A 70451-nucleotide genomic window follows, 5' to 3' on the forward strand; every position below is an offset into this window, starting at 1 on the left:
GTGAGTGAGAGGTTGAGTGAGTGGTTGGGTGAGTGAGGGAGTGAGTGAGTCAGTGAGGGAGTGAGTGAGTCAGTGAGTGAGTGAGTGAGTGAGTGAGTGAGTGAGTGAGTGAGTGAGTGAGAGGTTGGGTGAGTTAGTGAGTGAGTGAGTGAGTGGTTTGGTGAGTGAGTGGTTGGGTGAGTGAGTGAGTGAGTGAGTGAGTGAGAGGTTGGGTGAGTGAGTGAGTGAGAGAGAGGTTGGGTGAGTGAGTGGGTGAGTGAGTGAGAGAGAGGTTGGGTGAGTGAGTGGGTGAGTAAGTGAGAGAGAGGTTGGGTGAATGAGTGGGTGAGTGAGTGAGAGAGAGGTTGGGTGAGTGTTCAGTTGTTCCACAATTGAGAGGTTGGGTGAGTGTGTGAGTGAGTGAGTGAGTGAGTGAGTGAGTGAGTGAGTGAGTGAGTGAGTGAGTGAGTGAGTGAGTGAGTGAGTGGGTGGGTGAGTGAGTGAGTGAGTGAGTGAGTGAGTGGGTGAGTGAGAGGTTGGGTGAGTGAGTGAGTGAGTGAGTGAGTGAGTGGGTGAGTGGGTGAGTGAGTGAGTGAGTGAGTGAGTGAGTGAGTGAGTGAGTGAGTGAGTGAGAGGTTGGGTGAGTGAGTGAGTGAGTGAGTGAGTGAGTGAGTGAGTGAGTGAGAGGTTGGGTGAGTGAGTGGTTGGGTGAGTGAGTGAGTGAGTGAGTGAGTGAGAGGTTGGGTGAGTGAGTGAGTGAGAGAGAGGTTGGGTGAGTGAGTGAGAGAGAGGTTGGGTGAGTGAGTGGGTGAGTAAGTGAGAGAGAGGTTGGGTGAATGAGTGGGTGAGTGAGTGAGAGAGAGGTTGGGTGAGTGTTCAGTTGTTCCACAATTGAGAGGTTGGGTGAGTGTGTGAGTGAGTGAGTGAGTGAGTGAGTGGGTGAGTGAGTGAGTGAGTGAGTGAGTGAGTGAGTGAGTGAGTGAGTGAGTGAGTGAGTGGGTGAGTGAGAGGTTGGGTGAGTGAGTGAGTGAGTGAGTGAGTGGGTGAGTGGGTGAGGTGAGTGAGTGAGTGAGTGAGTGAGTGAGTGAGTGAGTGAGTGAGTGAGTGAGAGGTTGGGTGAGTGAGTGAGTGAGTGAGTGAGTGAGTGAGTGAGTGAGTGAGTGAGTGAGTGAGTGAGTGAGTTAGTGAGTTAGTGAGTGAGTGAGTGAGTGAGTGAGTGAGTGAGTGAGAGGTTGGGTGAGTGGGTGAGTGAGTGAGTGGGTGAGTGGGTGAGTGTGTGAGTGAGTGAGTGAGTGAGTGAGTGAGTGAGTGAGTGAGTGAGTGGGTGAGTGGGTGAGTGGGTGAGTGAGTGAGTGGGTGAGTGGGGTGAGTGGGTGAGTGTGTGAGTGAGTGTGTGAGTGAGTGAGTGAGTGAGTGAGTGAGGTGAGTGAGTGAGTGAGTGAGTGAGAGGTTGGCTGGGTGAGTGAGTGAGTGAGTGAGAGGTTGGTGAGTGAGTGAGTGAGGTGAGTGGTTTGGTGAGTGAGTGAGTGAGTGAGTGAGTGGGTGAGTGAGTGAGTGAGTGAGTGAGTGAGTGAGTGAGTGAGTGAGTGAGTGAGTGAGTGAGAGGTTGAGTGAGTGGTTTGGTGAGTGAGTGAGTGAGTGAGTGAGTGAGTGAGTGAGTGAGTGAGTGAGTGAGAGGTTGAGTGAGTGGTTGGGTGAGTGAGGGAGTGAGTGAGTCAGTGAGTGAGTGAGTGAGTGAGTGAGTGAGTGAGTGAGAGGTTGGGTGAGTGAGTGAGTGAGTGAGTGGTTTGGTGAGTGAGTGAGTGAGTGAGTGGGTGAGTGGGTGAGTGAGTGAGTGAGTGAGTGGTTGGTTGGTGAGTGAGTGAGTGAGTGAGTGAGTGAGTGAGTGAGTGAGTGAGTGAGTGAGTGAGTGAGTGAGTGAGTGAGTGAGAGGTTGGGTGAGTGAGTGAGTGAGTGAGTGAGTGGTTTGGTGAGTGAGTGAGTGAGTGAGTGAGTGAGTGAGTGAGTGAGTGAGTGAGTGAGTGAGTGAGTGAGTGAGAGGTTGAGTGAGTGGTTTGGTGAGTGAGTGAGTGAGTGAGTGAGTGAGTGAGTGAGTGAGTGAGTGAGTGAGTGAGTGAGTGAGTGAGTGAGTGAGTGAGTGAGTGAGTGAGAGGTTGAGTGAGTGGTTGGGTGAGTGAGGGAGTGAGTGAGTCAGTGAGGGAGTGAGTGAGTCAGTGAGGGAGGAAGGGAGGGATGCTTTACCTTGTAGTCAAAGCTATGGCCGTGGAAGTGTGCAGTGTGTATGTCCACTTCGTTTCCCATTCCCATCAGATACCAGTACACTTTCTCACCGACCTTCATGGTCAGGCCTTTAAGGTTGCCGTAGACTAAACCATTGATTCCTGTAATAAACAAAGGAATAACCATTAGTTTAACATTAGACCTTTTAATAATAATAATAACAACAGGAACATTCATAGAATTTTAATGCTGAGGCAATGCAATGATGCTGAGGCAAGGGATTTCTCAGGGAGAGTCTAACAGAGCTAACAGTTATCTTTATTCTAACAGTTACTTAGAATTTTTTTTAGCATGCTAAACCACTCCATGAGAAGAACTCAATTAGTACGGACTTATTAATTCTAAAATAAGTACCATGTCCTCGTCCTCAAAGACCATGACCAAATCTATGCAGCCCAGAACATATTAAACTCACCATGCATTTTGTTGCTTTCAATAAACTCCTCATCCTCCTTCAGTTCTTTTGGAGGGGTTTTAACATGAGCTTTGATGTTGTCATCCAGATACCAAGATTCATTCTCATCAAAGACCATGAAGAGCAGAGCAAACTCCTCAATCTCTTTCTTCAGCCCCAGTGAACGAGCCAGGCTCTTCTTGCAGATGACCAGCGGCCCGATCAAACCACTGTACATGTCCTGCGCGGGAAGAATTCAGATTTACATAGATTAAAAACATTTGACACCATGGGTCATAATATTGTTCTATAGATATATTTATGCAACCGTCTCAGATACCTTCTTTTGACAAAATTCTAAGGCAGCATCACAATTGCAATTAATGCATTTCATTGAAAAATAAATGATCCAAGATGGTGGACAGTCAAGAGAAAATAAATACAGTAACATTTCACCAATTACTGAAAAGTATAATGAATATATTCAGAAACAACTGTGAGTGGAGATTCCTGTGCGCTTTGAATAGAGAGCTTCAATTTCAGGATGCTGCACACCGTCTGATCTCATAAGATTTTTTTTTTTAACGAACTTGTTATGAATTTGTACAATTTGAATGACTTTGTATATAATTTTTTTTTACATTATGCTGCGCCTCTAAACACACCTGTAAACAATCGTGAGCAGATTATACGAAAACCTTCAAATTATATTATATAAATTCATACGACTTCTTCACAACCAAAACATAAAACAGTTACGAATGTTACATGTATGGTCTGTCTCCTATGTTTGTATCACTGTTTGTGTGGTTTTCTCTTGGTTCCTGAGTGTTTGTGTGTTTGGTTCCTGAGTGTTTGTGTGTTTTTTCTCCTGGTTCCTGAGTGTTTGTGTGTTTGGTTCCTGAGTGTTTGTGTGTTTGGTTCCTGAGTGTTTGTGTGTTTTTTCTCCTGGTTCCTGAGTGTTTGTGTGTTTGGTTCCTGAGTGTTTGTGTGTTTTTCTCCTGGTTCCTGAGTGATTGTGTGTTTGGTTCCTGAGTGTTTGTGTGGTTTTCTCCTGGTTCCTGAGTGATTGTGTGTTTGGTTCCTGAGTGTTTGTGTGGTTTTCTCTTGGTTCCTGAGTGTTTGTGTGTTTGGTTCCTGAGTGTTTGTGTGTTTGGTTCCTGAGTGTTTGTGTGTTTGGTTCCTGGTTCCTGAGTGATTGTGTGTTTGGTTCCTGAGTGTTTGTGTGGTTTTCTCCTGGTTCCTGAGTGTTTGTGTGTTTGGTTCCTGAGTGTTTGTGTGTTTTTCTCCTGGTTCCTGAGTGATTGTGTGTTTGGTTCCTGAGTGTTTGTGTGGTTTTCTCCTGGTTCCTGAGTGTTTGTGTGTTTGGTTCCTGAGTGTTTGTGTGTGTTTTCTCCTGGTTCCTGAGTGTTTGTGTGTTTGGTTCCTGAGTGTTTGTGTGGTTTTTCTCCTGGTTCCTGAGTGTTTGTGTGTTTGGTTCCTGAGTGTTTGTGTGTTTTTCTCCTGGTTCCTGAGTGATTGTGTGTTTGGTTCCTGAGTGTTTGTGTGGTTTTTCTCCTGGTTCCTGAATGTTTGTGTGTTTGGTTCCTGAGTGTTTGTGTGGTTTTTCTCCTGGTTCCTGAGTGTTTGTGTGTTTGGTTCCTGAGTGTTTGTGTGGTTTTCTCTTGGTTCCTGAGTGTTTGTGTGTTTGGTTCCTGAGTGTTTGTGTGTTTGGTTCCTGAGTGTTTGTGTGTTTGGTTCCTGAGTGTTTGTGTGTTTTTCTCCTGGTTCCTGAGTGATTGTGTGTTTGGTTCCTGAGTGTTTGTGTGGTTTTCTCCTGGTTCCTGAGTGTTTGTGTGTTTGGTTCCTGAGTGTTTGTGTGTTTTTCTCCTGGTTCCTGAGTGATTGTGTGTTTGGTTCCTGAGTGTTTGTGTGGTTTTCTCCTGGTTCCTGAGTGTTTGTGTGTTTGGTTCCTGAGTGTTTGTGTGTTTTTTCTCCTGGTTCCTGAGTGTTTGTGTGTTTGGTTCCTGAGTGTTTGTGTGTTTGGTTCCTGACTGTTTGTGTGTTTGGTTCCTGAGTGTTCGTGTGTTTTTTCTCCTGGTTCCTGAATGTTTGTGTGTTTGGTTCCTGAGTGTTTGTGTGTTTGGTTCCTGAGTGTTTGGTTCCTGAGTGTTTGTGTGTTTGGTTCCTGAGTGTTTGTGTGTTTTTTCTCCTGGTTCCTGAGTGTTTGTGTGTTTGGTTCCTGAGTGTTTGTGTGTTTGGTTCCTGAGTGTTTGTGTGGTTTTTCTCCTGGTTCCTGAGTGTTTGTGTGTTTGGTTCCTGAGTGTTTGTGTGTTTTTTCTCCTGGTTCCTGAATGTTTGTGTGTTTGGTTCCTGAGTGTTTGTGTGTTTGGTTCCTGAGTGTTTGTGTGTTTGGTTCCTGAGTGTTTGTGTGTTTGGTTCCTGAGTGTTTGTGTTTTTTTTTTTTCCTGGTTCCTGAGTGTTTGTGTGTTTGGTTCCTGAGTGTTTGTGTGTTTTTTCTCCTGGTTCCTGAGTGTTTGTGTGTTTGGTTCCTGAGTGTTTGTGTGTTTTTCTCCTGGTTCCTGAGTGATTGTGTGTTTGGTTCCTGAGTGTTTGTGTGGTTTTCTCCTGGTTCCTGAGTGATTGTGTGTTTGGTTCCTGAGTGTTTGTGTGGTTTTCTCTTGGTTCCTGAGTGTTTGTGTGTTTGGTTCCTGAGTGTTTGTGTGTTTGGTTCCTGAGTGTTTGTGTGTTTGGTTCCTGGTTCCTGAGTGATTGTGTGTTTGGTTCCTGAGTGTTTGTGTGGTTTTCTCCTGGTTCCTGAGTGTTTGTGTGTTTGGTTCCTGAGTGTTTGTGTGTTTTTCTCCTGGTTCCTGAGTGATTGTGTGTTTGGTTCCTGAGTGTTTGTGTGGTTTTCTCCTGGTTCCTGAGTGTTTGTGTGTTTGGTTCCTGAGTGTTTGTGTGTTTTTTCTCCTGGTTCCTGAGTGTTTGTGTGTTTGGTTCCTGAGTGTTTGTGTGTTTGGTTCCTGACTGTTTGTGTGTTTGGTTCCTGAGTGTTCGTGTGTTTTTTCTCCTGGTTCCTGAATGTTTGTGTGTTTGGTTCCTGAGTGTTTGTGTGTTTGGTTCCTGAGTGTTTGGTTCCTGAGTGTTTGTGTGTTTGGTTCCTGAGTGTTTGTGTGTTTTTTCTCCTGGTTCCTGAGTGTTTGTGTGTTTGGTTCCTGAGTGTTTGTGTGTTTGGTTCCTGAGTGTTTGTGTGGTTTTTCTCCTGGTTCCTGAGTGTTTGTGTGTTTGGTTCCTGAGTGTTTGTGTGTTTTTTCTCCTGGTTCCTGAATGTTTGTGTGTTTGGTTCCTGAGTGTTTGTGTGTTTGGTTCCTGAGTGTTTGTGTGTTTGGTTCCTGAGTGTTTGTGTGTTTGGTTCCTGAGTGTTTGTGTTTTTTTTTTTTCCTGGTTCCTGAGTGTTTGTGTGTTTGGTTCCTGAGTGTTTGTGTGTTTTTTCTCCTGGTTCCTGAGTGTTTGTGTGTTTGGTTCCTGAGTGTTTGTGTGTTTTTCTCCTGGTTCCTGAGTGATTGTGTGTTTGGTTCCTGAGTGTTTGTGTGGTTTTCTCCTGGTTCCTGAGTGATTGTGTGTTTGGTTCCTGAGTGTTTGTGTGGTTTTCTCTTGGTTCCTGAGTGTTTGTGTGTTTGGTTCCTGAGTGTTTGTGTGTTTGGTTCCTGAGTGTTTGTGTGTTTGGTTCCTGGTTCCTGAGTGATTGTGTGTTTGGTTCCTGAGTGTTTGTGTGGTTTTCTCCTGGTTCCTGAGTGTTTGTGTGTTTGGTTCCTGAGTGTTTGTGTGTTTTTCTCCTGGTTCCTGAGTGATTGTGTGTTTGGTTCCTGAGTGTTTGTGTGGTTTTCTCCTGGTTCCTGAGTGTTTGTGTGTTTGGTTCCTGAGTGTTTGTGTGTTTTTTCTCCTGGTTCCTGAGTGTTTGTGTGTTTGGTTCCTGAGTGTTTGTGTGGTTTTTCTCCTGGTTCCTGAGTGTTTGTGTGTTTGGTTCCTGAGTGTTTGTGTGTTTTTCTCCTGGTTCCTGAGTGATTGTGTGTTTGGTTCCTGAGTGTTTGTGTGGTTTTTCTCCTGGTTCCTGAATGTTTGTGTGTTTGGTTCCTGAGTGTTTGTGTGTTTTTTCTCCTGGTTCCTGAGTGTTTGTGTGTTTGGTTCCTGAGTGTTTGTGTGGTTTTTCTCCTGGTTCCTGAGTGTTTGTGTGTTTGGTTCCTGAGTGTTTGTGTGTTTTTCTCCTGGTTCCTGAGTGATTGTGTGTTTGGTTCCTGAGTGTTTGTGTGGTTTTCTCCTGGTTCCTGAGTGATTGTGTGTTTGGTTCCTGAGTGTTTGTGTGGTTTTCTCTTGGTTCCTGAGTGTTTGTGTGTTTGGTTCCTGAGTGTTTGTGTGTTTGGTTCCTGAGTGTTTGTGTGTTTGGTTCCTGAGTGTTTGTGTGTTTTTCTCCTGGTTCCTGAGTGATTGTGTGTTTGGTTCCTGAGTGTTTGTGTGGTTTTCTCCTGGTTCCTGAGTGTTTGTGTGTTTGGTTCCTGAGTGTTTGTGTGTTTTTCTCCTGGTTCCTGAGTGATTGTGTGTTTGGTTCCTGAGTGTTTGTGTGGTTTTCTCCTGGTTCCTGAGTGTTTGTGTGTTTGGTTCCTGAGTGTTTGTGTGTTTTTTCTCCTGGTTCCTGAGTGTTTGTGTGTTTGGTTCCTGAGTGTTTGTGTGTTTGGTTCCTGAGTGTTCGTGTGTTTTTTCTCCTGGTTCCTGAATGTTTGTGTGTTTGGTTCCTGAGTGTTTGTGTGTTTGGTTCCTGAGTGTTTGGTTCCTGAGTGTTTGTGTGTTTGGTTCCTGAGTGTTTGTGTGTTTTTTCTCCTGGTTCCTGAGTGTTTGTGTGTTTGGTTCCTGAGTGTTTGTGTGTTTGGTTCCTGAGTGTTTGTGTGGTTTTTCTCCTGGTTCCTGAGTGTTTGTGTGTTTGGTTCCTGAGTGTTTGTGTGTTTTTTCTCCTGGTTCCTGAATGTTTGTGTGTTTGGTTCCTGAGTGTTTGTGTGTTTGGTTCCTGAGTGTTTGTGTGTTTGGTTCCTGAGTGTTTGTGTGTTTGGTTCCTGAGTGTTTGTGTGTTTTTTCTCCTGGTTCCTGAGTGTTTGTGTGTTTGGTTCCTGAGTGTTTGTGTGTTTTTTCTCCTGGTTCCTGAGTGTTTGTGTGTTTGGTTCCTGAGTGTTTGTGTGTTTGGTTCCTGAGTGTTTGTGTGTTTTTTCTCTTGGTTCCTGAGTGTTTGTGTGTTTGGTTCCTGAGTGATTGTGTGTTTTTTCTCCTGGTTCCTGAGTGTTTGTGTGTTTGGTTCCTGAGTGTTTGTGTGGTTTTTCTCCTGGTTCCTGAGTGTTTGTGTGTTTGGTTCCTGACTGTTTGTGTGTTTGGTTCCTGAGTGTTTGTGTGTTTGGTTCCTGAGTGTTTGTGTGTTTGGTTCCTGAGTGTTTGTGTGTTTTTTCTCCTGGTTCCTGAGTGTTTGTGTGTTTGGTTCCTGAGTGTTTGTGTGGTTTTCTCTTGGTTCCTGAGTGTTTGGTTCCTGAGTGTTTGTGTGTTTGGTTCCTGAGTGTTTGTGTGTTTTTTCTCCTGGTTCCTGAGTGTTTGTGTGTTTGGTTCCTGAGTGTTTGTGTGGTTTTCTCTTGGTTCCTGAGTGTTTGTGTGTTTGGTTCCTGAGTGTTTGTGTGGTTTTTCTCCTGGTTCCTGAGTGTTTGTGTGTTTGGTTCCTGACTGTTTGTGTGTTTGATTCCTGAGTGTTTGTGTGGTTTTCTCTTGGTTCCTGAGTGTCTGTGTGTTTGGTTCCTGAGTGTTTGTGTGTTTGGTTCCTGAGTGTTTGTGTGTTTTTTCTCCTGGTTCCTGAGTGTTTGTGTGTTTTTTCTCCTGGTTCCTGAGTGTTTGTGTGTTTGGTTCCTGAGTGTTTGTGTGGTTTTCTCTTGGTTCCTGAGTGTTTGGTTCCTGAGTGTTTGTGTGTTTGGTTCCTGACTGTTTGTGTGGTTTTTCTCCTGGTTCCTGAGTGTTTGTGTGTTTTTTTCTCCTGGTTCCTGAGTGTTTGTGTGTTTGGTTCCTGAGTGTTTGTGTGGGTTTTCTCCTGCTTCCTGAGTGTTTGTGTGTTTTGTTCCTGACTGTTTGTGTGTTTGATTCCTGAGTGTTTGTGTGGTTTTCTCTTGGTTGCTGAGTGTCTGTGTGTTTGGTTCCTGAGTGTTTGTGTGGTTTTTCTCCTGGTTCCTGAGTGTTTGTGTGTTTGGTTCCTGAGTGTTTGTGTGGTTTTTCTCCTGGTTCCTGAGTGTTTGTGTGTTTGGTTCCTGAGTGTTTGTGTGGTTTTTCTCCTGGTTCCTGAGTGTTTGTGTGTTTGGTTCCTGAGTGTTTGTGTGGTTTTTCTCCTGGTTCCTGAGTGTTTGTGTGTTTGGTTCCTGACTGTTTGTGTGTTTGATTCCTGAGTGTTTGTGTGGTTTTCTCTTGGTTCCTGAGTGTCTGTGTGTTTGGTTCCTGAGTGTTTGTGTGTTTGGTTCCTGAGTGTTTGTGTGTTTTTTCTCCTGGTTCCTGAGTGTTTGTGTGTTTGGTTCCTGAGTGTTTGTGTGTTTTTTCTCCTGGTTCCTGAGTGTTTGTGTGTTTGGTTCCTGAGTGTTTGTGTGGTTTTCTCTTGGTTCCTGAGTGTTTGTGTGTTTGGTTCCTGAGTGTTTGTGTGGTTTTTCTCCTGGTTCCTGAGTGTTTGTGTGTTTTTTCTCCTGGTTCCTGAGTGTTTGTGTGTTTGGTTCCTGACTGTTTGTGTGGTTTTTCTCCTGGTTCCTGAGTGTTTGTGTGTTTGGTTCCTGAGTGTTTGTGTGTTTGGTTACTGAGTGATTGTGTGTTTTTTCTCCTGGTTCCTGAGTGTTTGTGAGTTTGGTTCCTGAGTGTTTGTGTGGTTTTTCTCCTGGTTCCTGAGTGTTTGTGTGTTTGGTTCCTGACGGTTTGTGTGTTTGGTTCCTGAGTGTTTGTGTGGTTTTCTCTTGGTTCCTGAGTGTTTGTGTGTTTGGTTCCTGAGTGTTTGTGTGTTTTTTCTCCTGGTTCCTGAGTGTTTGTGTGTTTGGTTCCTGAGTGTTTGTGTGGTTTTCTCTTGGTTCCTGAGTGTTTGTGTGTTTGGTTCCTGAGTGTTTGTGTGTTTGGTTTCTGAGTGGATTGTGTGTTTTTTCTCCTGGTTCCTGCGTGTTTGGTTCCTGAGTGTTTGTGTGTTTTTTCTCCTGGTTCCTGAGTGTTTGTGTGTTTGGTTCCTGAGTGTTTGTGTGTTTGGTTCCTGAGTGATTGTGTGTTTTTTCTCCTGGTTCCTGAGTGTTTGTGTGTTTGGTTCCTGAGTGTTTGTGTGGTTTTTCTCCTGGTTCCTGAGTGTTTCTGTGTTTGGTTCCTGAGTGTTTGTGTGTTTGGTTCCTGAGTGTTTGTGTGTTTGGTTCCTGACTGTTTGTGTGTTTGGTTCCTGAGTGTTTGTGTGGTTTTCTCTTGGTTCCTGAGTGTTTGTGTGTTTGGTTCCTGAGTGTTTGTGTGTTTGGTTCCTGACTGTTTGTGTGGTTTTTCTCCTGGTTCCTGAGTGTTTGTGTGTGTGGTTCCTGACTGTTTGTGTGTTTGATTCCTGAGTGTTTGTGTGGTTTTCTCTTGGTTCCTGAGTGTCTGTGTGTTTGGTTCCTGAGTGTTTGTGTGTTTGGTTCCTGAGTGTTTGTGTGTTTTTTCTCCTGGTTCCTGAGTGTTTGTGTGTTTGGTTCCTGAGTGTTTGTGTGTTTTTTCTCCTGGTTCCTGAGTGTTTGTGTGTTTGGTTCCTGAGTGTTTGTGTGGTTTTCTCTTGGTTCCTGAGTGTTTGTGTGTTTGGTTCCTGAGTGTTTGTGTGTTTGGTTCCTGAGTGTTTGTGTGGTTTTTCTCCTGGTTCCTGAGTGTTTGTGTGTTTTTTCTCCTGGTTCCTGAGTGTTTGTGTGTTTGGTTCCTGACTGTTTGTGTGGTTTTTCTCCTGGTTCCTGAGTGTTTGTGTGTTTGGTTCCTGAGTGTTTGTGTGTTTGGTTACTGAGTGATTGTGTGTTTTTTCTCCTGGTTCCTGAGTGTTTGTGAGTTTGGTTCCTGAGTGTTTGTGTGGTTTTTCTCCTGGTTCCTGAGTGTTTGTGTGTTTGGTTCCTGACTGTTTGTGTGTTTGGTTCCTGAGTGTTTGTGTGGTTTTCTCTTGGTTCCTGAGTGTTTGTGTGTTTGGTTCCTGAGTGTTTGTGTGTTTTTTCTCCTGGTTCCTGAGTGTTTGTGTGTTTGGTTCCTGAGTGTTTGTGTGGTTTTCTCTTGGTTCCTGAGTGTTTGTGTGTTTGGTTCCTGAGTGTTTGTGTGTTTGGTTCCTGAGTGTTTGTGTGTTTGGTTTCTGAGTGGATTGTGTGTTTTTTCTCCTGGTTCCTGAGTGTTTGGTTCCTGAGTGTTTGTGTGTTTTTTCTCCTGGTTCCTGAGTGTTTGTGTGTTTGGTTCCTGAGTGTTTGTGTGTTTGGTTCCTGAGTGATTGTGTGTTTTTTCTCCTGGTTCCTGAGTGTTTGTGTGTTTGGTTCCTGAGTGTTTGTGTGGTTTTTCTCCTGGTTCCTGAGTGTTTCTGTGTTTGGTTCCTGAGTGTTTGTGTGTTTGGTTCCTGAGTGTTTGTGTGTTTGGTTCCTGACTGTTTGTGTGTTTGGTTCCTGAGTGTTTGTGTGGTTTTCTCTTGGTTCCTGAGTGTTTGTGTGTTTGGTTCCTGAGTGTTTGTGTGTTTGGTTCCTGACTGTTTGTGTGGTTTTTCTCCTGGTTCCTGAGTGTTTGTGTGTTTGGTTCCTGAGTGCTTGTGTGTTTTTTCTCCTGGTTCCTGAGTGTTTGTGTGGTTTTTCTCCTGGTTCCTGAGTGTTTGGTTCCTGAGTGTTTGTGTGTTTGGTTCCTGAGTGTTTGTGTGTTTGGTTTCTGAGTGTTTGTGTGTTTTCTCTCCTGGTTCCTGATTGTTTGTGTGTTTGGTTCCTGAGTGTTTGTGTGTTTTTTCTCCTGGTTCCTGAATATTTGTGTGTTTGGTTCCTGAGTGTTTGTGTGTTTTTTCTCCTGGTTCCTGAGTGTTTGTGTGTTTGGTTCCTGAGTGTTTGTGTGGTTTTTCTCCTGGTTCCTGAGTGTTTGTGTGTTTGGTTCCTGAGTGTTTGTGTGTTTTTTCTCCTGGTTCCTGAGTGTTTGTGTGTTTGGTTCCTGAGTGTTTGTGTGGTTTTTCTCCTGGTTCCTGAGTGTTTGTGTGTTTGGTTCCTGAGTGTTTGTGTGTTTTTTCTCCTGGTTCCTGAGTGTTTGTGTGTTTGGTTCCTGAGTGTTTGTGTGGTTTTTCTCCTGGTTCCTGAGTGTTTGTGTGTTTGGTTCCTGAGTGTTTGTGTGTTTTTTCTCCTGGTTCCTGAGTGTTTGTGTGTTTGGTTCCTGAGTGTTTGTGTGGTTTTCTCTTGGTTCCTGAGTGTTTGTGTGTTTGGTTCCTGAGTGTTTGTGTGTTTGGTTCCTGAGTGTTTGTGTGGTTTTTCTCCTGGTTCCTGAGTGTTTGTGTGTTTTTTCTCCTGGTTCCTGAGTGTTTGTGTGTTTGGTTCCTGACTGTTTGTGTGGTTTTTCTCCTGGTTCCTGAGTGTTTGTGTGTTTGGTTCCTGAGTGTTTGTGTGTTTGGTTACTGAGTGATTGTGTGTTTTTTCTCCTGGTTCCTGAGTGTTTGTGTGTTTGGTTCCTGAGTGTTTGTGTGGTTTTTCTCCTGGTTCCTGAGTGTTTGTGTGTTTGGTTCCTGACTGTTTGTGTGTTTGGTTCCTGAGTGTTTGTGTGGTTTTCTCTTGGTTCCTGAGTGTTTGTGTGTTTGGTTCCTGAGTGTTTGTGTGTTTTTTCTCCTGGTTCCTGAGTGTTTGTGTGTTTGGTTCCTGAGTGTTTGTGTGGTTTTCTCTTGGTTCCTGAGTGTTTGTGTGTTTGGTTCCTGAGTGTTTGTGTGTTTGGTTCCTGAGTGTTTGTGTGTTTGGTTTCTGAGTGGATTGTGTGTTTTTTCTCCTGGTTCCTGAGTGTTTGGTTCCTGAGTGTTTGTGTGTTTTTTCTCCTGGTTCCTGAGTGTTTGTGTGTTTGGTTCCTGAGTGTTTGTGTGTTTGGTTCCTGAGTGATTGTGTGTTTTTTCTCCTGGTTCCTGAGTGTTTGTGTGTTTGGTTCCTGAGTGTTTGTGTGGTTTTTCTCCTGGTTCCTGAGTGTTTCTGTGTTTGGTTCCTGAGTGTTTGTGTGTTTGGTTCCTGACTGTTTGTGTGTTTGGTTCCTGAGTGTTTGTGTGTTTGGTTCCTGAGTGTTTGTGTGGTTTTCTCTTGGTTCCTGAGTGTTTGTGTGTTTGGTTCCTGAGTGTTTGTGTGTTTGGTTCCTGACTGTTTGTGTGGTTTTTCTCCTGGTTCCTGAGTGTTTGTGTGTTTGGTTCCTGAGTGCTTGTGTGTTTTTTCTCCTGGTTCCTGAGTGTTTGTGTGGTTTTTCTCCTGGTTCCTGAGTGTTTGGTTCCTGAGTGTTTGTGTGTTTGGTTCCTGAGTGTTTGTGTGTTTGGTTTCTGAGTGTTTGTGTGTTTTCTCTCCTGGTTCCTGATTGTTTGTGTGTTTGGTTCCTGAGTGTTTGTGTGTTTTTTCTCCTGGTTCCTGAATATTTGTGTGTTTGGTTCCTGAGTGTTTGTGTGTTTTTTCTCCTGGTTCCTGAGTGTTTGTGTGTTTGGTTCCTGAGTGTTTGTGTGGTTTTTCTCCTGGTTCCTGAGTGTTTGTGTGTTTGGTTCCTGAGTGTTTGTGTGTTTTTTCTCCTGGTTCCTGAGTGTTTGTGTGTTTGGTTCCTGAGTGTTTGTGTGGTTTTTCTCCTGGTTCCTGAGTGTTTGTGTGTTTGGTTCCTGAGTGTTTGTGTGTTTTTTCTCCTGGTTCCTGAGTGTTTGTGTGTTTGGTTCCTGAGTGTTTGTGTGGTTTTTCTCCTGGTTCCTGAGTGTTTGTGTGTTTGGTTCCTGAGTGTTTGTGTGTTTTTTCTCCTGGTTCCTGAGTGTTTGTGTGTTTGGTTCCTGAGTGTTTGTGTGGTTTTCTCTTGGTTCCTGAGTGTTTGTGTGTTTGGTTCCTGAGTGTTTGTGTGTTTGGTTCCTGAGTGTTTGTGTGGTTTTTCTCCTGGTTCCTGAGTGTTTGTGTGTTTTTTCTCCTGGTTCCTGAGTGTTTGTGTGTTTGGTTCCTGACTGTTTGTGTGGTTTTTCTCCTGGTTCCTGAGTGTTTGTGTGTTTGGTTCCTGAGTGTTTGTGTGTTTGGTTACTGAGTGATTGTGTGTTTTTTCTCCTGGTTCCTGAGTGTTTGTGTGTTTGGTTCCTGAGTGTTTGTGTGGTTTTTCTCCTGGTTCCTGAGTGTTTGTGTGTTTGGTTCCTGACTGTTTGTGTGTTTGGTTCCTGAGTGTTTGTGTGGTTTTCTCTTGGTTCCTGAGTGTTTGTGTGTTTGGTTCCTGAGTGTTTGTGTGTTTTTTCTCCTGGTTCCTGAGTGTTTGTGTGTTTGGTTCCTGAGTGTTTGTGTGGTTTTCTCTTGGTTCCTGAGTGTTTGTGTGTTTGGTTCCTGAGTGTTTGTGTGTTTGGTTTCTGAGTGGATTGTGTGTTTTTTCTCCTGGTTCCTGAGTGTTTGGTTCCTGAGTGTTTGTGTGTTTTTTCTCCTGGTTCCTGAGTGTTTGTGTGTTTGGTTCCTGAGTGTTTGTGTGTTTGGTTCCTGAGTGATTGTGTGTTTTTTCTCCTGGTTCCTGAGTGTTTGTGTGTTTGGTTCCTGAGTGTTTGTGTGGTTTTTCTCCTGGTTCCTGAGTGTTTCTGTGTTTGGTTCTTGAGTGTTTGTGTGTTTGGTTCCTGACTGTTTGTGTGTTTGGTTCCTGAGTGTTTGTGTGGTTTTCTCCTGGTTCCTGAGTGTTTCTGTGTTTGGTTCCTGAGTGTTTGTGTGTTTGGTTCCTGACTGTTTGTGTGTTTGGTTCCTGAGTGTTTGTGTGTTTGGTTCCTGAGTGTTTGTGTGTTTGGTTCCTGACTGTTTGTGTGTTTGGTTCCTGAGTGTTTGTGTGTTTGGTTCCTGAGTGTTTGTGTGTTTGGTTCCTGACTGTTTGTGTGTTTGGTTCCTGAGTGTTTGTGTGGTTTTCTCTTGGTTCCTGAGTGTTTGTGTGTTTGGTTCCTGAGTGTTTGTGTGTTTGGTTCCTGACTGTTTGTGTGTTTTTTCTCCTGGTTCCTGAGTGTTTTTGTGTTTGGTTCCTGAGTGCTTGTGTGTTTTTTCTCCTGGTTCCTGAGTGTTTGTGTGGTTTTTCTCCTGGTTCCTGAGTGTTTGGTTCCTGAGTGTTTGTGTGTTTGGTTCCTGAGTGTTTGTGTGTTTGGTTTCTGAGTGTTTGTGTGTTTTCTCCCCTGGTTCCTGATTGTTTGTGTGTTTGGTTCCTGAGTGTTTGTGTGTTTTTTCTCCTGGTTCCTGAATATTTGTGTGTTTGGTTCCTGAGTGTTTGTGTGTTTTTTCTCCTGGTTCCTGAGTGTTTGTGTGTTTGGTTCCTGAGTGTTTGTGTGGTTTTTCTCCTGGTTCCTGAGTGTTTGTGTGTTTGGTTCCTGAGTGTTTGTGTGTTTTTTCTCCTGGTTCCTGAGTGTTTGTGTGTTTGGTTCCTGAGTGTTTGTGTGGTTTTTCTCCTGGTTCCTGAGTGTTTGTGTGTTTGGTTCCTGAGTGTTTGTGTGTTTTTTCTCCTGGTTCCTGAGTGTTTGTGTGTTTGGTTCCTGAGTGTTTGTGTGGTTTTTCTCCTGGTTCCTGAGTGTTTGTGTGTTTGGTTCCTGAGTGTTTGTGTGTTTTTTCTCCTGGTTCCTGAGTGTTTGGTTCCTGAGTGTTTGTGTGTTTGGTTCCTGAGTGTTTGTGTGGTTTTTCTCCTGGTTCCTGAGTGTTTGTGTGTTTGGTTCCTGAGTGTTTGTGTGTTTTTCTCCTGGTTCCTGAGTGTTTGTGTGGTTCCTGAGTGTTTGTGTGTTTGGTTCCTGAGTGTTTGTGTGGTTTTTCTCATGGTTCCTGAGTGTTTGTGTGTTTTTTTCTCCTGGTTCCTGAGTGTTTGTGTGTTTGGTTCCTGAGTGTTTGTGTGTTTTTTCTCCTGGTTCCTGAGTGTTTGTGTGTTTGGTTCCTGAGTGTTTGTGTGGTTTTTCTCCTGGTTCCTGAGTGTTTGTGTGTTTGGTTCCTGAGTGTTTGTGTGTTTTTTCTCCTGGTTCCTGAGTGTTTGTGTGGTTTTTCTCCTGGTTCCTGAGTGTTTGGTTCCTGAGTGTTTGTGTGTTTGGTTCCTGAGTGTTTGTGTGTTTGGTTTCTGAGTGTTTGTGTGTTTTCTCCCCTGGTTCCTGATTGTTTGTGTGTTTGGTTCCTGAGTGTTTGTGTGTTTTTTCTCCTGGTTCCTGAATATTTGTGTGTTTGGTTCCTGAGTGTTTGTGTGGTTTTTCTCCTGGTTCCTGAGTGTTTGTGTGTTTGGTTCCTGAGTGTTTGTGTGTTTTTTCTCCTGGTTCCTGAGTGTTTGTGTGGTTTTTCTCCTGGTTCCTGAGTGTTTGGTTCCTGAGTGTTTGTGTGTTTGGTTCCTGAGTGTTTGTGTGTTTGGTTTCTGAGTGTTTGTGTGTTTTCTCCCCTGGTTCCTGATTGTTTGTGTGTTTGGTTCCTGAGTGTTTGTGTGTTTTTTCTCCTGGTTCCTGAATATTTGTGTGTTTGGTTCCTGAGTGTTTGTGTGTTTTTTCTCCTGGTTCCTGAGTGTTTGTGTGTTTGGTTCCTGAGTGTTTGTGTGGTTTTTCTCCTGGTTCCTGAGTTTTTGTGTGTTTGGTTCCTGAGTGTTTGTGTGTTTTTTCTCCTGGTTCCTGAGTGTTTGTGTGTTTGGTTCCTGAGTGTTTGTGTGGTTTTTCTCCTGGTTCCTGAGTGTTTGTGTGTTTGGTTCCTGAGTGTTTGTGTGTTTTTTCTCCTGGTTCCTGAGTGTTTGTGTGTTTGGTTCCTGAGTGTTTGTGTGGTTTTTCTCCTGGTTCCTGAGTGTTTGTGTGTTTGGTTCCTGAGTGTTTGTGTGTTTTTTCTCCTGGTTCCTGAGTGTTTGGTTCCTGAGTGTTTGTGTGTTTGGTTCCTGAGTGTTTGTGTGGTTTTTCTCCTGGTTCCTGAGTGTTTGTGTGTTTGGTTCCTGAGTGTTTGTGTGTTTTTCTCCTGGTTCCTGAGTGTTTGTGTGGTTCCTGAGTGTTTGTGTGTTTGGTTCCTGAGTGTTTGTGTGGTTTTTCTCATGGTTCCTGAGTGTTTGTGTGTTTTTTTCTCCTGGTTCCTGAGTGTTTGTGTGTTTGGTTCCTGAGTGTTTGTGTGTTTTTTCTCCTGGTTCCTGAGTGTTTGTGTGTTTGGTTCCTGAGTGTTTGTGTGGTTTTTCTCCTGGTTCCTGAGTGTTTGTGTGTTTGGTTCCTGAGTGTTTGTGTGTTTTTTCTCCTGGTTCCTGAGTGTTTGTGTGTTTGGTTCCTGAGTGTTTGTGTGTTTTTTCTCCTGGTTCCTGAATGTTTGTGTGTTTGGTTCCTGAGTGTTTGTGTGTTTTTTCTCCTGGTTCCTGGGTGTTTGTGTGTTTGGTTCCTGAGTGTTTGTGTGTTTTTTCTCCTGGTTCCTGAGTGTTTGTGTGTTTGGTTCCTGAGTGTTTGTGTGTTTTTTCTCCTGGTTCCTGAGTGTTTGTGTGTTTGGTTCCTGAGTGTTTGTGTGTTTGGTTCCTGAGTGTTTGTGTGGTTTTTCTCCTGGTTCCAGAGTGTTTGTGTGTTTGGTTCCTGAGTGTTTGTGTGGTTTTTCTCCTGGTTCCTGAGTGTTTGTGTGTTTGGTTCCTGAGTGTTTGTGTGTTTTTTCTCCTGGTTCCTGAGTGTTTGTGTGTTTGGTTCCTGAGTGTTTGTGTGTTTTTTCTCCTGGTTCCTGAGTGTTTGTGTGTTTGGTTCCTGAGTGTTTGTGTGTTTTTTCTCCTGATTCCTGAATGTTTGTGTGTTTGGTTCCTGAGTGTTTGTGTGTTTTTTCTCCTGGTTCCTGGGTGTTTGTGTGTTTGGTTCCTGAGTGTTTGTGTGGTTTTTCTCCTGGTTCCTGAGTGTTTGTGTGTTTTTTCTCCTGGTTCCTGAGTGTTTGTGTGTTTGGTTCCTGAGTGTTTGTGTGTTTGGTTCCTGAGTGTTTGTGTGGTTTTTCTCCTGGTTCCTGAGTGTTTGTGTGTTTGGTTCCTGAGTGTTTGTGTGGTTTTTCTCCTGGTTCCTGAGTGTTTGTGTGTTTGGTTCCTGAGTGTTTGTGTGTTTTTTCTCCTGGTTCCTGAGTGTTTGGTTCCTGAGTGTTTGTGTGTTTGGTTCCTGAGTGTTTGAGATTTAAAGACTGGTATTATTATTCCTCGTCGTGCAAGTTTCTAATATACCAAGTTATGTGAAAATGAATTGCCATGAGATTGTTTTGGCAAACAGCAAGCTCATTAAGGTAAGAAATATCACACTTGTTTTCTTGGATAGATATTCTGGACTTTCACAAAATATTAGATCCAAACTGGTTCAAAACAACAGGTCCCATGACCTTGTTATATTGGTGAGAAAGGTACCTTAATAACATCTACGGTGGAGTAATATGCTCCGACACTGCATTCCTCCTGCTCCTCTGTCGGCCCAGAACTCTTTGGGAGGTACCAGGTGTAGGTCTGAGTTTCACCTTGAGTGAACAACATGAGTAAGCATGAGTTTTAGACTCAAATCAAATTTGTCTAATTTACAACTGTCAGATCATCTTGTCCTTTACCTGGACGTGTCAGGGCGACATGGGGACTGTCAGTTTTAACTCCATGGGCATGTATGGAGTACGGTCTCTTAGCCATGTTCTTAAACACAATCTTCACTTTTTCTCCTACTTTACCATGGATCATAGGGCCTGAGGTGAGCAAAACCACAGCTGAGCATATTCTGAAGGTTTACAAACATTTACACCAAGTTATGAGTCAACCATCAATATACAGCAAATTCTGTAAACTTACCCATAATTCCCAAGTGTTCCATATCTGCAGGTCTGTCCTTGGGTTTAGTGAAGGTTTCATCAGTGTACTCTCTGTACAACACCTTCTTATATTTTGAACCAATGAATTTCCCTTCTTTCTTGAGGAACGCGTTGCCTGGACTGGATAAAAAAAAATGAGATTCAGAACTTGCATTCATGCTTTAATGACAGTACAGTCTAAAAACATGTTCCTTTTCAAAAATATAGTCTGAACAGTCTTTGTAATTTCAATTTAGTACAAAACTACACTACATGTGAAAATGAAAATCCTGTAATTTTTTTCTCACTCTCAAGTTGTTCCAAACTGGCAAAACTTTAGTTGATCCCAGTCTGTCACAATTCACTCAAGAACCAGTGGTTTGCTTTGTTGTCATTGGTGTGGTTTTTCACTGATTATATTTCTGACATTTGGTGTATAACCAGGTTTGGCTGAAATCACGCTAAACGCCTTTGGTGTTCTTCAATACCTTAAATGAAGTTCCAAACGTAGGTTCGGAAATACCTTAATCATTCAGTCCTGGCAATCATCATTATGAGTGTATATAAGCAGCAGTCACTGCATCATTCCAGCTACAATTCCTCTGGCAACCCTTCAACCTTACGGAACGAAAATATATTTCCTATATATGAATTATCAATATGTTAAATGGTATAACAGTATATTTGAAAATATACAGAATAATATATTGTGTTCATATATTACAATATATTGAATAATACATAAGGAATTGCCGCTTTTCATATATTGAAAAATATGAGACAATATATTGAATAATATATCATAAAATATGTAATTTTGTATTCAGTAATATACTTAATAATATATAGATGTATATGTGATCAGATATGGTACTGCACATGTAATATATTGCAGATATATTTACTCATGCAACAAACACATTTATAGAAAAAACTCAATATTGCTTTATATTAATATTGAGCAAAACACATTAAATAACACTGAATTGTAACATTTGCTCTCCTTTAACAGTCCGAAGCAAAGCATGCTGGGAACTAGAAGTCTGTTGTAACTTATTCCGTGAATGTGTGTATATATATGTACATTCACATTTATATGGGAACATGTATGTGCAATATGTGTACACAATAAAGAATCAAACTTTTTGAATATTACATGTAATGCTATTTTTGTCTTCATTTATAGATATTTTATATGCATTAATATATGGAAATGTATTATGTAATATATCACATTATATTTTGCAGTATATTCCCATATATTTTTGTTCCGTAAGGACACCTCCCCATCTCCTTCTCTCTTTCTCCCATTCTTCCTCTATGTAGTACAGTTATAGCGGGGTTAAGCTTACACAGAGCTTGGGATTCGAGCCTCCTTCGATGACAGCAAGCCAAGATCTTTTACCATTACCTATTAAGACTGGATGGGCTGAAATTTGCCAAGTACTGTCAGCAAATGGGAGTTCTGGTGAAGGAAGTGGAATACCTTTCTTTGAGACCATGGAGCATTTGTTCCTCCCAGGTGCGGGTGGGTGAATAGTCCCAATCCATCTCAACTGCAGCGATGTAATACTTCTTCTGCTGTAGCATGATCTCAGACTGCCGGTTCCAGATGCTGCACTTCTCCACAGTGTAGTTGGCTCTCATGCCTCCATGATAATGATCTGTGGTTTTACAGCTCACCTCAAACTGTCCTGCAGACGCAGCATGTCCAATCATCAGAACAGCACAATGTGTAATACTTTGAAGTTTATCATAAATGCATATTTATGTGATAATGTAAGGAATAAATGATCATTTTTCTTGTTATAGGCTACACATAAATCTACATTCAGTGAAACTCCAAACCTGTATGGCTTTCTTTCCTCTGTGGAACACTTTATTTTGTTTCAACTGTTTTTGTCCAAACGATTGTGGTGAAGTGCCGTTCACAGATAGCTCGGCGGTATTTAGAAAAAGAGTATATGAAGGGCATCCCCAGATTAGTGAGATATTGCCTCATTATTGCGTCATTACGAAAGATGGACGCGCGAAGTCACCGTCTGGTTGCCGATTGACGCCCTGCAACACGATGGCGCGACTCGTTACGAGAAGATCTGGGACACAATTGGATGGGGCTCGCCCAGGACCGACAGACCTGGGCAGATCGTTGTGGTCTGCGCTGACCATCTTTGGCCGGCGAAGACAGACCGATTCTGGATTCTGGATTGCGTCATTTGGGCGTGCCGAATTTCGACCTCCTGCCAAATGATTACCCCCCTCGTTGAAGTCAGTACCTGATTGCCTAATCCCAACCCCTCCCCCACAACTAATCCTAAACCTACTAATTTGGCGGGGGTCGAAATTCGGCACAACACCGGTACGCAACTGCTCTGTGTTTGAGGTGTTTGTTTGGCATGGCTACGGTTGGGCATCAATATTGTTTGTTCACTAACTTTTCTGCTCAGCTGGTGTCTGTTCGTGGTACTTGTACTGCCTAAGAGTTTGGTTCTCCTGCGTTGCTGCTATAGTTCCTGTTTAGAAAGAATCGATTGATTGCATGTACAGCGTGGAGGGCTGTAAGTGACTGCTGCTCTTCTGCTCGGTAATTGTATTTTTCATGTGTTTGCGCGGGACTACCGAGTTTTTTTGGTGTATGTATGATTCGGTATTTCTCTGTTTAGTGAATAAAATGAGGGATTGGTTTGCCGGATATCTGACAGGAAGTCCTGATTGTCGGTATGCAAACCCACTCGTGTTCCTAAAGTCACCATAAAGAAAAAGTATGTCATCTAACTTTGTTTCTTGTGTATTTTAGGCCTGTAAATTGGCCGTTTGATCGCGACATGGCTTAGTCTCGACGCTGCTGTTTTGCTATGGTTTTTGATTGCTTCTGATTATTTTTGTTTTCTTGTTGCTTTGTTTTTCATCATCTCATATGGTGGTTATGATTTATTTAGTTTAACTTGTTGTTCTTTTCAGAATTCTTTTTGATTTATTAATATTTTGCTTCTTTTGTTTAGTGTTATTTATTTTTCTTTTCTGGTTTGGCTTCCAAGCTTGCACTTAGATTTGAAGCCTTAATTTGTTTTGTGCTTTTCCTTTATCTTCGGTAAGGGATATTTAATTTATTTCAGTTGTTCTTGTTTGTGTTATAATTGATTATTGCTGTGAGAATTTACAAATCCATGCTGCTGTTTCCTGTGCATTTATATTTTTGATTTTGTTACTAATTGCTTTGTTTCCTTCTCTTACTTTTTCAGGAGCATGGGGTGACCCAGAACGGGCAGGCTAGTTATCTTTGGAGGGTGCATAGAAACTCTCCTCTTCCAAGAGTGTGCGGTGTTGGTTTCCTTGCAGTGGATTTCACTGGAGTGTGTGTGCTTTTGAGATTTGGTGCACAGGGGTTACTCATTGCGGGCTGATTTAAAGCCGACTGCTATAGCCTGCCCTACTATTGGAGCACCCCAGCTCAGTGTCGAGATCTTGCTTTTCTTTTTCTTTCTTTGATCAACCTGCTCATATATAAATCAGTGGCCTTGTTTGCCACCACTAGTATGTTATTGCTACCACTGGTCCTCTTTTAAACTATTTATGATCACTTAATAAAGATCTATTTTGTACAGTATCCACACCTCATTGTTTGGTGATTGGTGGGAAGGAGATCGAACTTGTGTCCCCTTAACTGGTAGCCTGGCAAGCCAGACCTACATCAAGATGTTAGGTCTGGGAACTCACAATGGCATGCCTCAATCCGAGGGGCGGGATAAACGGTTGTCTTTCAAAATCCCTCTGCACGCAATAGGACAGCGTTACAACCAACCAGAGCAACGAACGGCTGTGGCTGAGTGAGTCCCATGCGTTTTTTCAACAGTGAACCAGCTAGTTGGTATATTAAACTTTTGCCGTATCCGGTCGTCAAAACTCCGAACACATCTTCCTTTTTTAGGAATGACTTAAGTGACGATCTCTTAACTCCAAGTCCTCCAGAGTCGCTTCGAAAGACTGCTGTTCGCCAGCAGCATCTTCTTTGTTTTCAAGCAGAGGGAAAGCACGTGGAACCGTCAACTCTGGCGTCATTATGTTAAGCCCGCCCACCAACTCTATACACGATCTGATTAGCCTGACCAGAGTTTGGTTTTTCCAGCTCGAATGCCAACGGAGAGTTGCTAGACGACACTTTGCTGCAAAATAATTTTTGCTGCCGCTAGGGTGCGTCTAGATTTCTAGGCTACTTAACTGGTATTTCCCCAGCTAATTCAATGCTGGGTTGGCGTAGTCGCTACTTGCTATAGCTCTGTATATGAGAGCACCCCCGTTATGCCACACAATGAAAGTCAATTTGGTCCAAAACAACATAAGACCCCGCTGAGTCTTCTTTGCAAGGACAAAAATATATTTTAAAATAACTTCTTTTGTGTTCTGCAGGAGAAGGAAATGCATGCAGGTTGGTACAACATTGGTTGGATACTTGTCAAGAGTTTCAATATAGCACATAATTGTTCTTCGACATAGTGAGGTCAAAGAAAGAAGAGATGGGACTGTACCCATGCTGTCAGGCTCCATGATGACGGTGTGAGAGATATGAGGAAACACACTGATGGTGTCTCTCCTGGTGTCTTTGTAGAGGAACCTGTTGCCCTCAAAGTAAAGTCCATGGATGTCTGTCTCTGATCCTAGCCCGGACAGATGCCAGGACACCTTATCCCCTTTACACATACTCAAACCTTTGAGATTCCCATACATGAATCCATTGAGCGCTGTGAATGGTGAACAAATATTAGTTTGGATGAAAGAGCAAGCAATACTGTTTGTGTGCTACAGAAATTCAAAAACGTTTTTATCAAGGAATGTGACTTGCACTCACAGTGCATTTTATTGGACTCTTGAAAGTCTTCATCATCTTTCTTTATAGATTTGGGCTCTTTTACACTTCTTTTGATGTTTTCATCCAAATACCAGCTCAGGTTCTCGTCAAACACAGTTGCAAGAAGGTGAAACTCTTTATCCACGTTTTTCTGGAATGGAAAATAAATATTGGCAAAGCTGTGAGCAAATAATTGTTACACAATATTGTTGGAACTCAGAAATCACACAGTTTTCTGCATATATATGCCCCTGTTTTCAGCCACCAATCATGTAGTAATCTCATCTCAACATTTTGCAAATAAGACAAATTCAGCATAGCTCCCTCGGCGTCCGTCTCTCCCACCTGCTTTCCTGATTTGAGGGTTTTTGGCTTGCAGATCAGAAGAGGTCCAACCAGCCCAGAGTTGGTGTCTCGGATGGGATCCACCGCTGAGTAGTACAAGTAGGTGATGCAGTCTGGATCTTTTTCGGTGGGTCCTCCATCCTTAGGTACCACCCACTCATAGACGTAAGTGGTGTCAGGGCGGACCAGTGCAGCGGGAAGTGTCTCAATCACCCCTGAAAGAGATGAACAGCATACAACTTTTTACATTCCATAATTGCTTTCGTGCCTTATAAGTAATATGAAGGATGTGACCTGATTTTATACATGAGGAATTGATTGAATTGTTAAAAGTGGGCATTCTATACCAAGATGGAGTCAGATCTGAATATGAGTTTGCAATTTAAGAGTTTGACCAGTGCTGCTCCTGGAGGGCCAATGTCCTAAAGAGCAAGCTAGCTTTAATGTGCTTCAACCAACTTGACTGGGATGTTCTAGTGATCCTGAAGACCATTATTAGCTGTTTCAGGTGTGTTTAATTATGATTTGAGCTACACTTTGCATGATATGGGCCCTCCATTAGCAGGATTGGTCATCCCTGGCATAGTGGATCCCAGAACACCACCAGTACCCACTTTTGAGGGACTTTTTGACTAGAATATGGAGGTTAAAGGTCAAGTTTACCCTTGAAAGAAATACGGGAAAGGCTCTAGCATCCCTGTGACTCAATGTAGGACATGTGACTTGGAAAATTGATGAATGAATAGATGGATGGATTATAAAGACAGATTTTTTCTATGAATGTAAACTGCTGAATTGTTCACAATAAGACCAGAATCAAGTCTTAAGGAAGATTTTCCTCTCTGTTCATTCTCAGTTAAGCCAGTCATGCGCTCATAATCACCCAGATAATTCAAAGAGGGAACTTTGGTCTCATAGATTTGGACTGATTTGTTTGAGTCCAGCCAGGACTGGGAAATACACTTTTGCGCAATGATCCCTGACCTTGATTCAACATTTGACTTAATAGACAACAGTCTGGGATTATATATATACTGTAAATATATATAAATCTGAGATCATTGAGATCTTTTTCTTACTTGCTTCTTTTTTGAGTTCACGAAGCTTCTTGGCAGTGTGTGTCTCTGCATAAACAAGAAAAGAAAAGTGATGTTTTGGTCAAGACTGTCATAGATTTTATACATTTATTTAATAAGGTTTTCTTTACCTTCCAGGACGTTGTGGTAGAGTGTTCCGTCCATTTCTATGCTATATTGCACTCCATGAGGTTGAATACTGTAAGGCCTGCTTGCTTTATTTCTAAATGTCACTTTAATTGTGTCCTCTTCCTCTGCTCTGATGACTGGACCTAAAAAACAACTCAAAGACATTCATTTGTGCTTATAATCTCAGTACAAACAAAACACTGAAATACATTAAAGACAAATAATGCCTGCACTTAAAGGTCCCGTTCTTCGCGATTCCATTTTTCAAACTTTAGTTAGTGTGTAATGTTGCTGTTAGAGCATACATAATACCTGTAAAACTATAAAGCTCAAAGTTCAATGCCTAGCGAGATATTTTATTTAACAGAAGTCCTCTTTCAAAGCCTACAGCGAACGGCCGGTTTGGACTACATCCCTCTACTCCCTTTTTTAATGACGTAACTAGAACAGTTTTTTGACTAATCTCCGCCCACAGGAATACACAAAAAAGGGGCCGTGGTCTTGTTGCGCTCCCACGGAGAAGAAGCACTTCAGCTGCGCATGCATCTCCAATTTATGGTAAGAGGCATGACCTTTCCGGGCAACGTGCGATAAGCTGCTGTCCAATCACAGCACAGGAACCGCTGGCACAATCAGAACTCGTTACGTGTTTCTGGAGGAGGGACTTCATAGAACAAGGAAGTCATCGGGCTGTTTTTTGGACAGTGAAAACTGCGGTATACAGATAAGTAAATTGTGTGAAAAATACTATGTTTTTTTACACGCGAAACATGAACACATGTTATATTGCACACTGTAAACACAATCAAAGCTTCAAAAAAACATGAAGAACGGGACCTTTAAAAGCAAATCACTGCAACATGCTCATAGTTATATCACAGTTTAAGGAAGATTCCTAGTTAAATACAATGTTCTGTCTACAACATCTACCCATAATTCCCAGGTGCTGCTCCTCTGGGGTCCTGTCTTTGCGCTTGGTGAATGTGTCATCAGTGTATTCCACATATTGGACCTTCTTGTATTTGCCCCCGATGCGATCACCGCGTTTATCAAAGAAAGTGTCAGATACACTGTGGACATTCAGAGACAAGCTTAAATTCAAGGACATACCCTTTGACATCAATATGTCTCTCAGTGAAGATCTTAAAGCAAGATTGTTACCTGTCATCAACAAGTTTATTCCCTGTATACTGATTTATCTCTGTTGGCCCATAATCCCAGATCAGTTCCTCAGCAGCAATGAAATACGGTCTCACTCTTCCAGACGGTCTGGGTTTATGCACATTTGGGAAACACTTCTTAATCTCAAAAATGGCTTGCATGCCAGCTAAAAGTGGGGAGAAATGTAGTTAAATTCAACACGTCAATTACAGGTGTAACGATGCAACATTTCCACTCAGATCTGGCCTGTCTGTATACCTTCCAGATGATCATTGACTTGACAGCTGAGGAGCCATTGGCCGGGATTGTCCGCAACCATCTCTACATTAACAAAAGTAGCCGGGAACAGACTGACAGTGTCAACATGGTGCCGTTTGTCCGTCAGGATCTGTCCATGGAAGAAGGCTGAGTGGATGTCCACCTCGTTCCCCATCCCAAACAGGTGCCAGTGGATCTTATTGCCCATGCACATACTGAGGTCCGGCAAGTTTCCGTAGACGTACCCATTTATAGCTACAATAAAGTTCACAAGGGAAGTTCTTGGATATTTATTTATACTATTTTTAATGAATAGTAGGCAGTATATAGTATATACTGTACAGTATGCTACTATTATAGGTAGTTAATAGATGTGTGTGTCTAGAAAAGGGTTTGTTCACAGTTCATGTTATCATGAGACATTATTGCAGGACATTATTACTGAACTCACAGTGCATTTTATTGCTTTCCTCGAATCCTTCATCACTCTTGTTGACTTTGGTTGCTGCTGAGCAGTAGGTCTTGATATTATCATCCAGGTACCAGCTGAGGTTCTCGTCAGACACCGTAAACATGAGGGCGTAAAGATAGTCAGCTGTCTTGTCGCCATGGACATCTAGAGCGCCTAAGAATTGCACAAACACACAAAAAAAGAACGATTCATTATTAGTGGACTATATCAGAACTTGAAGTGTGAGAATTATACAATGACTTTTATGGTGGTCAGCTTTTTAAATGAATTTTGCACATTAATTCTTCTTTTAAGATGTTTCTATTCAAGCTGTAAACATATCTAATTTATCATGTTAGAGGTGCGACTACTTTTAAGTGGATGAATTTGTCATTGATGTAAATTCTTTGTGTGTATCATTAAAATCACTGCATTCACTGGTTTACATTGTCATGGCATGAGTTGGAAAAAAATTATATAACTTTACATGTTCCAGTCAATAAGGCCCTGTTTACACCTGGTATTAAGATGCGCTTTTGTCAATTTTACCTAAATACAGGTGTAAACGGGGTCAAAACGTTTTGAGCTTGTCCACTTTCGACCACTTCCAGAGGTAGTGGAAAACAGACTGGATTGTTTTCGTAGTGTAAACGCTCATCTGGTCGAAAGTGTTCAAACAGCCACAAAAGACCGTCTACTCTCCACCTACTGATGCGTAAACATTATGGATTGCGCTAGACAGATGGGATTTAAACTTTGGCTGGAGACACAAGTTTGGTTTGAAGATGAAAAACATACCAAGCACAATGTTCTCTCACCATTCCTGATTTCTAACACACACTCAGCGTTCGGCTGGTCTTGCGGCTTCAGAGCAAAAAAAAACGAAAGCTGCTGCTCTGTGTGTTTTTCATCATCTCTCTGCGTGTTTATATGTAAATTTGTGCAAGCTTATGATGTCCATTAGATCAAAAGTTCTGTAAAAGCCCATACATTTACCCGCCCATAGACCCTTCCCTTGAAGAAATCAGGACAGAAGTGGTTGAAAGTGGACAAAAGAGACAGATTAAAACACCAGGTGTAAACGGGAGTGAGTCTCCCTCGTCTACTTGTGATCCGAACGACCAAAACACATTTTAATAACAGGGCCCAAGTGGTTCTCTCAAACAAGCCTTAAGGCTCGTACACACCGGGACGAATATCGGCGCGCGTTATTCGCCAGCGTTTTTCAAAGCGTTTTTTGTGTTCACACCCAAGCGATATTCGCTGACGATGAGCCGAGTGAACATGCAAATTCATTCCCTGACATTAGATGGCGCTTAATGTAAAACAGAAATAGTCCTATTTTGGAGTCGCTGTCATCATAGCTCTTTATGTTCCGACACCAACGAGACCAGCAGCTCTACATTCATCTGGCCTCGCATCTTCCTCGTCTTATTTCTTCCCGCCAGTGTAGACGCTACTTGGCGTATATCTTCTTCGCCGTTACGTATGTGTGCTCCGCAAGACCGTTTTGTGTTTGAGCGCCCCCAAGTTGTGTTTTACTGTAACTTCAGAAGCTCCAGACACGTGAGCAAAAGCGCCAATCTCATTGGTCGGATAGTTTTCGACGCGGTGCGTCAAACCAAAAAAACGAACCCGAGGCATTTTAAAAAAAAATTACGCTTTTACGCGTGGCGTTTTTCGCGTCGGTGTGCACACTCACATTGGCGCCCTTTGTTTAGTCACGAGGCGTTAAACGTCGGCGAACAGGCCTTAATGCTAACGTATAATGCTTTGTGGCAATACTTTTGCTTGCATTTTAAAGTAGCTTGTATTTGAACCCAAAACATTACTGTAATTAGAGGGGTCCTAGCATGTGAACCCTGAAGTGAAGAGAAAGATTTGTACCTTTTTTACATATAATGAGAGGTCCAATGAGACCTGAGGCGATGTCTTTGGGGGCGCTAACATGGGAGTGGTATATTCTGGTCAGGCAGTTAGTGTCGTCTTTGCCAGGAGTATGGGAAGACGGTAGAGTCCAGACATAGGAGAACGACTTCCCAGGGTCCACTGAATCGTCTTTTTTCTCCTCCTTTTCTGATGAATCAGGATACAGTGCTCCTGGAGAGAAATCCAATATTCACAGTATTTATGATGAGCAATTCATGAGCAGAGGTTAAACAGACTAAACATTTTATATATTTATTTATTTACTTTATATCATATTTAGGGCTGTCAAATGATTAATCACGATTAATCAAATCCAAAATAAAAGTTTTTTTTACATAATATATGTGGGTGCACTGTGTATAATTATTTTGTATATATATATATATAAATACACACACATGCATGTATATTTAAGAAAAAAATATTATTTATATATAAAATATTTATATTTATATCTAATATAAATTATATATAAATCTATATACAGTATATACATGAAAATATTTCTTACATATATACAAGCATGTGTGTGTATTTATATATATAAAATAATTATACACAGTGCACCCACATATATTATGTAAAAAAAACTTTTATTTTGGAAGTGATTAATCACGATTGATCATTTGACAGCCCTAATCATATTATTTGACATCATTTGCGCACGCACCTTCATGGCTCTTGTTGTAACTGAGGCCGTGAGCGTGGATGGAGTACGCTCGTGTGGCCATGTTCTTCAGATGCACAACAACGGTGTCATCTTCCTCTGCACTGATGAGGGGTCCGAGGTAACCCAGCCACTTGGGTTTCTCTATCTCCTGCCTGTAGGTGGCGTCAGTGTATTGCTGATACACTGCCTTCTTATACACGCGCCCGATCCGCTGCTCTCCCCTCTCCAGAAACACCCGTGCATCTCTGTCAAACACCAACACAACAGTCTCTGTGAGGCTTTTACATGCACTCTCTCACTCACTGAAACTCTACCCAGACAGCAACATAGTGTCGGACCTGACCCGGCCCACATCTGGTACATGTGGAGTGGTACAGATCCGGATCTGGGCCGACACTATGTTGCTGTCTGGGTAGTGACCTACACTCCTTCCCAGGTACTATTTTATTTTTGTATTAACTTCTAAAGGAAACGTGAATGGTGCTTTCCTGTGCAGAATTTCTATCAAAATTTCTACTTCTGAGGAGTAGCAGAGATCTTCTCAAAATGCTGCATGATTTGAGATATCATTCCTAACCACTGCATAAACATTTTGGAACGAAGCCATTTCTAAGTGTTTCTGGGTGGTTTCTGGGCGGTTAATAGATTATGAATAGGGTGTTGCTAAATGATCTCTTACTGCTTATTTAATCGTCCACCATTAAAAAATATTAAGTCTAAACTCATATAATACTTAGAGTTAAGGGTTTGTTGAACTCAATCATCTTCAGTTCCAAACTTGAAATGATTAATTAGCAACATAATAAGTATGAAGCGACAATTCAACTTTATGCAAATGAGCAGCAGTGCAGTGACTTCCAATGGGAGTCGTGAGATTGGAAACGGTGATCCGCTGATACAGTTGGTTACCACAGTTGAATAAGTAATAGGCAGAAGCAATATACAAGTGGAATTGTCATTAAAGTTCTAAATAAGGCAACAATTTACAATCATAAGTTCTAAATTGCAACTAGAGTGTTTTTTTAATGTTTAAATCAAATGTTATTATAATCTCATTTCTTGCGTACAGAACTCATAACTCCTGTACATCCTTCTCAGAAGTGTTTGTACTCACTCGTCTTCTTTTATGGTTTTGTTCTGAATCAGGTTTTTACCACTAGGAGCATAATCCCACTGAATCTCCTTAACGGCAAAGAAATATTCCCTTGTGATTGAAGACACGATTCCAGCGCAACACAAAACCCCGAGCAGAGTCCACTGCAGCCCCTTCATTGTGGATCAGTGGGGTTTGACTATCAGAATGGAGCAGATGCTTCGCTTCTTTAAAGATAGAAGGTGACAGCAGTCAGCCAATCACAACAGCCGTGAAGAGGGCAAGTTGACTAACACACACACAGATGTGCGGTCTGGCAGTACATGACCCCGGGAATTTACTGGCAGCATGTGACCCGATGGACTCTGAAAGTCCTGTGTATCAGAGAAGTTTTCTTTGCAGTCATCAACCATGATAAAGGTTGGGACTGAATCGTGTGTTAATATCTCCCATTTGGCTCTGAATCAATGGTCTCGGTTAGACCAATTATTCCATAACATACCAACCAAAGAAGGTGTATGGACTGGGTAAAAATTGTAAAGAAAAGTAGTCAGCAATGCTTCAGTGTGTTTGTGCATGGTAGACACGGAAAACACTGCTGACCAAAAAACACCAACTATGATTGCATTGCGAAAAAATCAATAGGGTTTTGGGAACTTTTCTCATGTTGACTTAAGAAATGTTTATCTGCTGGGAACTGACAACTCAGCAGTTAAAATGCCTTGAAACCCAATTGCAAATGCACTGGGAGAGATCATTTCAAAATAATGAAGCAAGCTAATGTATGCTACACTAGGCTAACAATTTGACAGATCACACCTCACTACTCCTGAACCCGTCAAGGAGAGATAAGGCAAAAGTCAAGAATACTCATAATGTGATAACTGCACATGATGTATACAATATTATTGTTGTACATCATTCTTAATGTAATGATTTTTTGAAAACGTAATAAAATCTTGAGCTCATAATGTAATAACAGTTTTTATAATATGAGAAAATGTATTACATTATAAACTCACCAAAAACATTGTCATATTGTCATAATTGTAATAGCTTTTACAGTTTTTCTTGATTGCTTAAACACTATAACCAGGCTTTTGAACAAAATTTTTAAAACTATAGCGCTGATGAGGAGGAGGAGGAAGGGGAGGAGGAGGATGATGATGATGAAGAGGAGGAGGATGATGAGGAGGAGGAGGAAGGGGAGGAGGAGGAGGATGATGAGGAGGAGGAGGAGGATGATGAGGAGGAGGAGGATGATGATGAGGAGGAGGAGGAAGATGAGGATGATAATGAAGAGGAGGAGGAGGATGATGATGAGGAGGAAGGGGATGAGGAGGAGGATGATGATGAAGAGGAGGAGGATGATGATGATGAAGAGGAGGAGGAGGATTATGAAGAGGAGGATGATGAGGAGGAGGAGGAGGATTATGATGATGAGGGGGAGGAGGATGAGGAGGAGGAGGAAGGGGAGGATGATGATGAGGAGGAGGCAGAGGAGGATGATGATGATGAAGAGGAGGAGGATGATGATGAGGAGGAAGGGGATGAGGAGGAGGAGGATGATGAGAAGGAGGATGATGAGAAGGAGGAAGGGGATGAGGAGGAGGAGGATGATGATGATGAAAAAGAGGAGGAGGATGACTATGAGGAGGAGGAGGATGATGAGGAGGAGAGGAGGAGGATGAAGAGGAGGAGGTGGAGGTGGTGGTGGAGGTGGAGGATGATGATGATGAGGAGGAGGAGGAGGAGGAAGAGGAGGAAGAGGGGAGGTGGAGGAAGAGGATGAGAAGGAGGTGGAGGAGGATGAGGAGAAGGAGGTGGAGGAGGAGAAGGAGGAGGAGAAGGAGGAGAAGGAGAAGGAAGAGGAGGAGGAGGAGGATGAGGAGGAGGTGGAGGAGGAGGAGGAAGAGGAAGGGGTGGAGGAGGAGGAGGTGGAGGAGGAAGAGGAGGAGGAGGAAGAGGGGGAGGAGGAGGAGGAGGATGAGAAGGAGGTGGAGGAGGATGAGAAGGAGGTGGAGGAGGAGGATGATGAGAAGGAGGTGGAGGAGGAGAAGGAGGAGGAGGAGGAAGAGGAGGAGGAGGAGGAGGAGGAGGAGGAGGAGAAGGAGGAGAAGGAGGAGGAGGAGGAGGAGTAGAGGTGGAGGTGAAGGAAGAGGATGAGGAAGGGGAAGGGCAAGGCCAAAGAGGCAAGCAGTGCCACTCTAGTTGCCCATGTCTTTGTCCCTGGTATACTATGAGGGAGGCTAGGCTAGGAGTAAGGCCAAATTTGAGTCGCTTCACTGTCGCCTCGATCATTAGAAACTTCATGGAGAAAAACAGGTACAGTAGATGTACTTCAGACTGCTCTCTACTGTAACTTTTGAGTGCAGTACACTGTGCTGTTACAACACATACATGTACTGTAGCTGTTGCCCTATACTACTGTAATAAAAAGAAATGCATCAAATTGCCTCCCATACAGATAGAGTTTTCTGAATGCTTCCATTTTGTAAAAAGGATGTTACAGTTACAGTAATCAGTACTTCTATTTTTCTAGGACACAGAGATGATTAAATGGAAGAAGCCTGCCAAATATGTCAGTTGATATGTGCCAGCGGGGAACATGCGTGCGAGAGGACTTCACCCCCGCTGCCTGGCTAGGGCCAATATAGCCTGTGATGTGGACGAGAATCTTTTTTTAATAATTTTGGGTGTATTGTACTGTACAGTACATTTAAGAAATAAAAAAAATGTGCCAATGTATCCATTGGTTGTGTCTTTTGTGTTAATAATGTGAAAAGGTTTGTGAGGGGGGAATCACAAGCAACATAACTTACCAGTTTTGGAAATGTTGTTTTGAATTTATTGCACCAGTGTGTAAGACTATGTTGTAGTGTGTGTGTGCTTTTGTTTTTGTGATATATGAGGGCACAAATGTGTATAATGACATGCATATTACACTGGTATTACAACTTACACGTGATATATGAGGACATTGCATGAGTCCTCATATTTCAAATAGCTTAAAAAACATAAAAAACAATGTTTTTTTTTTTATGTAAAAATGCAGCATGTCTCCTGTGATGGGTAGGTTTAGGGATAGGGGCAGTGTAGGGGGATAGAATATACAGTTTGTCCAGTATAAAAGTCATTACGCCTATGGAATGTCCTCATATATCACAAAAACACAGCTGTGTGTGTGTGTGTGTGTGTGTGTGTGATAGATTATGCTATCTGCTTCAGCCAATGCCAGCACGGAGCTCAAGTTAAGCAAACATTTCTTTACTTTGATACAAGTTACATCAAAACAAAATATAAGAGGGCATGTTGAAGAATACAGTACAACTTACAATCATGTGCAGTGGTTACTGGTTATGCAAAGTCTACACACCCCTGTTTGGTTTTGTGATGTAAAAAAGAAAGAAAGATAGATAAATAAATAAACTCTGAACTTTTGCATCTTTAATGGGAAATTACAACCTATGCACTGCCATAATTGTAATTGTAATTCCAATGTATAATTTTTTTATCTTATACGTTATGTGCTGGTATTACCTTATGAACTGTGATTACATTATAAGTTGTTTCAGTGAGTTCATAATGCAACAAAGTTCTCATACAATAACCTTTTATATTATGTGAAAAAATATCACATTGGAAAATCATTATTACATTAGTGTTACTCGATCTTAGTACTGCATTTGATACTATTGACCACAACATTCTTTTAAATAGACTCGACCATTATGTTGGCATTAGTGGAATTGCATTAGCATGGTTTAAATCATACTTATCTGACCGTTATCAGTTTGTAGCAGTAAATGAAGAGATGTATTATCGATCACAAGTATGGTGTACCACAAGGCTCAGTACTAGGACCGCTGCTGTTCACTCTGTACATGCTACCATTAGGAGATATCATTAGGAAGCATGGCATTAGTTTTCACTGTTATGCTGATGATACTCAGCTCTATATTTCTTCACGCCCTGACGAAACTTACCAATTCACAAAATTAACGGAATGCATAGCTGATATAAAAAATTGGATGACTAGTAATTTCCCACTACTAAATTCTGGAAAAAACAGAGATTCTAATTATTGGACAAAAAACTTCCACACGTAATAACCTAGAATACTGTCTAACACTTGATGGCTGCTCTGTTAAGTCCTCGCCGTCGGTTAGGAACCTGGGTGTGCTCTTTGATACCAATTATTCATTTGAAAGTCACGTGTCTAGTATCTGTAAAACCGCATTTTTCCATCCTAAAAATATATCTAAATTACTCCATATGCTCTCACTGACAAATGCGGAACAGTTAGTTCATGCGTTCATGACATTAAGGCTAGATTATTGTAATGCTCTACTGGGTGCAGTGCTCGAAGTGGGGTGGTACTCACCAGTACGCAGTACCGACACTTCTACATTTTACTCTTAAGTGTACCTGCACTTTTTCTTGCTTACCGCTACTTCTCGAATGTAGCCGGTACTCCACCACTGACAGAAAAAGCGTCAGTGTCAGAAAGATTGGTAATGACCATCACCTAACGTTACATAAACTACACTACCCAGAGGGCACTATGTGACTTATTTCAGATCTTGACGAATTACATAAAGGCAAGGAGTCGGCCCACCCTATCAGAAGCTGTCTGATGCCTGTGGCTTCCGCCTGACCGTAACAGATTTTTCACTGCTGAAATTGAAAACCTAGACAAAGAAGTGTGTCGAGTTTGAAATTGTAAGTCGTTAGCCTGGCTTCAGAAACGTTCTAAAAGAACGTGTGTGCCAGAGCCAGACACATCAACAGAGGTTGTGAATGTCCAACCAGAAACATCGGATACCGTTAGCGTTGATGTGAGCGGAACAGCTAACGTTAGCATTAATGAGGAGTCTGCAGCTACCAACTTTAACGTTACCCTAGTCAATAACACCGACGTCAACAAAAACGTGAGTAACGAAACACACGGATGGCCTGACTGTTGGTCAAGGGATCAAATGGTGTATTTTTGCTCCACAAACAGCTGGCTCGTTTTTAAAAATAACAAACTGGGCTGCAAAACATGTAGCAGCGTCCCGTCACTTGCTGCCCAGACAGAGAGGGGACTGAAGTTGTCAAGAGAATGGAGGGAATGTTTAATTCAAGCCTTTGGTACAGACAAGGCGAAGCAACAGCAGTCACTGCGCAAAAAATTTAAAGACCACAGAGATTCGAAAGCACACATTAAGGCAGCCGAAATAGCAAAGATGGCATCCCGCAATGAGCTGTGCAGGCAAGTTCAATCTATGCACAGGGCTGAACACGAAACTACATCTCGAGTGTTCCGAACTGCATACAAAATTGGCAAGCACGGGCATCTATTCAAAGACATGCCAATGGATATAATGTTGCAAGAGTTGAATGGAGTGAACATGGGCCGAGTTCTGCATTCCGACAAGACATGTGCCGACGTTATTGACCATATTGCAACGGAGATGAGGAAAAAGATGGTCGATGACATCCTTGTAAACAAAAGAAAAGTGTGCGTGTTGATCGACGAGTCTACGACGATCAGTGGGAAAACTGAGTTGGTTGTCTGTTTGCGGACAGCTATTGCTGACACAGAACCTGACATGTTTTTTTTTTGACCTGCTGGAGTTGGAAGGGAGCACAGCAAATGCTATCACAGATACATTGTTGTTATGCCTCCATGCATATGGATTCGATGGCCACTTTTTGGGTGAGTGTTTTGTGGCCTTTGTACGTGATGGAGCATCAGTGATGCTTGGCAGAAAAGCAGGGGTGGCTACACAACTTTGTGCCAGATTCCCAGACTTGTTTGTGTGGCTCTGTTTAAATCAACGCCTAGAATTGGCAGTTGGGGATGTTCTCAAGGAGGTCAGTGGTCTAAATCACTTCAAGATTTTTGTTTTGATAAGCTATACACTTTATATCATGCCTCACCCAAAAACCAAAGAGAATTGCATCAACATGCACAATGTGTTGGGAAGCGTCTCCTTGTCATTGGCCGTGTTTTGTCAATCCGCTGGGTAGCTTCAAGTGAGAGGACTGTAAAGGCTGTTTGGGAGAATTACAGAGCGCTCATGATGTCACCAGGGATTCAACAGAAAGAGCAAAATATAAGGGACTCCTTGACGTTCTCACCTCTGTGTCTTTCGTGTGTAATCTTGGAGTAATGTACGTTGCCCTAACAGAACTGAGTGATCTCTCAAGGATGCTTCAAAAGAGAGGTACAACACTGCCTGAAGCAGACAAAGATGCTGTTTCTGGAGATCCGGGTGTTTGAGTCCATGGTTTCAACACCTGGCCCCCACACACAGACTGTTCTTCAAGTTGAAAGCGAAAAATTGTTCCAGAATTTATCACTGTGTGACAATCAAAGGATTGTAAAGATCAATGTAGGACAGTTCTTTCGCAGCATGGTGGAAAATATGAGATCCAGGACACCTAACAACTTCCTCTCATGTCAGCACACAGGAAAGTTCCTCACATAGAGGTGGAAGCAAACTGATGTCTGACTTCAAGGTTCTTCAACCAGATACTTGGTCAGAGGGAAATCTGGACATAAAACATGGTGAAGCAGAGGTCCTTCGCTTATGTGACACATTTAAAATAGAGAGAAGAGAGAGCATCCAGGGATTTCGGGAGTACAAGGAACTGAGGGCATCCCGGACCCCAGCAGCCCTCAAGCCTCTTCTTAAAGCTGTCCATACAATTGCAGTGTCTACCAGTGAATGCGAAAGAGCCTTCAGTTGCATGAATGACATTCTAACAGTCAAAAGGAACTCCCTTGCTGTCCAACCTGGTGTTCCTGAAATGCAATGGACCGCGCGTGCGCCGCCACAAGAGACACTATGTATCCATGACACTGATAGCAGCGGACACGAGCGCTCAGCTTGAGTTCAAAAACACATTTTAGCGCTAGATCTCTTATTTAATGCAAAAAAATGCACACTATGCAAGATTTGTACCTTAATATAACAGCTTCAAAGGGGTATCAGGCTGTGAGTGCAGAGACCAGTCTATGGCAGAGACGCTCTGCGTGAGTGGTATTTACGACAGTAACGTTAAATACAAGTTCTCCACAGCGACTCTAGGGGTCGCTGTTTGACAAAAACGGAATTCCTGCATAGTGTGCCTTTAAATTATGTACAAGTATTACATTATGCTTTGTTATTACATTATGAATTGCTACAGCCCCTCATTATTTCAAAAAGTGTATCCAGTCTATTTCTCAAAAATTCACCTTTTGTGCTTCACAGACGTAAGAAAGTCACACAGGTTTGGAAATTGTAATGGCATGAGGGTCAGTAAATAATGACAGAATTTTCATTTGGGGGATATTCGTTAAGCTTGTACAGAATTATATATAAAAAAAATGTTGACTTAGAAAACCAAACATTTTAAGCAACATGAAGTCTCCATGATGTCTCAGCTGAAGGCGTAATAAATGACAGAAATTATGATGAGGAAGAGGATGATTGACGATCAGTCTGGGAAGTGTTACAAAGCTATTTTCAGGGTTCTGGAAAACCACAGAACCATATTGACATCCATTATCTCTAAACTTGGACCAGAACTGGCTGAGCTTCCAACATTCCTCTAAAAGTACATAAATGACTCATCCAGCAAGTCTCAAGAGCCAAGGACAACATCGGAGGAACTGCAGGATTGTCTCGCATCAGTAGAGGTCAGCGTTCACAAAGACACTGGCCAGAAATGGCCTCCATGGAAGAGTGGTAATGCTGAGGAACATTAAGCTCGTCTGAATTTAGCCAAAAACACAACTTGATGATCCTCAAAACTTCTGAGAGAATGTTCTGCTATTCAAAAGTGGATAGTTCTGCTCTGGCGGTTCAGCGGGAACACTGTTGCCTCACAGCAAGATGTCCCGGCTTGAGTCCTGGCCGAGCCAATAGGTCATTCTGTGAGGAGTTTGCATGTTCCCCCCTTGTTGGTGCGGAGGAACACCAGCAATGCACATTTTCAAACTCTTCCAAATCAAAGACACCTGACTCAACTCATCAGCTCACTAGAAGAGACTCCAAGACATGAAATGAACGCATCAGATAAAGGAGACATCCCAAAATGTGTGTTGTTGGTGTGGCTGGGAAACACTGGGATATGCTCTAGCATCCCCCACATAGAAGAAGTCGTTTGGAAGATGGATGGATGAATTTCGCTCTCTACCAGGAAATCCTAAAAGGAGAATTTCACCAGTCTGTGAAACGCAAGTGGATTGTGCTACAATCATCCAAATCAATTCACATGTATTTGTATAGTGCTTCACAATACATATTGTTTCAAAGCAGCTTTACAGAAAATGCATGTGTCTACATTACAATTTCGAGTGATCTGTTATCAGTGTCTAAATTATGATTTTCAGAAATGTACATATAAATCACACAGTTAGATAATAATGTATTCATTTAAACAATGCATTAATTTCAGGTAGAAAGAATGAGCTAATTTAAGTAATGAATACATGTGCGTCAACAAATGATTAGGATATATAGAAAAATGTTGCATCGGAGATGTTGATTCAGAGCTTGCTTCATCTGAGGTCTTCGCAGGAGACTTCAATAATCCAAAGCAAACAAGCCTCTGAATATCTAGTCAGAGACTGAACCTGATTGAGATGCGGTTGCAGGATTCATGCTGAAATAAACCTCCATTGGGGCTGAACTAAAGCTGGTCTGAAAGGAAGAGTGCCACCTCAGCGACGTGAAAGACTGAGCTACGGTTCTCTAAAGCATTTGGTTCTGCTTTTTGCTGCTAAAGTTACCACAACCAGTTATTAAGATTATGGGGCAATACTATACTGTAGGGATGGAAAATCTGAAACTGTTTAGGATGATTTATACACAAAAATTCATGAAATATTTATACCTTTTCACAGATCTGTAAACTAAAGAGTTTGTGCTCACGTACCTAGCGTTGCTTATGTTTGGAGAGAAATCTGCATGTCTATAAAACACGTACCAAGAGGACACATACCGACACATATCAGCAAGGCTTTGTGCAAGTGCTACAGTGTGACACGGCTTTAGGTTTGAGAGATTAATCCTGCAACGGGATACTGAGGCTTACAGCAACCCCTTCCCAGGGGATTTTTTGCATTAATGTTGTACTGCAAATGCTGAAACCCCAAATGTGAAATTATCCACTGATTTAACAAAACAGACAAAAGTACTCGAAACCTATGTATTTATTGAAGGGAATATTCAAAACATATTACAGCGTTTATAATTATATAAAACAACATTCATCAACTGTTCTTCTAATACTCTCAGTATTTAAATAATTTACAAAACAGCTTCCTGTACAAAACGACCAGAACTCATACAAAAATACTTTTATGTTTTAGCAAAATGCATAATGCAGCTAGTATACAATACAAATGTTTGTTCTATACAGAAAACATGCGCTGCTAATAGGATCTCGACTGCAGTCAGAAACACAGCTGTGAGTGTGTGTGACTGTCAGATCTGTGTCTCTGCCTCAGTCCAGCGTCGGGGAGCGCTCGTCCTCAAGCGTTCAGGCTGTACTCCTGCTTGTAGCAGCAGGGCCGGCACACGGCGTTCACCAGGCCGCTGATGAGCTGCAGGGCACAGATGAGGAACTCCAGCGCGCTGAGGCCCAGCAGGATCGACAGCAGCGTCACGTTCCACTCCACCACGCTCGCCGGCTGCGTGCAGACTGACCATCTCTCTGGAGCCAGCAGATACCTGGACACATCAGGCAATCCAGTTCAGAGACTGTTCCCTCATTAATGAACAACTACACAGGGGCAAATGAGTAGCGCACTATTAACATACTATTTTTTCATACCTCACTGAGAACTACCATATACAGGATCATAATTAAAATTAATAATGCATCATTTATAATAAAAGGTAGTAATGGTAATGACTCAAGTGTTCCTACATCCTTCTAAAGGAACTACTGATTATTTGGATCAGTATCTAAAGTGAAGATCATGGGAACACACTAGTGATGACTAAAGTGTTGCCAAATCCATCCATAGGAATTACTGTTCAAAATCTTACAAAAATCTCAAAAGCTTACAATGACTTCAGTCAATATTAGGTAGTTTTCATGTTTTTCACTTTAGATACTGATCCAAATTATTAGTAGTTCCTGTAGTAACACTTGAGTCATTACTAGTGGGTTACCATACCTTTTATTATAAATTATGCATTATTCATGTTAATTATGAACCTGTAGTTTTCAGTGAGGTATGAAAAAAATAGTAGTTACTGATTAGCCAATAGTGAACTATCACATTTAACAGCGCTATTACTTAATAATGTGTTAATCAGAGTTTCATGTTAGTGAATAGTAGTTACTAGAATGTTAATAGTGCGTTACTCTTCTGTTCCTGTGTAGTTATTCATTAATGAAGGAACAGTGTTATAAAGTGTTACCGAGTTCAGGACTTTTGTCTATTGAAGTCACCATCAATGCATATCAACAAGAAAGGAAAGAAGAGCTCACCGTCCTCCGTCGCCCTCAAAGGGAGATTCCCATCCCAGTGAGGTGAAGCAGAACGGGCCCTTCAGGAGCGCCACAGCGGAGATCAGGAAGCAGAAGCCCGAGCCGGAGAGCCCCACCAGAGCCGCCATCACCGAACCACACATCTACACACACACACACACACACAGTGTGAAACTGATGAATCTGGCTGACCAGGGGTGTGTTTCGCTGAAACTCACTGCTTCACTACTATATTACGATGCATCGTTGAAGAAATCAGCTAGCTAGTCACGACTGTTTCCCGAAACCACATTGTCGCATTTGGTCGTTCAACCACGTTGGTTAATGATGTCACGCAGGTGGTGGAGTAATAACTTCTTTTAAAGGGTTAGTTCACCCCAAATATGTAAACTCTGTCAGTAATGACTCTCCCTCATGTTGTTCAACCCCGTAAGACTTTCGTTCATCTTCAGAACACAAATTAAGATATTTTTGATTAAATCTGAGAGCTGGATCACTCCTCCATAGGCTTCTATGTTATTGAAACTTGCCTACAGTGACTACAGTGGCTCAACCATAAGTTTATCAAGCGACGAGAATACTTTCTTCATTTCCTTCTCTGTGGTCCTCGAGTGAGTTCACGTAGTGTAACAGCGCAGCGCTTCTGTGTTGTACGTCACACGCAGGCTCACTATTGGCCAACGCTGGTCATGTGTGTGATACTTGTGATGTCACAGAAGCGCTGCGCTGTTACACTACGTGAACTCACTCGAGGCCCACAGAGAAGGAAATGAAGAGTTGAATAAAGTCATCGCTTCATAAACTTAAGGTTGAGCCGCTGTAGTCACTTAGACTATTTTAATGATGTTTTTCTGGGCCGGCAAGTTTCAATCCCTTAGAAGCCTATGGAGGAGTGATCCAGCTCTCAGATTTAATCAAAAATATCTTAATTTGTGTTTCGAAGATGAACGACAGTCTTACGGGGTTGAACAACATGAGGGAGAGTAATTACTGACAGAGTTTTTGGGTGAACTAACCCTTTAATGAATCTTTATAAAAACGGATAATTCCGGTCCTTGATTCTGATTGGTTGAGACGCGTTCGAAGCCGTTGTAAATTACTCCACACACACACCTGCGACCGCATTACATTAGTGTTACTGCGCAACTGCCGTTAGTGACGCTTTGTTGCTGCATGTGTTGCTTAGCAACCTCTCTGGAACTACATTGCTTGGCGGAGGAATAATGTGTTAACGTTATATGTTTTGTTGCTGGTGTTTATTTTATAAATAAAATAAATATTAAAATGAATATTTTTATGCAGTAACCGTTTTATAAAAGCAATAGCCCCTTGAAGCCGTGTTTTACAGTGAATTTAGAACAGCTAAAGGGGTTTTAGGCACTTCGCTCCGCATCCTAGCTAACAACGGGGCGTTGTTACTGTTCTATTCACTGTAAATCACGGCTTCAAGGGGCATATTGCTTTAGTTTCAGATCGTATTAATGCTAGATGCCAGCAGCCATATCACCCTGTAGCCCAAGACTGGTTGCCCACTGAAGCTAAGCAGGGCTGAGTCTGGTTAGTACCTGGATGGGAGACCTTCTGGGAAAACCAGGTTGCTGCTGGAAGAGGTGTTAGTGAGGCCAGCAGGGGGTGCTCACCCTGTGGTCTGTGTGGGTCCTAACGCCCCAGTGTAGTGATGGGGACACTATACTGTCAAAGAGCACCGTCCTTCGGATGAGACGTTAAACCGAGGTCCTGACTCTCTGTTGTCATTAAAAATCCCAGGATGTCTTTCGAAAGAGTAGGGGTGTAACCCCGGTGTCCTGGCCAAATTTGCCCAGTGGCCTCTGTCCATCATGGCCTCCTAATCATCCCCATATATACCAATTGGCTTCATCACCCTGTCTCCTCTCCACCAGTAAGCTGGTGTGTGGTGGGCGTTCTGGCGCACTATGGCTGCCGTCGCCTCATCCAGGTGGGTGCTGCACATTGGTGGTGGTTGAGGAGATATGTAAAGCGCTTTGAGTGCCGAGAAAAGCGCTATATAAATGTAATGAATTATTATTATAGATGTTTTGCTAGAAATTACAGACATGGCATCTGACGACTAATTCTCATTTTTCTCAGATATTTTGCTTTATTTCCAGATTCAATCAAAGGCTCGTTCTCATGTACTTGAGCACATTCGCACATGCGTAGTCTTTAAAAATGACGCTTTAAACACAAATGACATTTGTATGTATTCTGAATAAAAGATACAGATTGTACTGAATGTCAGTTTGCTTATTTTGCTCAAGATAAGGATTTATTGAGTCCACATGTCATGCAAACTAGAAACTCTGCTTCTAACCACAGGTCGAGAGCTGTCGTTCCAAACACACAACTCTGCGGCGCTGTTTGCGAGTGTTCGTTAGAACTATGTCTTCAGGAAACACTGATTTGTTGAACTATGCTGATAACAACAGAACTTGCGACCATAGTTGGCTAACGATGCTTTCGGGTAAACACACTCCGGTACAGCCTGTGTTAGAGGACCCCCTTCCCAACACTCACCGCACAGTTCTCTGTCCCACAGGAGTCCACACACTTCCCCATTCCCAGAAACACGCAGGCCGGGATCAGCACCTGAATGTGGACAAGCAGTTTTCAGTACAGTTCAACCGGCTACTTAAATAATTGAACCTCAATTACTGCATTTTACTTCTGACATCAATGTCAGAATCATTCAACCATTCAACCAGACTGGAACCTTTTACCCATGGACTGTGAAAAGTGGTTTGGTAATGTCAGGAAAAAAGGAAAATTGCATTGGATGTGGAGCAATCTGGCATTTTGATGAAAGATTATGAAGATATCGTCGAGAAGGAACTAGGGTTGTACAACGCTATCTCACGACCAATTCATACGAATCTGTGCGAAGAGTCTAAACCCCAGTGATGGGTGGGTTTAGCGGCGGGGTCAGGGGTCGGTCATTCGTACAAGTTCATACCCATTGGTCAACTCGTAAAATATGTGCGATTTAGCAAATAATAGTATGAATTCGTACAAACTTGCCACCTCGTAAAATAAGTACGAATTGCCGTGAGATCGGGTTGAGTTGTAACATTATATCGCAATACTAAAGTGCAATAAAAATGTGTCCGCTGCAGATCGGTATGTGCAACAAATGAAGATATTAGAAGACATGTTTGTCGTAAGAGTTTTATGTATAATAATGCAATTTCAATCAACATTACATTTTTTATTAACTTTTTATCATATGTCTTGGAGTATCGAAATAATATCGTATCGTGAGTTCGGTATCGTGATATGTATCGAATCGTGAGGGTACCGTTACACCCCTAATGCGATTGGTATATTGGCAAACATATTGGTTATCTGAAGATTTTGACTCCAGCTTAAGCTTAATTCCATTACAAGGAAAGTTTTCATTGCTTAGGTGTTTCATTGTTTCCTCAGATGTAGCCTATGTCTGTAATAAGGTCGCTTTATCCATTTATTTAAGTGTTAACTCAATATTTTCTCTTTTAAGGTGTTCATTTTCAACCAAGAAATGCCCGGAAGTTTACTTTATAACATTCATTCAAACCCAATCTTAGGAGAATTTGTACGTTTTGTATGAGTCACCCAAATTCACACAATCTGACCCGTGCGAAAAATATGAAAACGGAGTAAAAAGTCATCGGGTCCACGCCTAAACCCACCCTAAGTCTATCCTTCAAGGGGGCGTGGGCAGGAACAGCTGAATCTGATTATGAATAAGTGATTGTGCGAATTCATCACTAATTTGCCAAATCTAAAATACTTTCAAACTGTCTTGAGAGTGTGTTGCTCATCCCACACACTCAACTGCACCGCTTCTGACCAAGAATATTCCCATTGACTTGTGTTTTTTTATTACGCTTATTTACTACATCCTAACCCCTAAACCAAAACCACAGTTATTATATATTTATTGCTTCATTGCAGTGATTTCTCATTAGCTCAACTCAATCTTAACCTCTCAACCAAACACTAACCTTTAAAACATTTACCATTTTTATATTTTAATTAAGACAATATGTAGTGTTTATTCAGTTTGTTGCTCATGGGAAGAGAGTGTGTCTCCAGACACCTCAATCCACCCACACTTTCCCACACAAGACAACATTCACACCAGCACAAATCTGAAACTCACCAGAAAACCACCTCCTCCGATCCCCATAAGGTACCAGACATATGTGGTCACATGATCCTCCTGAATGTATATCATCTTCCCGTCGGGAAAGAAGAGCAGGACGTTTGCCACGATGCAGCAAGTGGCGAGAGGGATGAGGGCGAATCCCAGAGACCTGGCAAAGCCCAGGGAACACATCTTCACACGCAGGCAGCGGAGGGACGGAGACTGTAATCCGGGACAGGGAACTAGGGTGGTGGACGGAGGAGTGGAGGGATTTTAAGAGACCACCCCCCCTCCTCGTCCCCTACGAGCCGCTGTCCCGAGGAGGAGGAGGAGACAGGAAACAGCCTGACATTATACAGTGTGACCGCAAACTCTCCGACAGCCCATACGACCCGGACACTGTGGGGGACTTTGTTTTCCCACAAAACTTGTGATTTTGTAGATATTCAGAGATTCTATCAAATCTCAACCTAAATTGACACAGTTTAAATCATGTTGAGATGTAGTTTTGCAGTTTTAACCTCGTGCTCGAGGTTGTGAAACTACAAGGTAGTTCTTCGAAAGAGATTCTAATGTTGTATTTCTACAAGAATCAGTTTCTTACAACAAGGCTCACGACATAGACGATAGATGGAGAGTTGACCTTGTTTTTGAGAAGTTTCTCAGCGATGACAAAGTGGAAAAGTGTCTTTATTAACAGATAGTAAAAGTTGGTATGAGGTATTCATTGTAATTGTAATGTACACCACTGAAGGACGTCTCTTCTGCTCAGCAAGGCTGCATTTATTTGTTTAAAAATACAGTAAAAACAGTAATATTGTGAAAAATTATTACAATTTAAAATAACTGTTTTCTAGGTGAATATAATGTTAAACTGTAATTTATTCCTGTGATCTAAGCTGTATTTTCAGCATCATTACTCCAGTCTTCAGAGTCACATGATCCTTCAGAAATCACTCTAATATGATGATTTGCTGCTGAATATTTTTTTTGTGGAACTACGCCTTTGTCTTTAAAGGCACATGTGGTCAGATGACTTGATATAACACTTCTAATTTGAAACTATATATGGCATCACTTGCTGACACACGCTAATGACATTGGGTTCAGAGATCACAAATGATATCTCTTTAATATAAAACTGAGACTTTGCTGAAGTGTCCTTACTTTCTCCCAGAGAAAACAGACGGTGATACCTCGCATGTTCCTCCTCGGATGATTTTCCTCAATGTCTTTGGTAGTTTTGACATCTCCTGTGAACGTCTGAGACAACATTGATATTTAGATGGGGATCATCTGTGGACACATTTGGTAATGGTGTAAAATCTTTATTAAGCCAGACCAACATGAAGTAACACAGGTCTTTTCTGTGGTTCAGGATTAGACGCTGGTAATCAGGCTTTATGAATAAAGCAGCCTGTGATAAGGAAGTATTACAGTGCATTACGTAACTCATCAGTTTTCCACAGAGGATACAGACGCCCACTGTTGTGTTGAGCTGGGCTTCAGGGGGTTCGAGAACAAAAATAAAATGTTCTCAAGCATCTGTAGTACGACAAGAATGAATGTTGTAGAACCGTCCTGATGAACTTCTTGTTCCTTTGATACTGGTCTAATATCAGTGAAAATATATTTAATACTTGAAGTTTAGTATACCATTCATGTAATGATGGTTTATTAAACCCATCAGTAAAACATTTTCCTTTCTATGCATGTGTATTAATAAGAGGTGAATAACTTCTGCTCATAACTTCTATTCCCTTTGTCAAAAAGAAGTCAGTTTAGCATACTTTAAACCCTGTAATTATTTCAGACGTAATATACTTTAAAAGAACTTAAGTGTGAACTGAATGTAGACACTAAATTGCATTCGAGCCTAGTTTAGTAATATTAAATGGGTAACACTTTAGTATGGGAAACACATATTAACTATTTACTATGACTTCTGCCTCAATAAGCTCCTAATTTACTGCTTATTAATAGTCAGGTATTTGTTAAGTTTAGGTATTGGGTGGATTAAGGGACGTAGAATATGATCATGCAGAATAATATGTGCTTTATAAGTGCTAATGAACAGCCAATATCCTAGTATGTGCATTATAATAAGCAAATAGTGAGAATTGGATCCTAAACTAAAGTGTAATGTTTTTAAACATATCTGTAATTACACAATTGTAATGATAAAGTTGCAATTTAGTACATTTAAAAAATACTTTAATGTAATGTCGAATAACGAATTATAATTAAGTACTTTACTGTGCTTTAGTATGTTTGTCAACACACCAACATAACTACTTCTTTAAAGCACGACAAAACTTTATTAAAAAAACAATGATTTAACATGTACTTCAAAAGTAAAGCCTTTTATTTGCATTTTTAGGAGCACTTAAGTGTGTTAAAACAGTCATAAAAGTGACTCTCTTTAAGTGCACTTAAATGGCCTTTTACTTCTTTTCCTTTTTTGGAAGTACACTGCAAGTGCAAGTTCAAAACAATTAATCACACTTCTTTCTTTTACCACAGAGATGCATGACCCTCGGTAATAAAACAATCTGTTATTCATATGTCGTGAAGCAGTGCTTAAAAGCGTGTGAAAATCACCGTAACACAGCCTCTTATTGTGGCTTATGAACAGCGGTAACAGAGACATAACAAAACGAAACAATGTTCAATTAATATAGGTAAGCTTACTAATAATAGTAAACAATTATTCATTATATCAAGTAATACAGTCGTATTACTTGGTTTAATGAATAATTGAGTAAATTATCACTGTAAAAAAGTTGCTGCCTCAAATTTTTAAGTACAATCAACTTGGATGTATACGTCATTTCAACTTAAATTACATTAAACTGACTTTAAAAAAACGAGTTCAAATGAGTTTAAAAAAATGAGAAACAAAATATTGCATGACATAAAAAAGTTCAAAATTTTGAAGAGTTAAAGCAATGTGAAAACACATGTTGTCGTAACTTATTGATCATATAATGTTTTACAGTGTACAATGACTGTTGGCTGTTGCCAAGGTATCTATTCTCTTCAAACATGGCTCGCTCAATCAGAGTTTCCAGTCATAACTTTACATTTAATAAAACTGATTAAAATGTTTCTTTCTCACAGTGCTCTGGCAGAACATGTTTTGACCTTATAAACTTCCCTTTATGAGTGCAAATTAATCAGACTAATGGGGGAAGAAAACAACGGAAGTGCAATGACTTGACTTCCTGATAAATCTAACGAGTTTATTCTTATAGTTTGTCACTTCAGCCATGAGTTTCCTAAAGACACACATTTGTCCTCCACCCCTGATTTCCTTTGTGGAGAATGAATGGGAGCAGATTCCAGCGTCCTGACACACGTCGAGAGCTTTTCTGCTGTGATCTCACCCATACAAACACACCCTTACATCAGCCGTATGCTGTGGCGTCATGTGACCCCTGGACAGTGTGAGCGGTGTACTTATTAGACTTTACTACTTATTAGACTTCTAGCCTAAGGAGGATTGTTCTTGTTGAAAGTTACATTCAACTGAATCAAAACCAAAACAGGGTTCAAAACCTGTCTAAATGAGTTAGGGTTAGGTCCACTTTTTGAACTTAATAAGCTATCTATAAAATCACATCTTAGTAAGATATGTCAACATTTGAACCAAGATTTGATTCCGTCGGTGTACTTGTCAAGACTGTTCTGGGTTTGAGTTTTTGAGTGAATTTACAGTTTCCTGCTCATGTTTTCTTTGTCTTAGTTCATTAGTTGCCATGGTTTTTGATCTGCCCTCGTGTGTTCCACCTGTGTCTTGTTAATGATCTCGTTTAGGGTACGTTTACATGACAACGATATGCTTAAAGTTTTCCGCGTACAGACGACACCATTGTCAAAACGATCCCCATTCACACGGATCCGTGTAAACGACTGAAAACGCTGTATTTTGCTGCCAGGCCTTTAGATAGCGATGAAACACTATAGACTGAACACGTAATACACATGTGCATGACGTCATCGTCTTCAGACATTCACGGTTTTGTTGTTTACACAGAGACCGGTTTCAAAAACTTGCACTTTGAAACCCGTTTTCAAAAGTTTGCGTTTTCAGGCTCCCAAAACACCTTTGTCGTGTAAATGAACGGCCAATACGCATAAAAAGTTGTACGTTTTTTGTTGAAAACGGTATCGTGTAAACAGCCCCTAAGTTAGTTGCCATGGTTTTTGACTTGCCCTCATGTGTTCCACCTGTGTCTGGTTAATGATCTCGTGTAGTCCCTTAGCGTTTCCCTCAGTATTATAGCCCTGTGTTTGATTAATTCTTTCTCAGATCTCGTTAAAGTATAGTAGTTGTTCTGTTAACCGTGTTTTTGTTTCATGAGAAGTGTTTGTCTGAGTTTTGTTTTCATTGAAACTGCTTGGGAATAGATCCAGCCGTTTATTTTCATCTTTGATTCAACCCCTTGCTGACAGTACTATCATAATAATATTAAAAATATAATATTACACTATTATATATTATTAAAAATATTATAATAATAAAATAAATATACTAAAAACATTTAATAATAATGTTTTAATTAAGTAATAAGCCTCCCAGGGCTGAATATATCAGAGATGAAGTGTATGCACAGCACATATAGAATGACCTTTTGTACTTTGTTGATTAATTGAATAGTTTAAATTTAAACTCAACAAATAGTAGCACACTAAACTCAGCAGTGCAGTTGGTTTCACAGCAATAAATGCCATGCGGTTAATCCATATGTCCTTCATAGTCTAAATTGTTATTGAAGCATATGGGTTCACTAAAGTCCTAATTTAAAGACACACTTGGCTTGAAGACTGCGACACACTCACACACACACACACACACACACACACATCACTCCTGCCGTGTGACCCTCCTACAGCCGGCCGGTCCCACCACACATTCACAGTCACGGGCCGCCCCTCCTTCTGCCTGCGTTGTGCATTCCTGCTCATCTATGGGCCAGTTCACCACTGGTGTTAGTAGAGAACATTCCCAGTCGACACATTCAGCTGTCATTGCTGAGCTGCAAAATGCTGAATCTGGCAAGAGTTTTGCAGAACAACATGCATGTACTCTAAGAAGAAAAGATTCTATATGGTTAAAGATGAAAGTATATTTTTGGTATGAAGGGTTCTTTAAAATTGAGTTAAGAACTCTTGGCTTCTATAAAGAACCCAATTGAAAAACATTTTTCTAAGAGTGTACACAATTATAATTAATTATAATAATAAATCTCACAATTTTGTAATGTAAATGCAAAGTAGTTAAAGAGACCGTATTAAAGTGGGACCATATAAATAAAAAAAATCATTAATTTAGAATTTTTATTCCAATTCATGCCCTGGTATATAGAAAACATTTTTCTCAAGTGAGCACACGTTTATCTTATAATGCCTTAAAAAAAAACTTTATAACAATATATTGTCATTACATATATACAATATTGTCCATAAAATTGAAATCCATTGATTATTTAATTGAGTAAATTATAAATGAAGAATTGCAACATGGGCCATAAAATAATAATTTATAATAAAAGTAAAATGAATGTCATCTAATTTTTTATGAAAATATCTCCTATGTGGTGTGTTATGATAACATGTTTATGGATAATTCATGCTGTAAAGGTACACTGTGTAACTTTTGTCCCTCTAGCGGTTAAAAATCAAAACTGCATGCATTTTGCAGAAGAACATTGTTTTGGCTGTGCTTCGGCTCTGCGTGACTGCGGATGAATATGGTTCTTTCTCATAAATAAAAAAAGAGAGATTATCCTCCTGCTCATAAAACATTCACTACTAGGGTTCAGAGATATACTGTAACCAGTTTAGATGGAAAGGATCTCAAGCTGACTAGCAGAAGATGTTAGACACGCTACTTCATAGCAAATCAATTCCAGATAAAATAAAAATAAACTCAGCAAATAAAACAAATAAACTCAGCACTACAACAACCATAATGAGATGAGCCTTCACAATAGATAATACTTTACAATCAACTCTATTAGAGAGCTGCATATGACAATTTATCTGTTCAATAAAACACCTTACTGACCTGTTGACAAATAAAAACACAGCGTCGCTTTTACATTTAAAATCCCCCAGTTCTCGCTATCTCCTAAAGCCAAGCCGATGTTGATTCTTGTTTTATTACGAGCTCTTTCGCTTTCTCTTTTTGCCAGCAGACTCTCCTCTGTTCGACATTGGTTTAAACCAGCAGCACCCTTCCCGTCTCTCTCTCGAACCCAACACGGAAGTGGCTGAAACTGCAGTTCATCGACTGGCCACTAGAGACCGGCTGCAGAAGAGAGTCAATCCCATAGACCCCCATGTTAAAATGCCCAACTTTACAGCAGAAAAAACATGTTTACAGCCTAGTGCTAAAAGAGGTTTTGGTCTATAAAGCTAATTTTGCCCTTCATGACGACTGTGAGGAGGGTGAATTATTTTATAACTCATCCGTTTAAATTATATTAAGCCTTAGGGCCCTATCTTGCACACGGCGCAAATGACTTTGTACACTGACGCATGTATCATTCCTATTTTTCACCCGCGCAAAGCGGGCTTTTCCCTCCACAGACACACGTCGATTAACTAAGAAATACACTTGCGCTCCCCGGGGCGGTTCGGCGCAAAGAGGAGGCGTGTTCCGGCGCAAACTTTCCCTCATGCTATTTTGCTGTTCTAGAAAACAATTCCGCCACTGACCAGAAAAAAACCTAGTCTAAAGTCAGTGGCGCGTTGCGCGTTGTTCATAATGCTATTTTAAGCGCGCATGCTTGGCCATAATGTAGCGGGTGCACAACGCGCATACACTTTGATTCTCTCATCAACACAGATGCAGCAGTTTTTATTTTTGCAAATCATACATTATAACAAGGAAAAATATTAACACATGAGGGAAATCATTGTGGTGTCCATGAAGATGTAAAAAATTTAGTTTTTTTTCCTCCCACGCCTGTTTAAGCGACGCTGATTTGGGTGGGTTTCTCCCATCCCCATACAACGCCACTTCTCTGTCTTTCACGGTCCTGACAAGAACGTCGGTCTCCTCGGCTGTGAACCGCTCCTGACGCGCGCCTGGTAAATCCGCCGTTATAATAGCAATCCGCCATGCAACATGCGCACCTGCTCTTAAAGGGAATGTGAGATGACGCTCTGATTGGTTTATTTCACGTTACGCCCAAACCACACCTATGAATAATGAAGCTACTTCAGACCAACCCCTTTTAGATTTGCGCCAGGCGCAAGAGGCATTTATCCCGCCGGGAAAATAGCAACAGCGCCGGGATCCGCCCACAAAGTTACTTGCGCTTTGCGCTTTGACACTTGCGTTTCAGATCGTTAAAATAGGGCCCTTAAAGTTCTGCATAGTTAGGGGTGTGGCCTCTTGAGTGACAGGTGGATTGCCGCTGATGTCACTGCTAGCCGTTTGTCTGCTGCCTGTTAGCGGCACGTCTCCTCAGCTAATCCGCCTCGCTGCACATTTCCGTTTATCCGGGAGTGACGCTGCCAAGATGGTGACGGCCGGCTCCGCCCACTTTAGGCTTAAAAAATGCTCTCCAGAAACACTACGGCTGACGTCACGGACACTACGTCCATATTTCTTTACAGTCTATGGTTTAAACGGGTGATTCTCCGGATTTTGGAGATTTAGCGGCTCCATGTCAACCTTTCTCACTCGTTGTGACAACTAACCTCTGCCACTCCCTCACCAGACAAGCGGCATGGCAGCCGGAGCAACTTTTCTGTATTTATAGACGAGACACGCAGAGGGGAGTGACGTGTGAACACAATTTCCTGTGAAAACTAGATTTAAAATATAAACACTTATAATAGGGCTACCATTGTGAATCAGGGTAAGACAAAAACACATTTTGGAAGAAGGATTGATGATGTATTGACAACATTTGGTTCATTTTGAACAAAAAAGTTACATTGTGTACCTATTAAACATTTAAATACAAATCCTGTTTACTTGACTGCCTTATAGATCTGTAAAAATTAAAAAATAAAATAAAAATAAAAAGATAGATTTGTGTTCATATTTGTCCAATTTTCTGATAATCTCATCGTTTTTTTTTTGTTAATAATGAGGCACAATTAGTGACTCCCTATATCTGTGTTCATATTTGTTACTGGAAGTATCCACTGTGTCTGTTCAATCATTCTAAACTCGCTTGTTAAGTAACATCTGACGTGAGCGTACTATAATCAGATACAGCTGGTAATATACAGTCATATACTCGGAAGTGTGCACATCAGCCCCGATAAGAGTCTTAACGGTTAATTTTTAGCTGTTTAAAAGCAACGTGCACTGCAAGATATGATTGAGTTTTGTTTGGGTAAGAGGTTAACTATCTTTAGGCCCTTCTGAAGGTTTATAAACAGTATCTGGGCCGAGCAGAAGTATACAGTGTTTCTCTTCTCAAGGGCTTTCAAATATACACTTTTCCACTCTGAGCTGTTTACTCTTTAGCTATATTTCTTGTGCTGAAAGTTTAGGGTCAATTCAGATTGAATCTGAGTTCAGTTTATGAGATTTCTCCTGCCCATCTTTCCTGCACTCTTGGAAAAAAAGGTACAGTGCAGTTATTTATAAAACCCCAGGGTTCTTGACTCAATTTAAAAATAGCTTTTGTTATGGCAAAATACTAATAGTATTAAATAGTTTTAAAATTATATTAAAACTACATCCATAAAATGATCCCATGATGGAACCCCTAAAAGGTTCTATATATGAAGTGCCTTACGGAACCCTTTAAGGTTCCATATAGAACCTTTTCTTCTAAGGGTGTGTAAAGATAGGTTGCGTCCAAAATCGAGTACTTCCCTACTAGAGTATGCCAACAGAGTAGTATGTCCGAATACACAGTAGGCTAAAAAGATCTACTTCTTCCGGCGAGATTCTGAAGTGTGCATCCGATGGACACCTTACTATCCCATGGGGCCACAGGAGGGGATTTATGAATGGAGGTGAAGCGACACAACTGACGCTGGTAGATCACATGACAGGTCACATGACAGTGACAACATGGTTCAAATGTAGTACCTACTCATGCAATTTCATTGGCATGGATAGTCAAGTCAAGTCAAGTCACCTTCATTTCTACAGCGCTTTTAACAATATGGACTGGTTCAAAGCAGCTTTACAGTGATAATAGGAAATTGAAGTAACAGAGATTGTTTAGGCTTCACAGCAGCTCTAGAATAAAGTTATTGTCCAGCTAAAGTTACTTTTGATCAATTCACTTCAATTGCAAAGATCATTAGTTATTAACTTAGGGGCCGCTAACACGACACCGCTCTAACAGAAAACCCTCAACGCGCTCCGGCCGCTCATCCGCACAACAGCAGTGCCTGGGGCTCGAGAACACAAACCATGAAGTAGGTTCCAAGGTGCAAACCTTGAAGAAAAAATATATATATATATATATATATATTTTATCTCTGTGCAAGCTTTAAAAACGCAAACCTGTGAAAACGCTGACGGCGTGCACATGCGTATTACGTGTTTAGTCTATAGGTATGTGTGTTTGAATATATATGTGCGCAGACGTGTAGTCTTTCTTTACAAATTGACCTAAACAAATGACTTGTCTGGCCTTAAAAATGTATAATACAGAATTATTTATTGCTTCCGCATAGCCATGTGAACCGGAACTATTTTGACAACGTTTTATCTGTGCAGAGGTAAAGGGAAGGAGGCCTTCACAGGGAGAGACTAGTGACACTTCAGGACTGCGTTGTCGTCACGTCCAGACGCAGGTCCTTCATCAGATCTGGTGTGTGTGTGTGTGTGTCCAGACGCAGGTCCTTCATCAGATCTGGTGTGTGTGTGTGTGTGTGTGTGTGTGTGTGTGTGTGTGTGTGTGTGTGTGTGTGTGTGAGTGTGTCCAGGCACAGGTCTTTCCACAGTTCTGGATACGGTGGAGCCCAGTAGAGCATTACAATAATCTAGCCTTGATGTCATCAACACATGTACTAATTGTTCCGCATTTGTCATGAGCATATGACGTAATTTAGATATATTTTTAAGATAGAAGAATGCGGTTTTACAGATACTAGACACGTGACTTTCAAATGAAAGATTGGTATCAAAGAGCACACCCAGGTTCCTAACCGACGACGAAGACTTGACAGAGCAGCCATCAAGTGTTAGACAGTATTCTGGGTTATTACGTGTGGAAGTTTCTTGTCCAATAATTAGAATCTCTGTTTTTCCAGAATTTAGTAGTAGGAAATTACTAGTCATCCCATTTTTAATATCTGCGATGCATTCCGTTAATTTTGTGACTTAGTAAGTTTCGTCAGGGGCGTGAAGAAATATAGAGCTGAGTATCATCGGCATAACAGTGAAAACTAATGCCATGCTTCCTAATGATATCTCCTAATGGTAGCATGTACAGAGTGAACAGCAACAGTCCTAGTCCTGAGCCTTGTGGTACTCCATACTGAACTTGTGATCGATAAGACATCTCTTCATTTACTGCTACAAACTGATAACGGTCAGATAAGTATGATTTAAACCATGCTAATGCAATTCCACTAATGCCAACATAGTTTTCTAGTCTATTTAAAAGAATGTTGTGGTCAATAGTATCAAATGCAGCACTAAGATCAAGTAACACTAATAGAGAGATACAACCACGATCGGATGATAAGAGCAAATCATTTCTGACTCTGATGAGAGCGGTCTCAGTACTATGGTATGGTCTAAATCCTGACTGGAAATCCTTGCAGATATTATTTCTTTCTAAAAAGGAACAGTTGTGAGGATACTGCTTTTTCCAGTATCTTTGACAGAAAAGGTAGATTCGAAATCGGCCTGTAATTGACTAATTCTTTAGAATCAAGTTGCTTTTTTTAAAACAAGCGGTTTAATCATAGCCAGCTTAAAGGTTTTTGGTACGTATCCTGGAGACAAAGACGAATTAATGATATTAAGAAGGGGATCTATGACATCTGGAAGCATCTCTTTTAGTAGCTTAGTCGGTATAGGGTCTAACATAAAAGTTGTCGATTTAGATGATTTAACGAGTTTAGAAAATTCTTCCTCTCCTATAGCAACAAATAAATCAAATTTTTCCTCAGGGAGACTACAATGCACTTCCTGATGCGATACTGTAGTAGACGGTTGCATAGTTATAATTTTCTCCCTGATATTATCAATCTTGTAAGTAAAGAAGTTCATAAAGTCATTACTGCTGTGTTGCTTGGAAACTTGTGGGCTTGAAGCTTTATTTTTCGTTAATTTAGCTACTGTTTCAAATAAATACCTAGGGTTTTGTTTATTTTCTTCTAATAGGGTTGAAAAATAAGCAGATCTAGCAGCTTTTAAGGCCTCTCTGTATGCAATCGAGCTATCCTTCCGTGAAATGCAAAAAAAATCTATTTTTTTGTATTTCCTACAGTAGTTCGGGGAACAGACACAGTCTCTATATGATGATATCTAGGTGAAAGAGGCTCTATGTGATGGGATTTATCTGACCTCAGTGACGTGAGACAGCTGGCAGATGGTCGGTTTATTCAGTCTGTCTGCTTCCTGACCTGAGCCCCAATTCATGGATACTTTCTCAATTCTCTGTTTTTGATGTTAAAATACATTTTCTTCTCCCAAAATCATACTATAAGTAAAGCATTTATTTACCAGTAATGGCAGATACTTATAAATACTGGATAAATATTCAGAATGTTCTGATCCAATCTGACTTCTGACCTGTAATGCTCCTGAATCATAATCACACACTGTGTGTTCGTTGGCCAGAGGAGAACTGAGCGACTGAGTCTGGTTTCTCCCGAGGCTTATTTCTCCATTCTGTCACTGATGGAGGTTGGGTTCCTGCCAATGTCGCCTTTGGCTGTTGTCTTGCTTAGTTGGAGACACTTAACATTCAACAATATTATTGATCTCCTGCATTGACACCATTATATGAGAACTGAACTGAGCTGGACGATGACATCACTGTTTTCTCCAGAATATATATATATACACTCACCTAAAGAATTATTAGGAACACCGGTTCAATTTCTCATTAATGCAATTATCGAATCAACCAATCACATGGCAGTTGCTTCAATGCATTTAGGGGTGTGGTCCAGGTCAAGACAATCTCCTGAACTCCAAACTGAATGTCAGAATAGGAAAGAAAGGTGATTTAAGCAATTTTGAGCGTGGCATGGTTGTTGGTGCCATACGGGCCGGTCTGAGTATTTCACAATCTGCTCAGTTACTGGGATTTTCATGCACAACCATTTCTACGGTTTACAAAGAATGGTGTGAAAAGGGAAAAGTTAGAGGTCAGAGGAGAATGGGCCGACTGATTCAAGCTGATAGAAGAGCAACTTTGACTGAAATAACCACTCGTTACAACCGAGGTATGCAGCAAAGCATTTGTGAAGCCACAACACGCACAACCTTGAGGCGGATGGGCTACAACAGCACATATTAATGCCTTATTCTGCATGATCATATTCTACATCCCTTAATCCACCCAATACCTAAATTTAACAACTACCTTACTAACTATTAATAAGCGGGGATTGGGAGTTTATTGAGGAAAAAGTGTGACCAAGTACTCTTATTAAAAGTGTGCAAGAGTACTTCTTTTTCACAAAAGGAATCCAGTCAATGATAAACTAAGGAAAACATAAGTTTAAGCTTAAATCAACACAAGGGAAAAGTTAGAGGTCAGAGGAGAATGGGCCGACTGATTCAAGCTGATAGAAGAGCAACTTTGACTGAAATAACCACTCGTTACAACCGAGGTATGCAGCAAAGCATTTGTGAAGCCACAACACGCACAACCTTGAGGCGGATGGGCTACAACAGCAGAAGACCCCACCGGGTACCACTCATCTCCACTACAAATAGGAAAAAGAGGCTACAATTTGCAAGAGCTCACCAGAATTGGACAGTTGAAGACTGGAAAAATGTTGCCTGGTCTGATGAGTCTCGATTTCTGTTGAGACATTCAGATGGTAGAGTCAGAATTTGGCGTAAACAGAATGAGAACATGGAACCATCATGCCTTGTTACCACTGTGCAGGCTGGTGGTGGTGGTGTAATGGTGTGGCGGATGTTTTCTTGGCACACTTTAGGCCCCTTAGTGCCAATTGGGCATCGTTTAAATGCCACGGCCTACCTGAGCATTGTTTCTGACCATGTCCATCCCTTTATGGCCACCATGTACCCATCCTCTGATGGCTACTTCCAGCAGGATAATGCACCATGTCACAAAGCTCGAATCATTTCAAATTGGTTTCTTGAACATGACAATGAGTTCACTGTACTAAAATGGCCCCCACAGTCACCAGATCTCAACCCAATAGAGCATCTTTGGGATGTGGTGGAACGGGAGCTTCGTGCCCTGGATGTGCATCCCACAAATCTCCATCAACTGCAAGATGCTATCCTATCAATATGGGCCAACATTTCTAAAGAATGCTTTCAGCACCTTGTTGAATCAATGCCACATAGAATTAAGGCAGTTCTGAAGGCGAAATGGGGTCAAACACAGTATTAGTATGGTGTTCCTAATAATCCTTTAGGTGAGTGTATATATATATATATATATATATATATAAATAAACTAAATTAATAACTTTTTTATAACAAAAATGAACCACTAAACTTACTTAAGCTGGACCATGACACGATTTTCTAGAAAGTCCTGTTATCACTGTAAAGCTGCTTTGAAACAATCTGTATTGTAACAAGCATTATATAAATAAAGGTGACTTGACTTACATTTGCTAAAGAACTGTTCATGTTTGTCTGAAAATCATTAAATTCTTCAGATGTGCAAGAGGATCTGAGTAGTCACATGGTGTGATGTGCTTCCCTCCGTCCACATGTGTGGGATCACGGTGTGATGCGACCCCTCTCGCCCGGGCCTGCAGTTACACAGAGACAAATCATACACACGATCATACACACATACACATTCACACGATCATACACAAACGGCGATCTTACTGTGACCAGGATATGACCTAATAAACTCTTTCTTTAGGTCTCCTCGATTTTATCTAAAATCACATGAGGTAAAAACACACCAGCAAAACATTTCACAAACGTATTAATCGCTGGTTAGATCACTACCGGGATGAATTCAACAAAGGACTCATTGAACAGACAAAACCCCAAAAGTTAATCAGCAACTAGTGTATTTGGTTAAGCATTAGAACGTGTCTCTCATAGCACATCCAGATCGATACTCTTGCTGGAAAGGGATTCAACTACAGTTTTTGTATGCATGTTAGCTGCCGTATTGTATTGAATGTGCGCTTTTTAAAACTATATATTTTTAAAAACTATACATGCAGATAACATAATTTAAATAAAATTAAAGGCCACTTAAGAGATAAAAAAACATACTGTAAAAACAGTTTCTATAGACATTTTAATAAAGTATAGTTTAGTTTACCTTGCTTGTCAGTACATTCAGCGGTACACTTTAACCTTATTTCAAAGAAAATAGAAGTAATTTCGAATTTATACATATAAAGACATACCTTAATTCTGACTTAAAAACACTCTAAAGTTAAGCTAATTCTATAATATAAATTTAAACTAATACATTTTCATTTAGTTTCTGAAAACATTACATTCGGTTCACACTTAAGTACATTATTTGAAAGTGTATCATTTAAGTACTCTGTAACACTTTGGATCCAATTCTCACTATCACTGTTGGCTACTAGCTGCTTATTATCATGCATATTACTAGGATATTGGCTGTTTATTAGCACTTATAAAGCACATATTAATGCCTTATTCTGCATGATCATATTCTACATCCCTTAATCCACCCAATACCTAAATTTAACAACTACCTTACTAACTATTAATAAGCAGGGATTAGGAGTTTATTGAGGAAAAAGTGTGACCAAGTACTCTTATTAAAAGTGTGCAAGAGTACTTCTTTTTCACAAAAGGAATCCAGTCAACGATAAACTAAGGAAAACATAGTTTTAAATGCCAAAGCCCATGTTAAGCTCCTGTTGGCAAAAAAGTGGGAATTTCCTTCCTGTCCACAACAGACAAATGCCCCGTGTCACTTCCTGTGCAAGTGCTGTCACTTCCTGTGCAAGTGCTGTCACGTCCCTGGCCCTGTTATAGAAAGCAGCTCAACTGAAGGGTCAATCGGACAAATTAAGCAAGAAAAACAAAGCCTCAAGCTCGTATTAGCATCAGTAACTGTAAATCCTCTAGACGCAGTTTGATTGAGAAACGCATAATTCTAACTCATGATAAAAATAAATTACATAATGCATCAATGCATTGTTCTGATAGTCTCCATCACATCTTTATGCCAAAAGCGAGAGTCTAAAGTCTGCAGGTAATAACCCAGGACTGTGGGCTCTAAATAGCACCCTATCCCAGGGTGGAGGAGGGGATCAGCAAACAACACTATCTAGAGTAAGCACAGTACCTGGCACCACACGGCACCCAGAGACAAGACGCTTGTGACTAATAATCACACCACACCATTATTCACAGCTAGAAAATATCACCACATCAAACCACAATAGATGCTTTGTGCTAAGAGTAATACTTGTCTTGTCTGAAAAACACTGATAACACAAGAGAGTAATGAAGAAGAGCCGTAATAACTGTAAATGCTGAAAAAGGCTGTAAGAGATTTTTACCTGTTTGAACTATGTGGTCAAAATGATACAGTAGTGAAGACATGATATTTACATTTGAACACAAGCTAAATTTAGAATTAGATTTTTATCTTATTAACTAATTTAAACCTAATCCCCAACTAATGAATGATGACATGTAGTTTGGAGAATATTCTAAAACAATGTTTTAAAAATTAAAATTCATTTTAAAAGTTATTTTACATTATACACATGTGAGTAAATTCAGTATTCTCCTCATCCATCAATAAATGTATGACCTTTATCCTTTTGTATAATTACTATCATATTTTTTTTATTACTCTGGACTATTATTTTATGTATGTACTCATATGTATCTATGAACATTCACCTTTGTACCATGAGTTTACTCCAGTGGCCCTGTCCATAAGTGTATTTCTGTCTATTTAATGACTGAATCTCATGAACTCATGCGTTCATGTAGCCTGACTTCGTCATACTCATATTCTAGTCAGACTGTGAGTCTGATACTGCTCCATAGGGCTTTGATTATGAGGCATGTCTTAACCGAACCAGAAAAAAAAAGAAACACTCTGCACTCAATTGGATAGACCTACAACCAATGAGAGCAACGCAGTAAGTGTTTTTTTATGAGCTACGCAAATTGTCAGCAGACCTCAACTACACGCACGCTGGAAGAAGTAGTAAAATAACGAGTGTTGCTTCTTTTACTTGGTCCTCCATGAGTGCGACCAAAGCAGAAACCACAACGACCACAGGGTCTTCATTGCGTTCCCTCTTCTTAGCGAACATCGGAGCCAGCTGATAAATTAAACGTTTGCAGAATCCCGTAGGAAGGACGGCAAACACATCTTTCCGATCGACAAATGCCTTGATTGCAGTTCTCTGTTCGCCTTTTAAAACGAATGCGCTGTCGATTTCTTTTATAACAGACGCGATAGCGGGATCTCTACATCTCAGTTCTCCAGCTGCAGTCATCTCTGAGGGAAACCAGTTCAACCCAAGCGCTCTTTGATAACGTGAGGATTACGTCCCTGCAGATCATCTGTCCATCATCGTATAAAGCCCGCCCTGGCAATTTGATTGGCCCGACTAATTCTGAACCGATCATAATTGGATATGAGACATTGGGCAGATGAGACATCCTCAATGGATCGAGTCCAGACCGAACTTCCCGACCAAAAAAATTTCTGGGCGGGGTTCGGGCTGGCATCCAGGCTAGCGTTCATGACCTCAAGGCTAGATTATTGTAATGCTCTACTGGGTGTAATGCTCTACTGGGTGTAATGCTCTACTCCCTGGACGCTTAATATACAAACTACAGCTGGTCCAAAACGCTGCAGCTCGAGTTCTTACCAGAACCAGGAAGTATGACCATATTAGCCCGGTTCTGTCAACACTTGCATTGGCTGCCTATTAAACATTGTATAATTTTAAAAATATTGCTGATTACTTACAAAGCACTAAATGGTTTAGCTCCGCAGTACTTGAGCGAGCTCTTAATGCATTATAGTCCTTCACGTCTATTGCGATCTCAAAGTTACGGCCAGTTGATAATACCTAGAATATCAAAATCGACTGCTGGCGGTAGATCCTTTTCCTATTTAGCACCAAAACTCTGGAACAGTCTTCCTAACATTATCTGGGAAGCAGACAGACTCACATTCTGCATTCACATCTCGCATTCACATAGAACATCATACATTTCTATTATTCAAATCAGTTAAATGATTATTAGGCTGCATAGATTAGGTCAGCCGGAACCGGGGACACTTCCTACAACACCTGATGTACTCCCTACATCATGAGAAGAATGGCATCTACGCTAATGGTAGTCTTTCCATTTATTCCGAGGTTTACTGAAGTCAGCCGGATTCGGGCCGTATCCAGATCAGACGGTGAACCTGGACACGACCACAACGCAAAATGCCTTGTTGATGCTAGAGGTCAGAGGAGAATGGGCCGACTGATTCAAGCTGATAGAAGAGCAACTTTGACTGAAATAACCACTCGTTACAACCGAGGTATGCAGCAAAGCATTTGTGAAGCCACAACACGCACAACCTTGAGGCGGATGGGCTACAACAGCAGAAGACCCCACCGGGTACCACTTATCTCCACTACAAATAGGAAAAAGAGGCTACAATTTGCAAGAGCTCACCAAAATTGGACAGTTGAAGACTGGAAAAATGTTGCCTGGTCTGATGAGTCTCGATTTCTGTTGAGACATTCAGATGGTAGAGTCAGAATTTGGCGTAAACAGAATGAGAACATGGATCCATCATGCCTTGTTACCACTGTGCAGGCTGGTGGTGGTGGTGTAATGGTGTGGGGGATGTTTTCTTGGCACACTTTAGGCCCCTTAGTGCCAATTGGGCATCGTTTAAGTGCCACGGCCTACCTGAGCATTGTTTCTGACCATGTCCATCCCTTTATGGCCACCATGTACCCATCCTCTGATGGCTACTTCCAGCAGGACAATGCAACTTGTCACAAAGCTCGAATCATTTCAAAACAGTCACCAGATCTCAACCCAATAGAGCATCTTTGGGATGTGGTGGAACGGGAGCTTCGTGCCCTGGATATGCATCCCACAAATCTCCATCAACTGCAAGATGCTATCCTATCAATATGGGCCAACATTTCTAAAGAATGCTTTCAGCACCTTGTTGAATCAATGCCACGTAGAATTAAGGCAGTTCTGAAGGCGAAAGGGGGTCAAACACAGTTTTAGTATGGTGTTCCTAATAATCCTTTAGGTGAGTGTATAAATAAAGGTGACTTGACTTGAATCTTGTATGTGTATCCCTTTTATCCTTAGTGTCTTAGTAATATGAGGAAATGTACATTTGAGTGACTTGGGAACATCTGTGCTGCTCAGGAGAAAGTAAAGACTGAACAGAGAGGATTCATCAGCTCCAGGATTGAAACCCACAAGCTTTGTGTTGCCAGCCCAGTCACTTGTCAAACTAAGTAGCTCATATACTGTATAATTGTATAAGCTGTAGTGGCAGTCACTGTGGCTTAGCTCAATGGACGTGTAGGATATAAAGTGAACATCAGAATGGGTTTCCATTTTAAATATATAAATAGAGTTATAAAATTGAGGTAGGAGAATTATTTTTAACAGACTATGGCATAGTTAAAAGTTGTTTTAACAGATAAGGTGACTTTAGAGATTGTGTCTTTGTGTACAAGGAGAACAACAGAGGACCTAAAACAGAGCCTTGAGTCACACCCTACTTTACTTATGTTAGGTTTAACATATCTAGTATTTACACAAAGTGCTAAAAAACTGACTGGTAGGAAGCAATTTAGGCTAATTTCCGTTTAAGATTATGGCAACATAATTCTCCAGTCGGTATATTAGAATATCTTAATCACTAATAGTACTAGTAGAGATCCAACCATGATTGTCATTTTAACTCTAAAAATGTTGTGTTGTGGTTTCTTTATAAGCGGTTTAACAACTGCCATTTGGACGGTTCTTGGCAAATATCCTAATGATAGGGATTTAATAATACTGAGAAGGGCTTTCAAAACTTCAGTAACACCTTAGCTGTAGCTGTGTGTGTATAATAGAGTCGAGCTCATCCTGATGTATAATAGTGAAGGACTGAACTGGCAAATTCACATTGTAAAAATGAATACGCTATATCAACTCAATAAAATTGTGGCAACAGATTACAAGCAATATTATTAATTAGATTTAACAAATTAAAAATGAGTAACAATTAATAAAATTAATTCCTTTAAATTTAACCATGAGTAAAATTTACATTAAAAAAATAAACAAAAACAGACAGACGTCAAAGTTGAATTAAGAAGTCTTTATTTTTTATTGCCAAGATTGAAGACACCTGATGTTAACAAGCAGAATCACTGAAGGAGAAAACCTTAATGTTAAGCCACCATTATGGTGATCAGTATTTGTTTTAGTTGGGCTCTTGACCCTTACATTTATAACTTTAGATTGTGTCTGGCTGCTGTACCTGAGTTATAACAGCCAGATGAACAAATAGAAAATGTGATCTGATGGTGTTGGTTGTGTTTTAACATAATCATTATTTCACAATCATTTGACCTGAATCACTAAACTCATAGAGCCCAATTTCTCAGTTAGATTTACTTTATTAATAATAGCAGCACTGGCCATGTACAGCATACTATAATGAAATGCTCAGTGATTTCTGATGGGAAAGTTCTCAAGAATACTGAAAGATGTCATTCTGTGACCAAATGATGAGACAGAGAGAAACCATTGTGTTTTCTAAAGCACTGTTTAAACTGGTGGGTTGTGAAAAATGGTTCACAGGTCTTTTGTTTATTCAAAATCGGTTAAAATGATTTAACCCCCATTGCAAATTAGGCTTATTAGCAAAATGTACAGACTTTCAGCGGTTTGCAATGAACAAATCAAACTAAAGTAATTGAAATAGCTCAACACAACAAATGTTTCAAGTGGTTTCCCCAAATTTAACTGAAAATGCAACTTTCAATTACTTCTGCAGTCTCAAAGTGCAACGGGGGTTGAATAATTTTGATTGCAACTGTAATTGTGTATTGTTAGGAATAGCAAAATAAATGAAATAATAAATTTTAAAAATGAACAAAATTCCATATATTTTCTTACTGATGTCAAAGACATTTTCACTAATTTAAATCATGTTAAAATAAATGTGTACTTAGACTAAATAATGGTGCTTATATCAATGATATTAAGATATTAAGTTTGTTTTGTGGTAAACATGACAAATGTACCATTAGCAAACGACATAGGACTCCCCCTCAACTTTGACTCTAGATAAACTCACAAACATACAATAATGTGTAATAATTATGGTGATCATAAATGGGTTGGTCTGATGTTTTACTAGCATCATAACTGATAATAGTGGGACAAGTTTTTTTGTGTGTTTATGTGTGTGTCTCTCTCTTTATATCAGTTTCTATATTTGACTCAGACAACTAGTAAATGTACAGGCCAAAATACATTTATCTCCTCTAATAATGTGGTGTGTTATGTCTGGTTCTCATTAACAGAACTTTGAAGTTCCTCTTTTTATGAAATGCATTTGGCTTCCACAGCTTTTGAAAAATTTCTCAGTGATTTTTGCCCATACAATGAAAGTCAATGGGGTCCAAAAAGAACATTTGACCCCACTGACTTCCTTTTACAGACAAAAACTTATTTTTTTAAATATCTTCTGTTGTGTGAAGTAATTCAGGTTTGTACCGACGTGAAGATGAGTAAATGATGACAGAAATGTCTTTTTTTGGGGTGAATTAACCCGTTGAGGGTCAGAATAAAAAGAGAGGATTTGATGATTTGGAGTTGGGTATGTATCGATTATATAATCATAGAAGTTTTGTGTCAGTGCATACTTCAAATGTGCATCACCTGAGTCCACTGTCCCAAGTATCTGAACTATCATGGTAACTGTTGCTCTTGGCAACACACACGTGTGTTTTAATAATGCACATTGATCTTTCCATTGACTTCTATTGACTTCCCTCCCACCTCTGATAAGATTTCAGCTAAAGAGAAGTCCTTTGGACTGTCACTCTTATCATTGACCACTGAAGAAGACACACCCTTAAAATGGGGAATGAGAAAACGTCTGTGTGCAGGTTTGATGACGAGATGTGTGAAGTACAGATTGTGACGCCATGATACAATCTATGAAATACACTTTTATAGGCCATAATAACTTGTCATCAAGATACTTTATTTAGATTCACAAAGGGGTCAAAAGAGACATTTGACAAGACAGTCATATAGGCATACATATTTTATATCAAATTCATGTTTTGTTAAAGCAATTAGCTCCAACAGAAAACATTGAACAGCAATGCAAAAAAAGTTGTAATAAACACAGTATTATGGACTTATTACACATTTATAAACTAAACGTTGGCAATAATAGTCATCATATAACATTATCACTTTCTCATGATCCAGCATGATGGATGAGGGTTCATTTTCAAACTCTGAGCTATCCCATAATGCCTCTCAGTGTATATACACTGTAAAAAAAAAAAAGGCAGCTATGGTTGCCAGAGATTGGCCGTAAAAAATACGGTAACAGCATTTTAGGTTTTACAGACTTAACTTAAATTTATTTACGTATTTCACTATCTGATATAAAGTTAATTTAAACACCTATTGAAGTACTATATCTGTTTTGTACCATTGTAATACACTGACAACCACCAATCACAGCAGTGATGAGAGTCACATGATGAATCAAAGCTCATCACAAGCAGCTTTTCCACAAGAAAGCTAATAGTGATATATAGACGCTGCACAGAGTCATTCACACACACACACACTAAACACCATCATAACACACATAACATTTAAAAAATGCAATAAACATTAATTTAACAAAATTAAATGTGACATAAAACCCTAATGTAAAAAACTGAGAAAAACAATGAAACAGTTATTTCAACAAAAATACATCAAATGTGAGGTATCAGGGAATTGTGGGGATGTCAATTTACGGTTTTTCACTGTAAATTATACAATAATTCACATCCAAAACTGTCAATTTTACGGTTAGATCTATCACAGTTATCCGCCGTAGAACAGAAACTTTCTGTTAACAAATTAACAGTTTTTCACCGTAGCATTTTTACCGTTAAAATCACGATCATTTTTACAGTGTACATAAACACCACACACACTGCATTCTGGGCATAATGCAGTCTTTAAACAGCTCGTTGTTTTTAATATGAACTTGAAAGATTGTGCTGAGAGGAATGAGAAGTGAAAGAGGAAACTCCCACAAAAGCAATGCAGCGACCCTGGGAAGTGCGCCAGAACTGGACACTGAACACTGGACACTGCACCGCCGGGATCAGGCGAGGGGGGTCAGGGTGGGGTGGGCGGGGGGGGGGGGGGGGGGTCACTGTTATTCACCCTGACCAGAGGATATATTTAAAACAGGCTTTTTAGCCAGTGCATGCGTCATGAAGTGTCTTCCTTACACACTAGCAGAGTCCGGTGCACAATCTCCACTCCAAGACTCGATAAATGGCTCGATAAAGGCGGTTTCCTTTTAAAACAGGACATTTTGAAGGGTGGTATTAATGGGAAGGATCTTCTGAGAGCATTTGAATGGACTTAAGTAATGAATACGTAAGTCAGTCTAGTTTAAGATTCTTAATTGTCATCAACTTTTTGTTCATTTCCTGGATGTTCTTGTCTATTAATAAATGCTCAATTTTGTGACTCATGTCATTTTGTGTTTGCATTTAATTTCCAACGTATTTGGGGTTTATTTTAACCCAGCAATACAGTCATGTTTAAACAATAGTTCAGATAAGCCCAGCATGTTGGGTCAAACATTGAACCCGATGGGTTTGTCCATATTTGACCAAGCGCTTGGGTTGCCAAAATGACCCGAATTAGGCTGTTTTTAACCCAGCATTTTTAGTGTCGAGAACATTTAAACATGTAAACTTTCTATTCCACAAAAGGTTCTTTATAGTAGAAAAAAGTTCAAATGTTTTTTTTTTTTTAAAAGAGATTATTTTAAGACCTGTTGACTTCTTCGTGGAACATGAAATGGTTTTTTTATGGCATTTGACCGAGACTTCACACTGGAAACTTAAATACAGTACAAAAAAAAAAAAGTGTAAATAAAGGCCTATAAAATATTCTTTATTGGCTTGTAAAGTCAAAAGTCAACATTTGTCCAGAACTAATGCTCTATAAAGGCTGTCTAAGACATTTGTAGCGTCATGAGTGTTTGAAACTGTCAAGTTACTACAAGTATGCAAGATCAACAGTAGAAATGAAAATATTTCTGTCGTGGCCTCACATTTTCTCTCACGTCTAGTGTTTTCAAGTCCAGATTCTGTTGTTACAGAATCAGCTAAAGAGAAGTCCTAGTGTTGTTACAATCAGATTTTAAAAACCTCTATGGTATCATGCTGACTTACACAGACATCAAGAATCAGCATATGAATCTCAACAATGGTGACCATTAAAAAACGATTCATACTGCAATGCATGCTGGGTACTACCATAATACAAACCTTATCCATGGCTCCCAGCATGCATTGCAGCATGAATCGTTTTTTAATGGTCCCCATTGTTGAGATTCATATACTGATTCTTGATGTCTGTGTAAATCAGCATGATACCACAGAGGTTTTTAAAATCTGATTGTAACAACACTGGGACTTGCAGCAGAATCACAGTTCTTTTATAATAAGTAATATAAGTTATATATCACCTGTTTAATCAGATATTATTCTCTAGAAAAGATCAGAGAATCAAGACACCAAATGATGATTCATCATTCCATAAATCATCATCAAAACACAACCATATGCTCAAATTTTCTTTTGGCTTTTGTGCCATAACAAATGTGTCATATAAACACTTAGTTACAGCAGCCAAAGGAAAAACTGGTGTTATAAAGTCAAGGGTCAAGAGCCCAACTAAAGCAAACACTGACCACTATCATGGTGTCTTTAAATGAAACAATACATCATCTTCTTCTAAACCTCTGTTCATTTACAATAACACCTTCTGTAGACGCATGATAAAAGTCAAACTGGTTAGTAATAAGTGAAGCTGGTAATGCTGTTTATGGAGTTGTTCAATCTCCTCTCCTGAGATCTTGAGAGATTTAAACATATTTTATCTTCAGTTGATTTCATCTAATGTTGTGGTTGGAAGTCAGTTGTAGTTCTTGTTTTTCTCTTTCCTTCAGTGATTCTGCATGTTAACAGCAGGTGTTCATCACTAATGCTCAACAATCACTTAATTAATCACTTAATTTCTTGAATGCAATATCTACTTTTAGTAAACTCAACTGAAATAATTTCAGAGTACTCATTGTAATGGGGTTCAGATGTAATGGGAAGAAGGAGGCGGGGAACCGGCGAACATTTCAAGAGTTTAATAAAATAAATAAACAAATACAAAAATGAAAGTATAAGCCAGCAGCCCCTCGAGGACGACTGCTGGCTACACAAAACAGAAACAAAACACAACACAACACAACACAACAAAAGTTCAGACCTGTCCCTCTCTCGATCTTCACTGTCGTCGCTCCTCCTTTATGCTTCCGCTCCTCCGTGAGAGATGTGAGACCGGTGCGTCTCACAGGTGTCATTCATTTATCACTCACGTCCTCGCGCCGTTCTCTCACGTCCCTCGGCCTCGTACTGCTCGCCACGCTCATAACTATTGTTTTTTAAGCCGACTCCGTGTTATAAATACGTTAGACCTATAACTTCTGCCACTAAAGATTGCTTTATCAATAATCTTCCTAATCAGTTTCATCATCTCAGCATCCCAGATAGCTTAGAAGAACTCGATATTGCAACAGAAACTTTTAACTCTCTCTTTTCCAGCACTTTAGACGCAGTTGCTCCGTTGCGCTTAAAGAAGATTAAAGAAAATAGTCCAACGCCGTGGTACAGCGAGCACACTCAGGCCCTAAAGAGAGCAGCCAGAAAAATGGAGCGCAACTGGAAGAAAACTAAACTAGAGGTATTTCGGATTTCGTGGAAAGAGAGCTCAATTGCTTACAGAGAGGCTTTAAAAGCTGCTAGATCTGCTTATTTTTCAAACCTATTAGAAGAAAATAAACAT

The 70451-nt window shown here is 40.8% G+C and overlaps 2 protein-coding genes across 2 annotated transcripts; both read right to left on the reverse strand.

The window, feature by feature from the left end:
* Positions 1-2178: 2178 nt before the first annotated feature.
* cp (ceruloplasmin) lies at positions 2179-30773 on the reverse strand (the record flags this gene model as incomplete). Its single annotated transcript, XM_056240005.1, has 18 exons — positions 30586-30773; positions 29472-29716; positions 28760-28972; positions 26873-27046; positions 26422-26676; positions 26164-26329; positions 25933-26072; positions 25005-25145; positions 24877-24921; positions 23798-24012; positions 23453-23603; positions 23133-23345; positions 20093-20300; positions 18608-18747; positions 18376-18504; positions 18182-18288; positions 2675-2894; positions 2179-2360 (listed from the first exon to the last, which is right to left on the reverse strand). Coding segments are annotated over exons 1-18 (3102 nt in total), but the record flags the coding sequence as incomplete, so codon positions are not given.
* An 8965-nt stretch (positions 30774-39738) lies between these two features.
* On the reverse strand, positions 39739-45450 carry tm4sf18 (transmembrane 4 L six family member 18). Its single transcript, XM_056240017.1, has 4 exons — positions 45203-45450; positions 43579-43650; positions 41044-41186; positions 39739-40274 (listed from the first exon to the last, which is right to left on the reverse strand). The coding sequence occupies exons 1-4, from the start codon at positions 45377-45379 to the stop codon at positions 40076-40078; spliced, it is 591 nt and encodes a 196-aa protein (XP_056095992.1). The 5' UTR covers positions 45380-45450; the 3' UTR covers positions 39739-40075.
* Between the last annotated feature and the right edge of the window lie 25001 nt (positions 45451-70451).

This window comes from Rhinichthys klamathensis, unplaced genomic scaffold, assembly GCF_029890125.1.
Source record: "Rhinichthys klamathensis goyatoka isolate OS25496 unplaced genomic scaffold, OSU_Roscu_1.1 h1tg000578l_1, whole genome shotgun sequence".
NCBI classification, from domain to species: Eukaryota; Metazoa; Chordata; class Actinopteri; order Cypriniformes; family Leuciscidae; genus Rhinichthys; species Rhinichthys klamathensis.

Excerpts from the sequence above, each read along its gene's own strand:
- tm4sf18 (XM_056240017.1), bottom strand. The coding sequence starts at position 45,379 with ATGTGTTCCCTGGGCTTTGCCAGGTCTCTGGGATTCGCCCTCATCCCT. Across the intron at positions 43,651-45,202 it reads TCGGAGGAGGTGGTTTTCTG|GTGCTGATCCCGGCCTGCGT; the intron begins GTGAGTTTCAGA and ends GTCCACATTCAG. Across the intron at positions 41,187-43,578 it reads GTGGGACAGAGAACTGTGCG|ATGTGTGGTTCGGTGATGGC; the intron begins GTGAGTGTTGGG and ends GTGTGTGTGTAG.